The sequence below is a fragment of the Channa argus genome, chromosome 16 (assembly GCF_033026475.1).
Source record: "Channa argus isolate prfri chromosome 16, Channa argus male v1.0, whole genome shotgun sequence".
In the NCBI taxonomy this organism is placed as follows: Eukaryota; Metazoa; Chordata; class Actinopteri; order Anabantiformes; family Channidae; genus Channa; species Channa argus.
Window position 1 is genome coordinate 19,774,107 of NC_090212.1, and position 71,782 is coordinate 19,845,888.

At 43.2% G+C, this 71,782-nt stretch overlaps 3 protein-coding genes and 1 long non-coding RNA gene across 5 annotated transcripts; all 4 read right to left on the reverse strand.

Annotated features, from left to right (window-relative positions):
* Positions 1-1,103: 1,103 nt before the first annotated feature.
* On the reverse strand, positions 1,104-3,623 carry cfd (complement factor D (adipsin)). Its single transcript, XM_067479151.1, has 5 exons — positions 3,468-3,623; positions 2,968-3,124; positions 2,329-2,470; positions 1,949-2,239; positions 1,104-1,608 (listed from the first exon to the last, which is right to left on the reverse strand). The coding sequence occupies exons 1-5, from the start codon at positions 3,529-3,531 to the stop codon at positions 1,429-1,431; spliced, it is 834 nt and encodes a 277-aa protein (XP_067335252.1). The 5' UTR covers positions 3,532-3,623; the 3' UTR covers positions 1,104-1,428.
* A 15,471-nt stretch (positions 3,624-19,094) lies between these two features.
* LOC137101585 (uncharacterized) lies at positions 19,095-26,921 on the reverse strand. The gene is made up of 3 exons (XR_010911078.1): positions 26,813-26,921; positions 20,184-20,445; positions 19,095-19,407 (listed from the first exon to the last, which is right to left on the reverse strand). It is a non-coding gene; the product is annotated as an uncharacterized lncRNA (long non-coding RNA).
* A 6,261-nt stretch (positions 26,922-33,182) lies between these two features.
* foxi2 (forkhead box I2) lies at positions 33,183-35,618 on the reverse strand. Its single transcript, XM_067480902.1, has 2 exons — positions 34,766-35,618; positions 33,183-34,045 (listed from the first exon to the last, which is right to left on the reverse strand). Exons 1-2 carry the CDS (start codon positions 35,370-35,372, stop codon positions 33,456-33,458), a joined length of 1,197 nt encoding a protein of 398 aa, XP_067337003.1. The 5' UTR covers positions 35,373-35,618; the 3' UTR covers positions 33,183-33,455.
* Positions 35,619-44,723: 9,105 nt separating this feature from the next.
* Positions 44,724-47,626, reverse strand: LOC137101908 (phospholipase A and acyltransferase 4-like). Of its 2 annotated transcripts, none has more exons than XM_067480892.1 (4): positions 47,522-47,626; positions 46,951-47,059; positions 46,524-46,792; positions 44,724-44,937 (listed from the first exon to the last, which is right to left on the reverse strand). In XM_067480892.1, exons 2-4 carry the CDS (start codon positions 47,051-47,053, stop codon positions 44,830-44,832), a joined length of 480 nt encoding a protein of 159 aa, XP_067336993.1. In that variant the 5' UTR covers positions 47,054-47,059; positions 47,522-47,626; the 3' UTR covers positions 44,724-44,829. The 2 variants fall into 2 exon arrangements, with proteins under 2 accessions (XP_067336993.1, XP_067336994.1); XM_067480893.1 differs by having other exon boundaries at positions 46,951-47,055; positions 47,522-47,615.
* Between the last annotated feature and the right edge of the window lie 24,156 nt (positions 47,627-71,782).

Sequence of the window (71,782 nt, forward strand, 5' to 3'; positions counted from 1 at the left end):
AAAAAATCCACAACATGGTTTCCTACCTCCTTCTTACTCATTGGAGTCTAGAGGAAGGACACCATGCAAAACCTGCATTTTGTGAAACAATCCAATGCCCCTACACTTAATATGACCTCTCTGAGGTGTCTGATGTTGCTCTCCAACACCATGATCCAACCACTTCTTACCTGTCAATGCTTTAAATGTGACTCTCTCTTCAACTCTGTCAGCTGTCATTTCAGCGCTGTGTGACTCCACTCTCCTCCACCCCATCAACCTCCCGCTCACCAGGCTGTGTCTGCTCCACCCACCTCTCCTACATCATCAGTTGACCCTCCGCGGTGCTCATCAGGACCAGCCCTACACCAGGTCCAGGCCTTCTTTCAGGTCATCGTCCACAACATCTGTTCCCATTTTACTCACTTTTTAATTTCTCCATCGCTACCAGCAGTGTTTAAACTCTAAATATCTTACTCCTCATCTGTATTCATCTGTATTCCCTTTCACCTAGAGAGCTGAATGCACAAAGAGTCACACTATCTAAAAAATATATTTTATTACCATCTTTTTCTGTTGGACTTGTGTGTTACCTGGTTCAATTTGTGTGAACTGAATGTGGGATAATTGGGCATGTGGGCATGTTAAAATGGATTGAATTACTTTGCAGTTTTATAGCTTTTGAATAGTTGGGTTAGAAAATTCCCACCATGTTAATCAGTGGTGCTGTGGGGAATTTTCCTGACTGAACCGAAGAGCAAAACACATAGGGAATAATTTATCTGTATGTTTATCTGCATAGTGCAGAGGGAGGGAAAGAAGAAGTACAGCTGCAGATTAGATTTACTTTTAAGTTTGGAATGAGGATTTTTCTGACGGGTTCATGAGATTCGTACGTTGATATCTTGATCTGATAACTGTTACATCGTTGAACAGCATCCTTCAGATGGACACATGCCATAAAACTGATCGAGCTGCATGAAAGCACATGATTGCTCTTAGTTTCAGTTATTGTGTAACTCTTAAATTATTTGTGCTCAATCTATGGCTTTGTCTGTTACAATGCCTTTATTTGCCCTAATTTAACAATGAGTGGTCATTTATGTATTTATAATTGTCTTGAACACTTTGCACATCTCAGCCTTTAATGTTTATTGTACATGATACAGACAAGTCAAGACAGACACATGGACGTGATAAACTGTATTGTTTCCTTTATGAAGCAAATTTAATGTGAAATATATATTATTCTGGTTAATTGCTATATTAGAGATTTATCTCTATAGTCATGCAAGAGTCACAAATGATAAAGAAACACTTCAGTCCTACATATAAACACACAAGCGTCATATTCATGGAGCAGGATCACTAACAAAGCAGAAGCTGTGGTGAAAATCTGGCTGCTGCTGTAACGTGCTGCTAATAACTGTAATGTCTGCCCTCATTTATTTAACCACTGCTGTCTGATGTTGGGTCAGGCTGCAGGCCCATGATGCTGTCAATCCACTCAGTGTAGTGGGAGATGATAGTGTAAATTCCAGGCTTTTTAATTTGGCCACACTTCTTTCCCCCATTGGACGTGATGCCCACCACAGTGCCATTGTAGAGCAGAGGACCTCCGGAGTCACCCTGAGAGACAACGAAAAGACGAGCATAGTCTTAAACAGGAAACGACAACAGCTTTACACACCTACACTACATATCACATGAATTGAATTCACAGTGCTGTAAGCCAGGTCTCCCATAACAGTGAGGTTATGGTAGCATCTTATAAATGAGTGTTAGTATCCCGATGCTTAGCAGGTGTCATGTTTACATAGAGGTGCATATTTTCACACCAGGAAAAAGGGTCACTCCTGCACGTTTGTATTTACAGCTGGATAACAGACAAAACTCACGGCTCATTTTCATCTCTTCAACACTCACAAGCATTCAATCAGCAGGACAGGAAATCCTAAGACTTACTCACATCACAACTGTCTTGTGTCTTATCTGGCTGAGTGCAGGGGTCCGGGCACACTTTGTGTGCACAAATCATGTTACTGGTGAACTTCTTGCCAAAGTAGTCACTGCGTCTGCACCGAGCTGAACTGACCACCTCGATGACCACCTCTTTCAGCTTGTCTGGTCTGGTCCCCAGGTTGTCGAGGGATCCCCAGCCGGCGGTTTCGACCTCTGCGTTGGTGTCTGGGTTTGTGCCACCTGCTCGCAGGAATTCCACTGCTTTGACGGCTTCAGATGTGATAAACGGACGGTCCAACTGCAAAAGTAATGACAACACGATAATTTAACTCTGTTAGTGGTTTATATGTTTGTTTTCAGTGACATGTTGGCAAAATATATGTTTACTTTAATCAAAGCGATATCATTGTCATAATTTGACGCGCTGAACTCTGGGTGGGTGTGCAGTTCCAAGATGTCAAAGGTTTGCTTTGTTTCCTCAGGCTCGCTGAGAGAATGCACACCCAGCACAACTTTCCTTCCATTTGACCTGTAAGCGGAGCACAAAAATGTTCAACGTTGACAAAAAGAAATCCTCAAAACGTCATTACTGAACGTGATTGCGTGGTTATTTTTTCTATTAAACAAATACATCAACAAAAAATTTATTATTTTTCATTGATCAATCTCTTCCCAACACACCACCGTGAAAATTAAACCACAGTTAACCTTGGCAAAAAAGAGGAATGGATCTGAAAATAAATTGATTTCAACTTTATGGGCAACAGTGTACAATCACAAAAAGCGAACATACAATGAAGAACAATGATAGAACTGTCATGATTTGTACTGCGTGAGGCACTTAATAAATAATAATAAAAATAATTTAGTTATTTAACAAACTCGTTTATGAAAACAGGACAAAAGCTTTATCAGTTTTTGGCATTAAAAAACAAAAAAAGCTGTCCTTTCGAAGCCAATCCCCCCAGATTTGACCTAATCGTGCAATAAACTCCATCCATCATGTGTGGAAGAAGGTTCTCTCACCCGTTTGGCAGACAGTGTACTGCAGTCATCACCCACTGATCTGCAACCACAAAGCCTCCGCATTCGTGTTTCAGAGCGTCTCCCTCAGGTACCTGGATGGAGGCCATGTAGGGCCGAGAGTGCGGCGCTGCCTCATTGCCACCAACTATACCCTCACCTGAAATGATCAAAACACACGCTCACACTCACACAACCTTCAGTATAACCTGTGTGAACATTTGTGGTTGAACAGTCCCCACAGTGACGTAAACATAAAGAGGATTAGAGGATTTATCTAGCAAGACTTTTCACGTTAGGGAATTTAAACATTTCGTGTGAAGGAAATAAAATCAAACTTAGTTAAAACTATTCAATATTGAGCCAATAACAAAGTAGGAAACATGCAGTTTGCATTTGCAGCCAAAGATGATGCTAGTAATAGTGTAAAAATAATACAAGGAAAATCAAAAGCAACGGATCAATAAGTGACTGAGAAGCTAAATCTCAATGCACAAACTCACTCTGTGAAATGAGGGCAACGACGAAAACAGCAGCAGCCACGAGCACTTCTTTCTCTGACACCATGATGCTGGTTTAACTAACCAAAAAACAACAACTGGGGGGGTTTTAAGGCTTCCACTTTGAGCGGAGAACCCATAAATCAAGTCGATGGTGGTGCAAGGCACAAGTGGGAGTCTGAGAATCCTCCTGTTTCCTGTTTCCTGGAACGAACAACAGGAAAGCAATAAACATGCTCCCTGACACTCTGTAATGTGTGGATGTTTCTACCTTCAACTTTAGATCAGATAAAAAAAAACAAAGCATGTTTTTAGACTTACGCACTTGCTCAAGGGGGATTTGTTGGGTTTTCCGTCCACATCTGTGCAGTCCCGAGCTTGACATGACTTTGTTGTGAATTGGCGCTATATAAATAAAGTGGAATTAATTAAGTAAAATATCTGCTTTAATAATATTGCCGGTCGCTGAAGCCTAAACCCAACACACAGGAAGAAGACAGTATCGTCTTCTGTAAATAACACAGGGAAGCACAAATCAAAGTACACACAAAAGAAACCATCCAGTGACTGACGAGCTTGATTACTGCACTATATGTTGTGCAAATAAAATTAATTGTCAGATGCTCACTTTTAAAAAAAACACGCTGCAGAAGGAAACAATTCCTATGAGTAGTTACAAATTTGTAACATGCATGCGAAGGAAAAAGCTACGGCACAAACGAAGAGGCAACAGATGCACGATTCAACTTTAATTATAGCTCATTTATAAACATGTTTTGTTCAAAGTTGTTGTGACTTTAAAAAATATACAAATTGTGGTCTTTCAAGTTTGACTCAGGCCTTTTTAAAATTGAGGCTGGACAGAATTGTAGGCTAATGTAGGCGTCCTGGACAACGTCTTTTAATCTTAACTGTCTTAGTTTTGCTCATTGCTATAATTGTGTGCTCCCTCGTGTAAATCATTCCTGGATCTGTTCTGGCACAAAAAGAGCTGCTGGAGCGATAAGAGAGAGCGAGCGAGAGAGACGTGGGGTGCTCGGGTGATTATGACATCTGTTGTGTTGTAATTTCACTCTCTCCGTTTGTGATATTACATTCCTCACAGCATTCCTGCTTTTTTTTCTGTGCATCTGTTTGCTCTTCTTCATAAAGAGCCAGCGGAGTGATGCTGTTTCAGATACAGACGTGGGTGTTTTCACACCGATCAACCACAACATTAAAACCTTCTGCTGGTTTTCGCTTCAGTCATCCACTCGGTGATGTATATAAAGAAACTAGCTGTGGCACACCCAGTTTTCCTGAGGCCCAGGGTTCTTTCTTGCTATGCTGTTGCCGTCCAGTCAGTCTGTTTATTCATTTTAGCACATTTTCGATCACTGCAGAGGGAGCAGTACCTGAACAGAGACAGTGTACTGCAAGTTAAGCAACACTGTGTGACAAAGGACAGAAGCAGACATCACCACCACCACCGGACTTCATTAGAGAATTGACCAGAGGTCGGTAATATACGTATAAACACCATCTTCCTAAACCTACCTTCCACTGAGGACCACTGAGACTCAGACACAATACTTTTCCAGACTTGATGCTAATATGCGAATGCACACTTAGCATTTTGTATGTTATTATTGCTGTGTGTGAGAGACAATGCTGTGCACAAATCTCCCATCTCAGCTGAAGCACAAATGCAAACATGTCTCTTTCTCAATGCATTGTTCAGGTTCATGTCATTTGGCAGTGGGTTTTATGCAGAGCGTAAATGCTCTCACGGCTTAAGACTATAATTGTAGTGCGATGAACAATTGCCACTTTGTCTTGATTTAATATTTCCACCTGTCTTTACCCTCTGTCTTCTCACTTGGCATCAATCTGATGCTACTTGTCAGGACAAACTGTGCTCCTTTGCACAGATCTCAACCCATGCATTTATTTCTGCTTCCAGAGCAGCTCTGAGAAATGTTTGTTCAAAGCGAAACTCGCTGCTGGCTGGCGTTTGGACAGAATTATCCTGCTGTGAACATGTAAAGAAATATTGCCCTCGGTCTGGGAACATTTCTGTTTTGCGGATTATTATAGGGTGGAGGTACAGGGGAAGAGAGTCTGTTAGAAGCAAAATATCTGATCAAAGGAAATGTTCTAACGTTATCTCATGCACCTTGCAATCGGTTCATACTGAACGGCCTGTCAACCAGTTATTGATTTCTTTTTTCATTCCAGTGATTTTCAATAAACGTCATGAATGAGCCTCTGTGTTTCTTTGCTTTGAGAATAATACACAGCACTGGACATGTTGTAACTGCACAGCGCACATTAGCAAAGAATAACTGTAAATATATAAATATATATATATAATGCTCACACTAAACAACATGTTTGAGGGCTGATTTTCCACACTAGCTTTAACTCAACAGCTCTCCTCCACATGCCTTCGCCTCCAAGTTCATGCACTAATCATTCCTGTGTTGTCACGCGTGCAGCAGAGGCGCTTGGTGGGTTTGGACACCATCCCATAATCAAAAGGTTGCATGTCCACAAGGACAAAGTTTTCCAGCCAAAGTGCTCCTGACTGGGAGCTTTTAGCCTCTGTATCTTCAGACTATCCATAATTGGAAAACAGCCTCATGTCTCATGTCATGTTTTATCACAACCCTGCTGTAAATTTAAGAGGAAAAAAAAAAAAATGGCCCAAGATGCTGCTTCCTTATACACCGATGTTGATTATAATGATCATGTAAAAACGAAAGAAAAACACTATAATCGTGATGGAGAAGCTATGTCAGTGTAATAAAATGTGGTTCACTATGAACAATCTTTTGTCATGTCCACAAAACTAAATTTAAAACTGACTTTATACATTTGGTTCTTCTGTTGTGCATCAAAACAACATCCTGTGTCACATATTGTTATTTGCTACAAAGTCTTTTTTTTTTAAAAAACAACAACATAATTTGTCATTAATCAAAGGCAAATAGAGGAAATTTTTCGGTATTGTAGCTGCTTTAGATTTAATTCTGGGCCACGGTGTTAAGTCAATTGGTGACTCTAAATTCCCCGTAGGTGAGAATGGTTGTCTGTCTGTGTGCGTCGGGGACATACACAGACAGACATCCATGGAGCTGGGACAGGCTCCACTTGCAGTTGCGTGATTATAAAGAGTTACATAAACACAAGTATATGTGTCGGTACAGGATACATATAGAAAAATTACAAAGTTTTTAGAAAATCAGAAGAAGAACATTTTTGGAAATGTAATCAAATCTTACCTTTCCACCGTGTGTGTGTCCCCTGAAACGCAGACAAGTGGGAACCTTCCGAATTCCAGCCCTGCAGCGCCCTCTGCAGGGGACAAACGTTAGACACCTGGAAAAAGTGAACATTTCAGACAAATCAAACACGCTCATCCAAGTGAACAAATGCTCAACATTTACCAGCTGACTGGAATAGGGAGTGTTTTGCTGAAAGCTTTATGGCAGTTACAGTAAATTAAATGACGGTAAACAGTCATCAGCTGTGCATAAACAACGGTCTCATCATGTCAAATGGGTCCTGATCACACTGAACAACTACCCCCCACCCCCCACCTCTGGGGGTTTGACCTGCTGGTGACCAGGATCTTTTATAACATCTTCCTGCTCCTCGCCATGTTTAGTCATGACTCATCGACCCACAATTACAAGCTAGGAAGAACATAATAGGCAGAAATTATAGGTTAAAACTGACAAAAACATCTGTATTCCTCCCAGATGATGTGGAGTTAATTCAGCTAAAGAATCATTGTCTTTAAAGCAGAGTATGAAGCATCTGCATTCGCAAAACAACATTTAAATCCAATTCTTCAAGTGCTGGATTTAAACCTCACAGTATGTGTTTTATACATTTCCAGTTATGGCACTTGATGAACTGTGGGTATTGATTGCTAGTCCTTGTAATTACTGTTCAACTTTCAATTGTTGTTGCTATGGAGATGAATTACAACTTTTCTAACAAGCTAACAATTGCCGCCTGGAGCAACCAAGCCCACCCAGCCAGGCATACTGTGTGTGTGTGTGTGTGTGTGTGTGTGTGTGTGTGTGTGTGTGTGGAAATCCATATCTGTTCTTCCTTGTGTGTGGTCTGGCAGGGAACCAGTTATCAGAGGTGTGCTAAGAGTCATTTTCCTCTTTATCTTTTCTAAAAGTTTCATCAGTCTCTCTCACTCGCTCTCTCTTTTGCTCGACTCTGTGTCTCTCCTCCCTCGCTCACTCCTTCCACCTCTGCTTCATTCTCAGACACTGAGTCAGCAGGTCTGTCAGTCCGTCTGGCTCTGCTCATGATCGGAACGCATGCACCACCAGAACTACAACAAAAGAAAACAAAAAACCTTCCAAACTAAGTGATGGGCCTGAAGAAAACAACTAAAAGACTCACGAAAACAATTGTTCATGGTTTTTTTAGGAGCCAGGCCTGATTTTACGTCTAGATGCAAATACTGTGGTGGTTAAACAGGGTGTGAAAGTACCAGTAAATTAACAACACAGCACAGTGGGCTTTTTCTACAATTTTAATTTAGCAGATGCTGATCCACACGTATGGGGCCCACATCAGCAGCAACTTAGGTTGTCAGCGTTCTGCCCAAAGGAAACTTTGACATGGGGCCCGTGGTTCGTGGATGGCAGCTCTACCAGTGGAGCCACCGCCTCCACATGTTGTACTGCAGCTGTCCAGTTTTCTTTTTTAATCACACACGAGCAAAAACTGTTAGCCGATGTGCTGAAGGGCAGAAATCCGAAACATACAGCAAAAATCCTCACCATCACTAAGGGGGAAGGCAACAATACCTACGGTAACACCAGAGGAGTACTCAGGCTGTCTAAGGGACAGGGGCAAGGCACATTCTAGGGGCCCCGTTCAGCAGAGAACAATGGTGCATGATGCGTAAGGGCTACACCCCTTTATCACATCTGATCTACTCTGAGGGCCCCTCTGAGGACACATTGTCTCACGCTTGTTGGTAAAGATCTAGAGAGCGATCACCGTCTCATCTGTTGCTTTCCGACACCGCAGGTGGCGCTGTGGCCTAGTCTCCATCACCACATGGGAGGCGAGCGTAGAAGTAGAAAAAAGCCTCGGTATGTAAATGTCTGAACGTGTGAGTTCCGCTGCCTTTTATACACATTCCACATCCCACAGTGTCAGAGAGCGATGGTCCCTAAGGCATCAAATTGTTGGGACGCTTGTTATGTCCTTTTGCCAACCGTCCTTTTGGTGTTACAATTGGACGCTCCACGTGACGCTTTACGACTTCATATACACACAGAAATTGGGCCTGAGTTTGGGAAAACAACTTCAGGGTAATGGTACGTCAGAAGATGAATGACATTAAAACTAAATTGTATCAACAGTGACGCCGACCGTGTTCGCCACGCTGGCCTTTTCTATTGTTGGCACACACCAGGCCTGAAAGTGGATCCAGTGCTGCAGTAGCTACGATGACGTGAATCCAGTGAGCACAAGGGTTTGCACCACCACCCACAGCCGACATGAATCCTGCTTTAAGGGGACACTGTTCTACTTTGCAGAAACCTTAAAGGGCACGTCTGCTCTATTTGTTTGTCACTTTGAGGACAGCAAACTACGGGCTCTGTCATTTTGAAGCGAAGCAAAGCGATGATATGAGGATATTTCACGTTTGCTAACAACCATTACATGTCAATACATGAAATGTCCCACAAAACAAGGTAAAAACCTTCAGCGCCGGTTGAAATGAACCTTATTCACAAAAGAGACACGAGAGTTTAAATCTTAATAAACTGTCGTAAAGGTTGTAATCTTATTAGAAACACTGACTCCTCACCTCTGTCCGTCTCTCTCCACGCCTCTCTTTGTCTCCCCAGTCGAGTGGTGGTCTTCTGCTCCGCGATGGCATCGCTCCAGGAGAGCGGGATTACTGTTAAACGGGTCTAATCTCTGCTGTTTCCTCCATGAGTCCAGGCCCATCTGATGGGAGCTGGTGTTTAGAAGGGGTTCCACAGGACGAGATGCTCTTTAACTATAATCTCCCTAATCTCTCTTCTTACTGCAGCCTGGGGTCCCATAAAGCTGCCATCCTCACAAGCTGCAGCTCCTGCTCATATTTCTCACAAAGCCTTCTGCAAAAACATGACAGCCTATATTTTCAGTGGGGAAAATACAGACGCTTTCTGAAAGGGGTTTATGATTTTTGCTCTCATAAAAAGTAATTATGGTGCTTTTAATCGGCATAATAGGCACTTTAAGGGCATGATGATGATAAATCTTTAGGTAATGAGTTGATACTGCATAAAAAGGTCAATGTGGCTTTTAGAACTTTTGATGTTGCCCCCTTACAAAATCCAAATGTAGCATCTACGCCTTTTTAAGTGCTACAGGCAACAATAAGTTCCAGTACCTTTTCAAAAAAGTTCATAATTTCGCATGTTAGTTACACAATATCCGAGGCTGCGTACGTCTGTGTGCATGTGTGACTGTGTTTGTGGACATTTCCCATCAGAAGCTCAATCCTGTCATTTGATATTTCTAATCACCGTGTGTGACTGTGCATTACTGTGTATTTGCATAATCATATGCCTTCAGCATGTCACCTATTCCAGAAAGATGTTCGAGGACATGTGCGACTGTACAAGTTTGAATATGCCTGTGTGTGAAAGCCAACAGATTGTTTTCTCAAGAATGAAAGAATGTCTAAAAGCATTTAGCATCAGCCGCTCTGCTTTCCCACTAAACCTGTATAATAGGAAAGTGTGTGTTGCATGGGAGTGCGTCAAAGCGTCCGTGTTTCCCAGGAGAATCGGAATCCTGTAAATCTGACATCTCTCTTCCTGGTGGTGGTCCCAGGAGGATCGTCGGGAGATTCCACCTTTCCCACATCACTCCTTGATCCACCTGACTCCTCCTCGCCTCACTCATAAGCCTGCCTTTTGTCCCCGTCTGCGCACGGCGCTCGCTTTGTTTGTACACCCAGAGAGCGAGGCTGAGAAAGTGCGACAGTTCCACGAGCCTGAAGACTGCCTGCTCCCATTCCCACACAGAAAACGTGGCTCAGACCACATTCATGAGGAGAATACAAAAACATGGACCTGTAATTACCACGAGGGAGTAAAAATTAATCCCTAAACACACAACTGCGCTTCTTCAGTTGTGGACTCTGACTTGGGAAACAGAATAAGAAACTTAAGAAGGCATGAATACATCTGTACACGCTTCCCCCCCTTATTCAAAAATGTAAACAAGGGCGAACTAATAAATACTTGTAGAAGTAAAACAAGCATATTAACATTCATCATTTTGTGTTTTATTTGCTCCATTGAACTACACTCATTGAACTTGGAAACAGGGTGAAGACATAGGACTGAGGATGATTTTGCCAGGTTTAAATTATTGCTATTACAGCAGCTTAATTATTTATAGACCTATTTTTTTTTATGTTGCCCTTGTGTAAAGAATTTCCATTCCAACTTTGAATTACTCATCCAATGGTGTGATTTGCTATGAAACCTAAAATACAATACAATTGTGTGCAATTAAGCAGAGAAAAAATATAAATCGTTTGGTAGTAAAGTAAAGAAAAATGTGTTCTGCTCTTTCTACAAAATAACTTTATATATTGAAATATAGATTCATTACAATTAACATATTATATCATATAACTTCTGTTTAGTTCAGCTGTGGGGAGCTTTTGTGGTTGTGTGTTGTTGTGCAGCGGCTTCATTCCACTGTGCACCGTGCAGGCTTGAATAAAACAAAATAATACGTCAGCAATATTTTTAGAAGGGAATCATATCCTCAAATTTGACCCGTGCCGTGACCTGTGGGCCTGTGTTCTGCGTTTAATACCAAATTGTTAGCATCAAAACAAAGCAGGCCTTTTTGTGCTTGTGCGAAGAGGAGAATCCTAAAGAAAGAGCGTTTCAGAAGAAAGCAAACACAACAACACTAGGGAGGGGTTAAAGGAAAAAGACAGGAACAGTGCTACAGAGCAGGAGGGGAAAAGAAAAAAAAAACAGAGAGAGAGAAGATCTGCGACCGCGGGCCTCGTCTCGACATGTCGTGAAAGTGAGGTTTTCAGACGCTGTAATTTACGCAGATTCGCATTCAGATCACGTTGGCAGAATATTGGACCACCTGTGCTCCAGCTCATGTTAGCAACTTCCAAACTCCTGAGAGCAAAGGGAGAAGAGCGCGAGGGCGACAGCCGCTCGCGGTGCTCCTCTGACAGTCTGACACCGCGGCGGTGTTTGGGTGTGCATGTGTGCACCTCAGCCTGGGGGCAGTGAGGGGCTTTAAGCAGCTGTCAGTGCTAAAGAAGATGAATCTATACTGCAAGCTGTCAGTGCTGTAATTGAGGCAGCTGTACATCAAGCCACTGTTTCTTTTCTCAGACTCTCTTTCTGTCTCCTTCCTCATCATCCTCCTCAGTACCCCCCCCAAGAACTCTTTAAAAAAAAATTGGGACAGATTTGACAGGTCACAAAAGCCACAAATGCTCAGAAGAGCAAGCTGAAACATCTCAGCTAGACTGAACCCAAGTCATGTCACCTTTCTACATCATGACTGGATGACACTTTACCTACTGAACCATAAGTGTGGGCTGATTAATCCCCCAGTGAATGGGGGTTATAACAGCCAGGCAGGGCTGAAAAGTACATTTACAAATCCCTTTTACAGTTTACCGTCACTTTTTAATGTCCCATGGAACCGTTGTAGGCAATTTTCCTAGCAATGTTTCCAAGGGACACTAAAAAGTGACGGACATTTAGATTTGTAAACGTATTTAGTTGTGTATATTTTTTTTTATTTGAATCCGATAAATTTAACAATTTGTAATTCAAGTAGAGAGGTTTGCACAGACGCAAAGGGACGAGAGCTCAGCAAGTTTGGATTTGAATGCGTTGATAACAACGGCCGTAAGCTGCAGGTCATTTGTCCGGCAAATGATAATAAGCCGTTGTCTAGTTTCCTAGTTTCCTAAAGTAATGAGTCACGTTAATAAATTGATGGGGCCTCCAGGTAACACCCGGTGACAGTTGTTGGTTCAATTGTCAGGCTTACTGGGAAAATGTCAATGTGCCACATTGCTGAGGACGCACCTCATCCGTTCGGGACAACACGTATGTAACTATACATCTATCTATAGGGGTGTTTATGTACGAGTTCCTTTCCTTCTGTGCACAGCATGACTGCCATGGATGTTGACAGCGTCCCTTTGATGTGCAGGGTGTGACGGCTGCGTCCTTTGAAGCTGCTGTGACTAAGTGTTGGATGCGGACACGGGACAATCAGAGGAGCGAGACACAGGTACGACGGGTCGCTCACAGTCACTGACCCTTCCAAACACTTTTCACACAAGATAGAAAGTCCCTCAACAGGGAAAGCCTGGATGTCAATAGACATCTTTGATCCTGGCTTCGACACAAACACACACACACAAACACACAATGTGAAAAATGTCAGATCAGAATTTGAAAAACTGCTAAACTGACACCACTGCTGAGATTTATTCTGCATTGAATCTGGAACATGATACAGGTTAAAACAAATGCCAAGAATCGTAAATACAGTTTCACCCTCTGGCGGTCACACACACTCATGCACAAACACACACACACACACACACACACACACAGACCCAGAGTGGCATCTCATCCACTGTGGCCATTCACAACTGCTGCAATAAAAACAAAACACCAAATTTGAAGGATCCTAACTGTCAGTCAGACGAAAGCCAATCTCTTTCATTTGAAGGAGTGTAAACACCCGGGGATCCTGGGACTAATTTGTTGAACATAGTTACAGTTGTCAAGGTAAAAAATCAGCCCCATTTAAAGCCGCTTTGCCTGCATGTTTACATTGGAAATGGATGATTCCTCTGCCTCCGGCGTATTATGGCTAGACGGGGCCAATTGTCAATAACTGTCACATGCAGAGAGGAGGAAGAAACAAGGCCCATCTGCCTTTGCCTGCCGTGTAATTAGCACTAAAACAAAATGCTTTGTGTTGAATGCGGAGACTGGCACCCCTGCCAAGTGCACATAGCGTTGTGTGCCCAAAGAAAACACTGATGGGTGGCATGATGGAACATAATCACCCTTTTCCGACTCCCGAGCTATGCAAATGACGCAGGCCGGGGGACGCGAAGCCACTGCCGCGAGTTAATTAGAACAGTTGAACTATGCCACCCGTTCAGCAATTTTGTCTCTCTGTACATGTGGGTTTGTGGAGAACGCACCTATAATCCACCTGTTCCCCCCAGGGCTCGGCACTAAACAAGCCCTCCTGGAAAGGAGGAAAAGGCTGCAATCCAAGCTGGTAACAGATATATGGGAATATTAAAAGCACTTAAAATGATCCTCCCCTGCCGCAGACAAACAATTGCGCCATTGTGCCTGTGTTTTTCTCCGTGGTTTGTGCTAATAAGAGCGATAACTACGGCTCTGTAAGTGGCTTCCATCTGGATTTTTCTCAAACATAACATCTTCATATCCCGATCATCCACACAGATGGATTAAATTTAACTGTGTACACACAACCAGAGAAAGCCACTGCCAACACTAACAATATTTTATACACGCAGTGTGGAACGAGTTACTGTCGGCCATGTTTTTGCTGCTGATGGTGTTAAATAAACCTTTGAGAAACTAACATGAGCACGTAACTCTTTCTCCGAACGTCACCACGCTGTCGCAGCCTAAACTGCACCTCAGCCACAGAGCGAGCAGATCAGCGAATGCTCGTATGAAACATTTTTACAGCCCAAAACAAACAACTTGCTCAAGGTTTAGAGGCTTTGTTAAGCAAACAAAAAGAGGAAGATTCCTGGTAGATGTGGTTCTTGCAAACCATTTAACATCCAACTAAATGATCACATGAGCTCATTAATATGAAGCACAGACACAATCGCCTCCTTTAGTTTGCAAGATCCCAATTAGAAACACAAAAAGTCATGACCTGGGAAGCAACAGTGGAAGGATTTGTTGTCTCACCCCTTTATAAACACAAATCCCTAAAATCCCAACCGTGTGAATTAAACATGAGAATAGCTTTGAAATATATTGCAATATTACGACTGAAATCCACTGAGGAGTAGTTTGCAGCAGCAGCCAATGGAAAAGAACAGGGTGGTGCTCGGCAGAATAGTTTCTTTTTTTTTTTTATTTGCCTTTTTGTGATGGTCTTTTGCTCTATTGGTTGATCACGTTAGACCAGGCTGATCTCAATAATTGTTTAAACATTTGGATCTTTGCTTCAGCACCATCATTAGGTCCAAGTTTCAATTTGTCTATGATACTGTTTTTTGTTTTTTTTTTAATGCCCATAATTATTTTCATAAAATAATTGTCATTAGCATCAGCTGAGTTTGGTGAATGGTGAATATAAAAACATGACAAAATGCTTTATGAACATCAGCCTTTTGCTGTTGTCATTGTGGCCAGATAATCACAGCCTCTGCCACTGATAATACAAGCTCCATGATTGACTCCAAGCTGAAGGGGATTTTTCACATACACGCCTTCCGTCCCACTCCCACACTGCCAAAATAAACCCCACCCACACAGAACCCGGGAGAGGATGAACAAATGTATGGAGGTACATTGATGCCAGAAGGCTTGAGCATGCACACAACTGTGTTTGAAGAGCTTCTAGCTTTGTAAGCCATTTGAGCACGAGCGGACTCAGATTGAAGCGTGAACCCAGACTGAATTGTGCGCGACATAAACACATGGGGAAAACAGACAGAGCAGACACAAACAAATCTGACCTGCAAAATGAGGAGCTCTAGAAATTGGGTTTGTGCACTCAGGAAAGTTTTGACATAGAAAAAGCAACAAGGAAAATGCTACGCATGCATCTTTAAAGGTCCTCGGCCAAACTGGGGGCTGCAAACCTATTTATGCCTCACACCCTGAAATGGCAGTTTGCTCATTCGAGCCTGTCAACAAGCACAGGAAACACCTCCCTCCCTCTCTTTAGCCTACTTTTTCGCTTCTGTACCCCCCCAACCCCCCCCACCCCCACCCCCACCCCCCCAACCCCGCCTGCCGCTGTTGCCACCCAAACACCGATTTGATTTATGGGCCTGTCGAGCTACCTGGTCCAGGACGACAGGTTATTTCCATTACAGCTAGGATTCTCTGTAATAAAGGGATCTGATGTAATGGCATAGCACGGAGGCCAGCTGTCTTGTCCCAGCTGAGCAATAACAACAACCCTCCAGAGAGCACAAATATTCATATACTTTTGTTGTAACACTTGATGTTCTCGGGTTTACCTGTAGAAACACGTGTTTTCAGGTACGTTTTGCCCAGCGAACCTGTGCGACCTGAGGCATGTGATGTTTTTCTAATCTCTATCTATAATTTGTGCTCGAGTCCTAAAATGGAAATCCAACACACACAGACGCTTACGTCGGCAACCAGCTGAAAGCTTGTTCCCATTGGCCTGAAACGTGCACACAAATACATCAACAAAAGGGCCACTTTGCAACGTGCGTGTGAGTGATGGCCGGGTAAGTGACACAACCACTTATTCCCACCGCTCCTCCGCTGAAGCACCCTGTCTGTCAGCGAGGCAGGGAGGCCTGCTTGAGCAAACACCCCGACCTCTTTGATTTTCAGCTCGCGTTGTTTTCGGCCTCCGCATTGCATCACATCCCCTCGGAGGCAGACTCAGACAAAGAGTGTCACTCGCCTGTCATTATGTGTGTGCCTCTGACAAAGGTGACCTAAATTTGTGCAAATGAAGAGATTAAGATTTTTTTTTTTTTTTTAGAATTGTTAGGAAAGCTTGTGATAGCTGATTTTTTTTTTTTTTTTTTAGCCTATAGTAATTAAAGTGCGAGTGAAGCCAATTAGTATAAACCTAAGCAACCAGCTCAATTTCTGAGCTGACAAATGTCTGTAGAGGTTCTCAGTCACCCAGGAAGTGGATGTCACTCAGTGTCGACTGCATTTTACTTACGTTCTTGAAGGTTTTCTAAATGCCTCAAGAAGCCTGGACACACCATAGAACACAGTCCTATTAGAACTTTATTATCTCCCAAACAACGGAGAAAAAAAAAAAGTATTTTGTATTTATCAACAAAAACTATCAACTAGATTTTTCATCATGGGCCTTGTGCATCTAAGGTTGTTGCCATGCACTTACCTGGAAGCAGTATAGCTCTATATCATCAGTTTAAGTCTTAATAGTTTTTTTAGACTTAAAGATTTGATGGGAGTCTCCAGCCTTCATAGAAACACTTATTGTAAACTTTTCACGGCATTTCTGCCTCGTTAAGTTGGCGTGAAAGTTCTCACGTGAACTCAGTCTTTTCCAGGGGTTAAATCCGTCAAAGAATAAACACAACGTCCGCCAGGTATAGCAACGAAACGGTGAATTGGATTCATATGGTAATGAAGCAACAAGGCGAAGCCTCACAGGTTCATTAGGAAGTGTGAGATGAATTGACAAATGTTTGGACTAGGCTGCTGAAAACCTTGCCACACACCAACTTCTCAGCACAACTCATGCATACAACACTCAGCTGGGCTGCGCTGCAGACCGCAGCCCACAATGAATCACAGCAGTTATTAATATCGGGAAGTTGTTTATGTGCCTGAAAAGGTAGAAGACTTATTATTGCAATCAGGCTGTTGACAGACGTGCTGTCTGCTCTGTCGGCCTCGCCCTCTCTCTCCATATTTTACACTCCGCATTAGGGTGTACTGGAAGCAGTCGGTTTAACAACTGGAACATCTGTAAACACCTGATGAGTTTAGACTACCTGACTTTCATCACAGGTAACACCAGCCGATAGCTTTTGCATTTCCACCGTGGCTGAAGTGGTTTCATGCCGAATAAAATAATCTTTAATACCTACAAGTTGTAGCTGCTGTGAAACTGACTTTGTTGCTGTAGCTTCTGACCTGCTCAGAGTGACGTCCACTGCCGTCCAGTAAACAGACAAAATAAAATGCCTTTAAATCAACGCGCACGTCTGTGCACGGTTTCCAAGGTGCTTGTGCCATTCCCCGTCTTTCGGGCAATGGCAAAGTTCCTCCGTGGATTTAGGTTGTCTCAGTGTCTTCTGTCTCCTCACATTGATCCCAGGCTGATGTTGAGGGTGGAGGGTTCAGGTGGGGACGTACAATATGCTGCAGATTCTTTAAGGACATCAGCTGCTGGTTTGGAATTGTTGTCATGCTGCAATAATCACATTCTGCCTTGATTTTATTGAGTGATCAATTTTATTTATTTTTTGTCCTTTTAGTTTATCCCGTGAGTTCAGGGTCGTCACAGCGGATCATTGTCTGCATGTTGATTTGGCACAGTTTTTACGCCGGATGCCCTTCCTGACGCAACCCTCCCCAATTTCTACCGCGCTTGAGATCGGCACTGCACAGCTGGGGAGGTGAATGGGCTGTTAGGGGTTCAGTGTCTTGCCCAGAGACACTTCGACATATAGCCGGCACCGGGAATCAAACCATTGACCCTGTGACCCTGCCTTACCCACTGATCTACAGCCGCCCCCTATTGAGTGATCAATAAGTGAGTTCAAAAATACATGGTTTGACATCCAAGAGCTGTTTCCTTCTAGTTAATTTACACAACAATGGTCCAACCAGGTTTAGTAAAGTTTAAAAACAGGGTGAAATAAAAAAAACAAAACAAAACAGGTGAAACCCAATATCCTCTGACTCTCTCGTGAAGCGTGGCAAGCAAAGACATATTCTGCTCACTCGGATTATTAGTCGAGTGTGTCATCATAAATCTATCAGTCTAGCGGTTTCATGGCAACTGTCAGAATGTCTCTACGTTTACGACGACAGGAAGAAATTGAAATTCTGAATCAGGCCAACGTGTTTTGTGTTGCTCTGTGTGTGGATCACAACCAGGTGCCAAGTGCAAGCAGTACACCAGGAATTTCACTTCATTAATTGGTGCTGGCACGTTACGAACAATGCAGGCGGAAAAAAAAAAAAAATGGAAATAAAAAAAAGAGAGTGGACCTCACGAGGAGTGTAGATGGTGTGTTCTGTTTGACAGTAGACTAAACAAAAACACAAGCTTGTTAAAATGTGGAAGTTGTGTCATTGCATGAGCAGCTTTGTGTAAAGTGTTTGGAAGATGAAGGTGTGTTCGTAGTAGACAATACACAATAAATGAATACACGTATCTGCATTCGATTCTAAGGAGCTGGTTAGACAAACAATTGTGTGTGTTGCTTTACGATAATACAATGATGATAATGAAATAAATATGAATGAAACAAACAAGTGAAATGGGATTTTCATTCTTGGAAACTTACGTAATTTTCATTCGGAGGCTCCCCTTCAGCAGAGCGGGTTGTCCACTAACTCCCCCCTCTCGTAATTATTTCAACACCAAACCTGTTCAACCAGGGTTTGATGTTGAAATTACTTCATTAACTGCTGTTTTCCAAGGACGTGAATAAACTTGAAAACCTTGGCTTTTGGGGCAACATGGAAGACGTCACTGAAGTACAAACCCCGTCTGTTAATAGAGATCATGATGTATCAAGGCGGCGTGTTCAACTATGAGCGTTGTTTCATGTAGTTTGGATATTTTAAAGACAAATTATTAATCCATAATGGCACAAAATCCCATTAATCAGCAAATAATGTTTTTATAGGAGATAATTGATGGGATCATTGTGATACAAGTATAAAAACTATGGTATTTTAAAGTCAGTGCAGGAACTGAACTTCTTCTTCTTCTTCTTCTTTACCTTTCTCCAGCTGCTCCAGAACCCGACTTGGGCCACCTGGCACAGGAAGGCAGGCCGCGGGGCGGGGAGGCACTGTGGGTGTTCTGCAGCGTCTGGGCTGGACCAGGCTAGCAATGTCTGAGGCTCAGCGGGTGGGTGTGTGTGTTGTGTAACCCGAAGCTGTGGTTGGATGTTTTTTTTCCCACATGAGCTGTCAACTGGCTTCATTGGCAACACGGTGAGAAGGAAAGAAAAAGGGCAAGAGAGAGAACAATAATGAATTCAATTAATTCCCACAGTGAAAGTTTTCTTTATGAGAACATAATCACTTCGGAAATAATCTTGTGGCTACAGAAACAAATAGGGGAGAAATGTAATCTGTTAGTTTCACACCTTCTCCTGGAAAAGACGGCAAACTTTAATGACTGACGATAGGTATTAAAGCTGCTTACATGTGTCCTGTAAATTAGAAGGTGTTAAACTGAGTTTGTCCACTACACGCTGAAAAGTTCCTCGGATGTTGAAAAAGGGGATGTGAGCGAGCGGGATCAGAGAAGTAATTCGGTGGAAAAGTAGCAACGACGACGACGACAACAACAACAGGCTGCGCAGGAGAAAGTCAAGTGGGAGGAAAAACGAGTGTCAGGCAGCAGATTTGACCTGCAGCCCGTCCTCCCTCCTCCTCACACACCACACAGAGGACAGTCTCACACACCCAAAAAAAAAAGGCTGAGGTTGTTCACTTTGTGAGAGTAGAGGAGGACGGTCGGGGGGGGGGGAAGAGAAGGGGGAAGGAGGTAATTTAAAGCTGAATTAGGACCTTTTATACTGATGCCATATTGTCAACAAGGCCCATAAAACCTCCTCCTCTACCATCCCCCTCCATCCTCCACCATTCTCCCCCTCAGTTCCTCTTTATTTGTTCTAATTCCAGGGACCGGCTGGGTCTTGCCTGGATTTGGAGAGTGCTTGGTTTCAAAGGGTAATTGACACCTTACCTGTAATTTCATGGTTTCACTCCACCTGCCTTTGATGTCTGGGTTTTGGTTGGGGCTGGGATGTGGATGGGAAGAGACGGTGTTGGTCTGCTGCTGCATGCTCTGCCGCGAGTCTCTTCCAGCCCGCTTTTTTTTTTTTTTTCTGAACATGAATGACGTCTCATGCAAACCCAGGTTATTAAAGAAGAAGAGGGGGGTTCCGTGGGCTGCCGAGAAGCTTTTCTTGTGGTGGCAAATAGTCGGTCTTGACAACTCTGTAGGCCTAAGAGACACAAGGATCAGAGATGAGTCAGGGACTGAGATGATGACCTCTTTTCTGCAACTTAAAAGGAAAAAATTACACTCTAAAAACCAATGTTTTGGCTCCATAAAGCTTTTTGAGTTCAAGTGGAAGCAACACACTACTTTGCGCAGAGGTAATTCACATTTCTGCTAGAAATAAGTGCATTTTTATTTACCATCCACTTCATTACTGCTATTAAAAACAAATATTTTACTCATAAATATTAATGTGATGCAAAAAGTTTTTGCAATTAGTATACGAAAACACTTTAAGACACTTTCTCTCTCCCTGGCACAATTAAAAATCCCTCTTTGGCAACCAACTAAATCTAAATACAACCAGCACGATGTGTAGTAGGACAACATATTTTATCAACTAAAGTTAATTATTGTCATCTTGAAAATGCATTTTATGTCTTTGTGACATGTCCTCTAACACACAGTCTATAACAGATGAGGGGACCTCAAATCCTGCTCCAGGTAGAGCCAAATTCTTTTACCAAGTCTATTTTATGGAATGAATGCAACTTACATTTTATTTTCCATCGATGAATGCAGACATTTGAGTGTACATAACTCAAAAACCAAGCAGCTGTAAACACCAACATTATTATTAAAACACAAACACTGAAGTGTTGAAATTAGTAAATTAGAATTTTTATCTTGGAAACACGCATTTCATTAAGTGGTTGAAACAAGTATAGATGCTTAAATTAGTGTAGGTCACATTAGAAGAGAAGGAGAAATTCTGGTGTGAGTTAGATGAAGTGATGCAGAGCTTCCCCAGAGGTGAGAGAGTGGTGATTGGGGCAGATTTCAATGGACATGTAGGTGAAGGGAACAGAGGTGATGAGGATGTGATGGACAGGTTTGGTCTTCAGGACAGGAACACAGAAGGACAGATGGTGGTAGACTTTGCAAAGAGGATGGAAATGGCTGTAGTGAACACTTTCTTCCAGAAGAGGCAGGAACATAGGGCGACGTATAAGAAGCACTCAGGTGGACGACATCCTGTATAGACGTAATCTGAAAGAGATCAGTGACTGTAAAGTGTGTGTAGGGGAGAGTGTAGCCAGACAACACAGGATGGTGGTGTGTAAAATGATGCTGGTGGTGAGGAAGATGAAGAGGAGGAAGGCAGAGCAGAGGACGAAGTGGTGGAAGTTGAAAAAGGAAGAATGTTGTGTAGTTTTCAGGGAGGAGCTGAGACAGACTCTGGGTGGTTTGGAGGTGCTTCCAGATGACTGGACCACTACAGCTAATGTAATCAGGGAGACAGGTAGGAGGGGACTCGGTGTGTCATCTGGAAAGAGGAAAGTGGACAAGGAGACTCGGTGGTGGAACGAGGAAGTTCAGGAGTAGATACAGAGAAAGAGGTTAGCTAAGAAGAAGAGGATGAAGAGTGGAAAGGCAGTTGGTCCTGATGACAAACCTGTGGAGGTATGGAAGTGTCTAGGAGAGGTGGCAGTAGAGTTTCTGACTAGTTTAACAAGATCTTGGAGAGTGAGATGATGCTGAGGACTGGAGAAGTGTACTGGTACCAATTTTTAAGAACAAGGGAGATGTGCAGAGCTGTGGCAACTACAGAGGAATAAAGCTGATGAGCCACACAATGAAGTTGTGGGAAAGAGTAGTGGAAGCTCGGCTAAGGGCAGAGGTGAACATTTGTGAGCAGCAATATGGTTTCATGCCTAGAAAGAGAACAACAGATGCAGTATTTGCTTTGAGGACGCTGATGGAGAAGTACAGAGAAGGTTAGAGGGAATTGCATTGTGTCTTCATAGATTTACAGAAAGCGGGAGTGAAGAGGATGGACAGGATCAGGAATGAGGACATCAGAGGGACAGCTCATGTTAGATGTTTTGGAGATAAAGTCACAGAGGCCAGATTGAGGCGGTTTGGACATGTTCAGAGGAGAAACTGTGAATATATCAGTAGAAGGATGCTGAGGTTGGAGCTGCCAGGCAGGAGGTGTAGAGGAAGAGCAAAGAGGAGATTTATGGATGTAGCGAGGCAGGACATGAAGTTAGTTGGTGTGAGTGAAGAGGATGCAGAGGACAGAGTTAGATGGAGGCACATGATTCGCTGTGGTGACACCTGGAAGGAAACAGCTGAAAGGAAAAGAAGAAGATGAAGAAGAGATGCACTACAGGGTCATTACATTAATTCATCTTGTCGATGCTGTATAAACTATTTCAACCTTCAAGCTTCACCTACTGGCAATTTTCTAGCGTTTTCGACTGTGTCCTGTGGCCTCAGATTCAGTTTCAGTGCAGCATTTTAGCAGATTGATTAAGAAGTAGCAAAGTAATCCTCCTCCCCACAACAGACTTTCAGCAGTAAAACTCTCTAATCAGGACTGTAGTTGCAGGTGGTGACAACTTTTGTGTCTTTTCTTATTCAAATCAGGATTTGTAAAGCACACGTTCAGAACCCTTAAAAGAAAAGAACCTTTTTCTTTGTACATTCAAATGATCCTGCTCTTTTTTTATTTAGTTTTTAATCATAATATCCATGGAGGGAGTTGTTCTGGTGCGTCTGGTGAAAGCAGCAGCTTGTGCTGGAAGCTACACTCCAACTAGAAATTGCACAGATGGACATCAGGTGGTTGTTTTCATGCTTTAAATGTTCACTGCGTCCGGTAAAGCACAGTAGAGGTGCTGCTTGCAAGGGGTTTGCAGGCTACCTGCGGATCCAGGCGAGCAGCAATGAATGATGAAAGGGGAGTGACAGGAAAATTGCATTTGTGCAACCATGAATCATTACAAACAACCCTTTAAAAGACACCCCTCACTGTAATTACCTGCTCGGCGATGCTCTATTACGGGGTACTTTATCACCTCCTATTACTTCGCCGTGCCTGCCTTGGCACATGCACTGTGGACCTCACACTCACTAACAAAGCTTGGCAGGTGAATCAACAAGTCTGCTTTTCTGTTCGAGCCACGAAAAAGAGCAGCGTTCAAGAGGAGCGTTACGTAATCTGTGACTGGATCTAGAAACACAGACAGACCACAGCGCTCGGGATCTTGAAGCTAATAAAAGCCCATTTTAAGAATAGTCGTGTGAGTGGAGGTAACATGCGTCCACTCATCAATAATACTGAATATATAAATTTTTTTTATCATGTGACGGAAAATAAAAACTTTTTAACTTGTTACTTGTTAAACTCAGACATGATGCTAATGTTCTTGCTGGAGTCTCAGTTGAGCAGCAGCCGCCTCTTCACCTTTATGTTTTTTAGTACGTAAAGTTTACAGATCATTTTCTGACTGCTGTGCTCGTCCATTCACGTCACCAGCGGCTGTCGTTACACACATGGGGGCCACATCTTCAGCCAATCAGGGCCTTATGAATAAAACAAATGTTAAAAAACTACAAGTTGGGCTGTTTGCCAAAATGTATATAAAGGAATCTTAACAGCAACGGGTGCATTAACTGGTTTAAAACACACTTCTAAATAAAAAACAGTCACAACGGGCTCTAATCATATAATAATTCATAAAGCAGAGGGGAAAGAGAACGTCGGTGAAGATCCTCGCTCGTCCAGGTTTTGTCATCCAAAGACTGAATCATTCAGTCTTCAGACTCCAACAAATAGCTACTGTAGATGCCTCATGTGTGCTTGAGGTGAATATTATGAAATATAAAATCTGTAAATCAATGACCCGTGACAAACCACCTGCAGGGTATTTTTCACTGGGGGACATTTATAGCAGCTGTAAAACCTTTGGTGCACAATTCAGAGGCAAACCGTTTCTCCTGGTATGCTTTCTCAACAAAGGAGTCGATGAACCGTCTGGAGGAGCTGAGGCAGACTAAGCTGATCACAGAGATGTGGATCAGTACAGTAGGAGAACAGAAGCAGGACAAAGGGGGAGTGGGGGGGGCGATCTGAGGAAAAGCAGAATGAAACAACGAGTGAAAACATATTGGTCATCCCGAGTTCAGCCCCTCTCCCCTGTTGTGAGCCCCGACTGTGGCCTGCTTCACCGCCTCGCTGCTTAGGCTCCACTGGGCCGCTGGGCACACATCCAGTTTTCTGTCCAAATTACCAGCTCCGCTTCGCAGAAGAAGGCCAGCGGGGTGAGAAGATCTCACCCTTTAGCCCCCGCCCCCGTCTGAACCTCTAGCTGGGCTGGCGCGAAGCTGACGGAGCGTCGCGGATGGCCCTGGATTGCACCTGCACTGGGTTTTCCAACCCCCCCTTTAGTTCTCACACACACACACACACCATGCAGTCCTCTATTCTTCTGTGAGTTTCATTCAGGTGGCTCCTACAAATTCACCTAAGGAAGAACATGAGCCACGTCTCACACACACATGATAAAATGTGAACCATCCCACGAGAAGCTCTGGTCTGACTAAAAGAGTGGAATCAACCATTAAGGCCTTGTAATGCGAATGAAGGCTTTTGTCTGCTTCAGAGTTTTGGGGTGCGATTTAAAACACGGATCCGTTTGCTTAAGCACCTTCGTTGGCCTTAACGTCGGCCGACATCATCACACATGTTCGTTTGGCCCAACGCTGCTAAATTAGATTTAATAAGCAACATGGACAGAAACATTGTGAGGTTTTGTAAAATGCTGTCTTGCATTTCCTTCTGCAGCAAATGGGGAATTACAGGAGACTCCCACTGGTTTTTTTTGGTGACCTTTTGTTCCATACTTAAACCAGAAAATGTGCAGCACTTTGTTGAAGGTAACTCCTCTGTCTTTTGAAAAGCTGAAAGTTTTCTGCGTTTACACTGTGTGGGAAATCAGAAATTGCAACGTTGGTCGTCGAAATAAAGGTCTGTGCATCTTGACAGTTTACCACAAATACACTGACAATTACACTGCTCTCTCGAGCCTCTAATCGGAAAAACATTCTTCAGAGCTGACGTATTCCGTCACAGAGAAGCAGCAGTGGACCGTTGCAGAGCACAAAAGCACGGGGTGAAGAAGAAGCCACACGCAAAGAGAAGCAAGGTGTAAAAGTGAGATTTAAATAGAGCCATCAGGCTCCGCTGTCCACAGCCAGCGAGTGAAAAGCCTGGCCTGGCGTCTCCGCGGATACGAATCCGAACTGAGTCGTCTGTTTTAAAGTTGCTCATCATGATTTCCGAATCCCAGCATGTCATCGTCTGTTGTGATGTATGTAAATGAGGCTGTCGGGTATCATGATGACGGGCGACGTCCCGGGGGTTTGCTGTTTGTCCTGGGCCGGCTTCAGGGTTAAGGGCTTTGTTTACCTCATAACAAAAAGCAACATGGTTTTGATGCTCTGCCAGTGTGTAAACTGTAAACACCACACACACGCACACACACACACACACACACACACAGTACAGCTACAGTGGACACTGCTGCTCTCTCAATACCAACTTACTGTACATACACTAACTGCACCACGCGGTTTCCAGATGTGAGTGACCAACAGCTGCAGGTGACTTCATGGTCAACTCAACTGATGCCGCTCGATGATGCCGGTGTCGGTGGTTTTCACTGCAGCCCAAGACAAGCAAAGCATCTTTATTCCTAGTCAGAAGTTCAATTATCACTTTCTGTTCAAGGCCTAATCACGTTTGAAGAAATCAAGCACTTATTTCGAAAGGGTCACAACCCTCGAAACTGCGTAAACTGTAGTTCAACTTCCTGTAAACTAGTGCGGTAAGTCAGTAATCCAGCTCGGCTGTGACCCTAGACCAGAACCTCGGAGCAGGGGAACCTCAGCACCAACACACACACACACACACACACACACACTAACCACCATCGTTCTTAATTGAAACCATCAGGATTCATGCTTTCCCTCGCTCTCAGCAGCCCCCCAATTTCTAACCCTTCCCCTCAAACACACACACACACACACACACACACACACACACACACACACACACACACACACACACTCGCAGCCTCATGCACACCCCATCCCCATATCCCCGTGGCCCAACCCCACCTCAGTGAAAACCCCCCTCCCAGCTCTTACTTTGCCATGGAGGGTTGATTCCACCCTCTGGATGAACCTTTCCCCAGGACCCTGAGCTCACAGGGGGCTGGATTAGAGGGTGGCAGCACTGTGTGTTTGTGTGTGTGTAAGAGGGGGGTCCACGGGATCTGAGGGAGAGAGACAGCAGCTAACCACACACTCTGCCAACTGTTCACAGTGAACCACAGGGGCTCCTCCATTGACCCCCGCACCCCAACCCCCCCCATACACCTGTTCACAACCCAGTCCCTCCCTCTTCTGCAGCATTCCTCTAAACACACACACACACACACCAGTGTAATTAAACCCGGTTCCAATCAACACACATCGTCACGTTGGATTTACGAGCCTCTGTAATAACCCTGCACACTCACCGTCTTCCCCAGGTGACAAATAAGGCACTGACACTCCACCACGGGGGGCGAGATCTGTACATCCCCAACATAAAATACAGCTCGTCTATTCCTGCCTGCCAAGGCTATGTGCACGTATTAGTGCCTCAGACAGGTTGCAGTGCCAAAGCCTTGATTTTCTGCCCGGAGGTGTTGGGACTTGTTTGCGAGCTATAACATGGTTTGGGAAGGTTCCCTCCTCCGTCTCATCATGCAGCATAATGGCCCACAATGACATGTGTAGTTTGACTTAAAGATTCCTTTGAAGGCAGGTTCTTAAATGCTCCAAAAAGGTTTTAAGAATACATGCAAATTTTAATAATGGTGTTATTAATTGCTGGTGTCGTTTCAGGCGATGTGTGTGTGTGTGGGGGGGGGGAGGGGAGGGGGATCTTTTGGGCCGAGGCAGGAAGTCATATTTTTGCCAAAGCAAGACGGCTGAACCGAAGGTGTTACGGCATGTTTTGTTGTTTCCTAGGGGCCAGTGAGTGTGGGTTCACCTCTCTCTGATCTCCCCTTCTGTTTACCTCTCCTTGGATGAGGGGGGAAGAAAAGGGCAACAACAATAGCCGGACTGTGCCGCTGCGAGTCCCGGTCCCACACAATGACCACGTCCATGTGAATTAGCGCAGGGTGGCAGTGGAGCCCGGTCCGCTCGGGGCTAATAGCTTATTACGCAGTGTAAAGTGACAGTGTGATCTGGAGAAGTGCCAGAAGAATGGGCCCAATTAAAGGGAAAGAAAAAGAGGAGGAGGGAGCGTATGAGTGTGGGGAGGGGGAGGGGAGGGGAGGGGGGGGGGTGAGGACGAGGGCACCAATGTCCATTCAACCGCTCCATCGCTGAAAACATTTGAGCATCTTCCTGAGCTGTTGTGCCCAAACACACTCACAGGCCGTGTTACCGCTGCAGGGTTCTGTTTACCTGTGGATGCAGTTTGAGACATGAGACATGAGGAGCAGTGATGTTCTCTGCACCGATACGTTAAGCGCACGTACAGCAGGCACAAAGCAAATGTTTAGAGCAGTAACTATCATCCTATGATGAGCCAGAACCAAAAACCAGAAGCAGGAGTAAACGATTAGTCAAAGTGTGAAATCGGGGGAACACACCAAACCTCCGGGACTGGCCACTTGGCAGGGGGGCACCACGAGAACCTGGCAGGGGGACTGTGGGGAGAGCTGGGCATTAATAGGCAGATGAACAGGTGAAAACAGCCTGTTGATAACGACCGGTGATGCTGGCGGAATTAACTCTGGAACAGGAAGCAGGGGAAAGGGTCCACAAAATAAAAGTCCAAAAGAGGAAGTGAGGCCGATGAAGACACAATGGAATCCAAGGCCAGATCCAGTGCTGCTGTCACCAGCGGGTCTTTAGGACTAAGTGTTTACAATAGGCCCAGAGAAACAATGATATCTGCACCAGAGGCACAAGAATAACCATTGTGTTTCCAGCTACAGCAGAGAGGCACATACCAGAGGGTCAGCGGTTTGATTCCGGTTCCTCCTCGCCACATGCCGAAGTTGCCTCGGGCAAGACACTAAGACACTGTACTTGAAATTTAGTTTGAGTCATTTTTCTAACCAGCATCACTCTGAGATCCTTATGTCTACAAACAGTATGAAGATGTTCAAGTTAGTTATTTTATACCCAGTGCAACAAATGTAACCTAAAAAAAACATGACACATTCTGTTTGGAGCTTTATCTTCAATCCGATCAGACCTTTTCTGAACATGTTGTTGGCTGAGTTTTATGTTGTCTTTGCTTTCTGCCGCTCGCACGTGCAAACCAGCCGCCGAAACACTCGAAACGCTCCAAAACTCGCTTTAGCAACAACAAGAAGAAACTGTTCGTTAATAACACATAGCACTTCATCAAGTCATCACACACTTTTACAGTGAAGACACAATGTTTCCCCGCTGGAGGATCAGCCAGAATAAAGCTATTGTAACAAAGTGTTACCAGGATTTTTCTCAATGGGATGTGGAGTCTGTCAGTTCGATGTTTAAGCCCCGGGAGGAAGAACAACAGAAGGGGTTAATGTAATCCATTTCATTGGTGGGGGCCTCTAATAACCGGTCTCTCCCTGCATCTCCATTGGCCCGGGGAGTTTCCATTGTGCTGGCCGGTGCAGGTGTGGGACATGCTTTGTTGATCATAATCCCCCAGGGAAGGGGAGAGGCTTTGAGTGTGTTTGACGTACCCCACCGGCAGGCCCTTTGCTCCTCGGCCGCCGAGCAGTCACCGTCTCCAGCGGCCGCTCATGGGATCCGACAGGCGGAAAAATAATGAACAACACCTCAACCCGGAGCTGACCTGGCTCCAATTCACCGGCTCCACACGAGGGGTAAACGAACCACTTAATTGAGCCTTCCAGGATCAAATCATACTCAAAACTCCCCACCACCATCAAACCATCCCACGTTCAGCCCTCCTCAAGCCCCCCACCCCCCCCACCCCGGCCCCCAATCTCTGCCTCCTTCTTGGCCACAACCCATCGAGATTTTGTTGCTTCACTTGAACTTTTTCCTCTTTGCTGTTTCCTTCTGTTTTAGCCGCTGATTTACAGCAATAAACCGGGGCAGCTCACACTAACACCACATGAAATATGGAACTAAAGGTTCATGTTTACTTAAAAATGGCTGAGGTACTTTCATTTAGAATTTACATTTTTGCTACTTTATACTTTCCATTACACTCCTACAAATGACACTTGGAAATCTACTTTTATTCTCCTGCAATTACACAACAGCTCTACTCAAACACACAGACTCATTTGTAAAATGTGATCAGATTTTTTTCGCTTTAAAGTCTAATGATAACACAATAAAATAATATGTACAATGTTCGTACATTCAGGCCTTTAACTATATGCTAAATATCTGAATACAACCACCACCAGTGTTAAAAACCTAATACTTTAGTGATTTGTACATATTTAACTATTGGACAAATCTGCGTAAAAATGTGAAAATGTTAGCGATTTCATGTTGTCACACCAGCTGCCACAGTAATACGTCTTTGCTGCTCGTTTTATTTTTCCTGCTTGAATAAACAACCTGCAGATTCATATCTTACAGGAGGAAGCTGTGAAAACTTCATAGAATTATCATGAAGTTGAGCAGCATAGTGAAGCAGTGTAGTAATGCTGCCGCCTCACAGCTAGAAGGACTTCAGTCAAATCTCTGGCTGGACACTGCTGTGCATGTTTTTGTGATAGACTCCTGACCTGTCCATGGTTTAGACCACCTTTCACCCAAGAACTGCCTGAATTGGTCCCAGCAGCCCCTAACAGGATACAAAAAACATATCTCAGCTCAGTGGAAGAATCTTTAATGGTATTAACTAAGGACGGGCTTTCGTCCAGAGAAGGTTGGACCATCATCGTAGAAACGTTTGTGTATTTTCCTCCTTCTGTTTTTTTTTTCTTCTTATTTTGGTCATTTTTGCCCCTTTTGTAATTTTAACCTCATTCTGGTCATTTTTTTGTCTCTTTGGTATCATTGGGCACCAACACTTAGACTCTATTGCCTGTTATGGCAGTAATCCATCCATGATCACTTACTTCTGAAGCCAACAAGCAACTGCGATGTGAAGTTGAACCAACTCTCTTTTGCACCACGTGGAACCACTTTAAACAGTTGTCCTGTCGAGATTAGGTTGAATAAACTTTCAGTCACCTCGAATGAGAATAGAATTTACATATCTATTATAAAAGGATTTTGTCAGTATCTTCCATGTAAAACTCTGTGCGAGTTTTTGCATTTGAAGAAAAAGCTGGTTTGTTGTTGTGGATCATTTCAGGACACTGACATCCCATAGCCTGAAACGTGGCACCCACCTGGCACAACATCGCTGTGCAGGCCTTAGAAATACTTACTCTTCACGTGAATCGTGTCCATTAGACCCAACAGGTTGTTCAGAGGAACAATTTGGGTTGGAGGTCACTTGGGGTCATTTTAGGACATGAACCTACATTTCAGTCAGCCCTCGAAATAGCACCACGCTACCGTGTTCAGCCTGCTTCCCAGCCAGACCAACAATGCTGCTTTTCAAATGTTATCCAATAGAGCCGTGCGGGTGCCAAATTAGGACAAGGGGGGCCCGATGTTCCAGCCGCAAACGAAGGTGATCAAACAGAGCACGGGTCAGTGCGTCCTCTCTAATTGACAAGTTCACACTTGGCAGAAGAGGTCCTCATTCAGCGTACAATGCTGGTGCAGTGGAAAAGTTCTGGAATCGCCTTCTCCAACCAAGCTTGACCTCTACAGTCAGATCTGGGTCATCAGACCCTTGTTCAGGAGTCACTGTGGCATTAGGGAGCAGATATCCGACAGGTTGGAAGTGATTTACAGCATTTTATTGGCGCTAGATTCTGATTATTCTGCACATAATGTCATAGCACTACCACCTGTTGGCTATGAAGTGTTGTTCCGAAGAGATAAATTCATAGGACTTTATTAGTAGGTCAAAGTATTATTAATTATTCAAAGGGCCACACAAGTGCACGGTCAAGAGTGAGAGGCTCTCAGCGTTTTTTTTAATTTTAATCTTCAAACTATGACTAAGATTTTTGGCCAATGACTTTTTTTTTTTCCGGGTAAATACAAATGTGCTTTGGACGTATTTAGCAGCTATTTTGTTGTCGATTGTTGCCATAAATAACAAACCCAAACCTGAGGTGACAAGAAAGTGGCATCAGTTTAAAGGCCTAGCATTTCACAGCATTACCTTAAACCCACGCAGGGTAGAAATACATCGTTTCTCCAGGACAAAGCAAGATGGCCTCTTTTTTTATTAAACTTGGGGCAAAGGGAGACAAAAGACACGTTTAAACTCAATTGGTCTGAAGCGGGAAAACCTTCAGAGTCCCTAATTGATACATGGGGACTGGCGTGAAGGACGGAGGACAATAGCTTTATTGTTTCACTGTTTTCTGAATGAAGACGTCTGTCAACTGCAGTGTCTTCGCAGGGAGACGGGCTCGCCTGCAAACTTGAACTTTCTCTTTGCAGATATTCTCCCTGTGGCCCTGGAAGCCACATTGTTGAGGTGTCACGTAAGAGCAGGCATTTGTCTTTCAGAAGCGATAAACTCCCTTTGTAGTGCTGCACAGATATTCGAGGGAGTAAACGGAACGTTCATAATAAATAAATAAATAATAAAAATTACAGCAGCTGACGACCTGCACACCAACTACGAGACTCCGATTTTGCAAGTCATTCAATTGAATTCATTAATTGGCAGTGCACCAACACCGTCTCCATTTTCCGGATGAAGTACAGCAAGTTACACAGCTCCCTCTGGGAAATTCCCCAGGAAATTATAAGGAGAACTTTAAAAATGAAGCTGTACACTGAATACTCCTTATGTATTTAAACCATTGAAGGAAGGGAATAATTTGTGACAGATGAGGCAGCGTTTACATACATATACAAATGAGTATTATTAAGATGCAATTGGACAACTGACAAATTAAATCTGCAGGCTGAGTGTTTTTGTGGTTTTCTAACCGGTTAAAAAGGCACTGAGCTCAAATACAAGATTGAAGTCGGTGCACGTGCAACGAGGAACCGAACACACTGATGCCCTGTTCAGAAATGATGCGTGACAATACAATAGAGGACACAGGAAATTTATTAATAATCACAGTTGAAACTTGTAAGCTGAACGCACTGTATAAACAAAAAGACAACAGATGCAAAAACCATTCAATGATTGTCATATTGAATCCTGAGAGAAACCATGATGTAGCATATTGTTTAATATACATTTGTAATATCTGGGTTTTACCGTACTGTTTTTGGTGCATTTTGTAGGTTATTCTTTTTTTTTAAATCAAACCATGTTGAGACAACGGTAGAAAAATGCCTATTAGCATAAATAGCATAAATAGTCAAACTAACTTTATAATTTACAAAAATACACATTTATGAAGTATTTACATGAGCCTCAGTGCTGGGGTTTCAGTCGGCATGGAGCATATAAAAATAAGGCCTGTTTGGGATTATTTTTATATTGAATCAATTACTGCATATGGAAAGGGTGTAAATACACAGGTAAACCCTTTGTATCAGAGCACTTTCATCTCATGTGAGTGTTGTTTTGAGGTAATGGTGGTCTCACAAAGGCAACTTTGGCAGGTTTCTTTTTTCTTGGTGGATTGCGAATTAACAGTTTCAACACGTGTGATCGACTGTAAAGGATTTGGCCACTGCAAAAAAAACAAAAACAACAATTGCTAAACGCACACATGATGTGGGAAGGTTTCCGTTGAAACTGCTAAAAAATAAAAATGAAATATAAATTTAGAAGTTTAAAGTATTTTATAAAACATAGGAGTTCAGTGGGTGTTTTATTTTGAAAGTGTACTGTTAAAACTGATAACGACTCAGGTGTTAAAAACAAGTTAAAAAGCTAAGTGGTCAACTTTTCTTTTGTGACGTTCTGGACGAAGTTTCCACAGTTTGAGTGCTTGTCAAGTTAAATCGAGCGGGGTGCTGCGTTCAGGGCGCAGAGATGCTGCCGCCCAGCCTGCACTCTGGCCTGTCTGCTGAAATGCACACGTGTGCAGCGCCGTGCACGGTTTTCTCTTTTTTCAGTCCCTAAAACAGGCGAAGCACCTCCTATAGCTCGGTTCCATCCCTGGGATAAATCAAGCTGTTGACGCTGAAGCTGTTGTAGAAGTGGCTGTTGAACTGTCCGCTCTGCCCACTGCCAAACGAGTTGTAGTACACTCCACGGTTAAAATGCAAGCCCTCGCCGTGCTCCGCGAGGCCTGTGTCCGGCCCACCGTGGTTGGGGTGGTACGGGCTCAGGGCCGTAATGTTCCTGTTTGACAGCTCGTTGACCAGTCCGAGGGACCCCTGCCGGCCGGGGTTCCCGGAGCCGAGCGCCGACATGCTGCTGTAAAAGTTATTGAAACAAGGAGTGGCGGAGGCCAGCCCGGGCGGCGATGATGAAGACGAGCTCTTGTGAGTTTCGTTCATCGCCTCCATCTCGGGGGAGGAGGGCCCCGGGAGCTGAGGGCTGTCCGACGGCTTGAGGGAGGCCGCCACCTCTGGCCTGCCGTCGTCGACTTTTGTGGCCCCGGCTGCTGCCACCGCTGCTCCTGCTGTGCTGCTGGAATCGGACCGTCGTTTCCTTTTCCTGCGGAAATTTCCGTTGTCAAACATCTTTTCACAGTTTGGGTCTAATGTCCAGTAGTTTCCTTTTCCTGCAAATTAAGATAACACACACACACCGTATTAGAACTGGATTGTTTGAGTTTTGGCTCATTAAAGCAGTGCTTGATGAAAGATGACTGGAGTTCAAATAAAATATGTTTTTCCAGCCTTTTCCACTTTCCTAACATTAGGAAGAAAAGTGGAGAAATATGTCAAAGCAAACTTCTGTCCCTGTCAACATGAGCATAAATTCAAAAATGTTTCCTGGAAGCTCATTTTTATATAAATAAATAAACAAACTAAGTCTTTCCTAATCTGTCCTTCAAGTCTAGACTGTAGCAGTAATAAGATTCCACTCACAATCCTGTATAATACACAAAATGTTGTAAAATTATTATATACAGACTTTTAAAAAACAAACAAACAAACATTTAAATAAACCTTTACGGTTTTTATGTTAAACATTTGCTTAAAATTACTCCATAAATCAGGAAATTCTCCAGTAAAGGTTTTTCAAATTTAAAACAAAACATGTAAACAATTAAAACAACTACGTTAAATTAATCAACAGCTTGTCTCATTGAAACTTTGGTTTCTAAAATTAAAATTGATTCGGCTCCATTTGTGTATTTATAGTAATCTGCCATTTGTCTCACATTTAACTCATTTCAACTTTGATGCCACTAAGATGTGAATAAACTAAAAGCCGCGTTTTATCTGGTTGTTTTGTGTTTTGTTTTTAAATGATTCCTCTGGTGCGTTCACGGTACCTGGATCGTCCTCGTCCCTCGGCACTTTTTTGAAGCAGTCATTCAGAGACAGGTTGTGCCGAATCGAGTTCTGCCAGCCGGCTTTACTCTTCTTGTAAAAGGGGAAATTGTCGGCGACGTACTGGTAAATCTGGCTCAGGGTCAGCTTCTTCTCGTGCGCGCTCTGGATGGCCATGGCTATGAGCGCAGAGTAGGAGTAGGGCGGCCGCACCAACTTCAGCAGCTCCTCCTGGCTGGCGATGGACAGCCAGCCCAGGTCGGGCCCGCCGAATCCAGGTGAGTTTGTTAAGAACTGCCGCTGCGAGCCGTACGAGGGCGGGATGAACGACGCCGGGTTGTTGCCGTGCAGGTAAGACGAGGAGGAGTTCACGCCCGGCCCGTTGAGCCACAGGTACGGGTTTGGAGACGATGCGTAATCCCCGAGGCCGTAGCCAGCGGGTCTCTGCGCGCCCTGCAGGCTCTGCTGGTGGTACATGCTGTTGAAGTTGTCGCAGTAGACTGCGGCCATGTCCGGGGCCTCCTGGGCGCCTTTGGGTGGGAGAGAGCCGACGGTCGGGGAGGTGTGGTGCTGGTTCTGGTGGTGGGACTGAGGGTCGAGGGAGTTCATCACTCCCCGCGGGAAATCCCAGAGGAAACGTCGGAGCGGTTCAGGTGGCTTCTGTCAGCGGTGCGCAGGTAGCAGCCACAAGTGTCAGGAAGGATGGAGGAGTCGGGGGAGTTTTAATAGTAAAAAACCTTGAGAGCGGCCACATTTGGGCTCCAGACAATCACCGACAGCCAATGGACACAGGCTGGGTAACAGGGGGTGTGGTCATGCGCCGCCTCGCTGTGCACGGAGCGGGTCTGCGGCTCCCAGAGGTTCCTCCTGTCAAAAGCTCCAGGAGAGACGCGTCACAGACCTGCTGGGTCCAGGTTTTTTTTTTTTTTTTTTTTTTGTTCTCACAGGGACTGAGGCTGTGATCGTTTAACCCCAGTCAACAAACAGTGAACCTGTAGTTATCTCGGCTTTTTCACGCTGCTTGCGTCTTGATTCGGATTATTCCATTCAACATGTAGACTTCGCTAAAAATCTCTGCAAATTCTGGAAGCTCTCAATCCTTTTTTTTTCAGTGTTCACCCTCTAATCTTATTTGTATTCAATGCGACTTTTTCCAATGTCTAAATAATAGAAAAAACCAAAAGCATTTAGATTTGAGACCATTCATTGATTGACACGACTTAATATAATATTTGTTGGAGTGTTATTTGAAGCTGATTTAAAACCCATTTCACATCTTACCTTCCAATGCAATGCATGTGGTTTGAAGACCCCCCCCCACTCACCATTCAGGATTCTTCTCACGGATAAAGGTGGGATGGTGAGCGATTGCATTAATAACTCACTAGACCTACGCGCCAAAGAAAACATCATAATCAGTCTATGGCACATTTTAATTTTTACAGCTGCAAAGTGACACCGGACGCAGACAAATATGACCATACGGGGACACAACATCACCACAGAGTCTGTGTGTTTGTGTCTTTTAACATCATAATCTGTCCGCATGGGACATTCTTTCATAATCCATAATCCATTTGTATCTGTTGTAAATGAAAACACAATACTGCGATTAATTAATTCAATGTTCCAGTTACTATGGTGCATTTAGTTTTCTAACTGCAGTCTGATTAGATATTTGAACCATAAAAACTGAGACACAATTTCCAAACGTCCCCCCCCCCCCAAAAAAAAACCCAACAACCCGAAAACGTCCTCGCTCACTAAACCCCACTGACATGGAAGCACAATATGTGTAACTGTACGTTTGAGAACAGCAGATTCACACAAAGCTTCTGTACAGAGCTTCCATTTATGAGCATTTGTAAAAGTCCGTGTTTGACTGATTTAAACAAACACAGATTTACTTGGTTTAGTGCTTTTGGGTTTTATCCGACTTTAATTGTAGTGAGCCGTTTCAATGCTGCAACATCTGCATCTCATGTGATTTGTCATTCTTTAGATGCTGCTGCCTCATATTGTTGCCTATACCCCTAAGTTAGAAATAGCAAATCCGATGCTGAATGATTGATCTCTTGATCTTTGTGGCTTTTTTGCTGCAGAGTCACCTTTAAACAACCTCCCCACAGCCCTACGGACGTCGGTCTGTCACAGGAAGACGCTAACTTGGTTTTACTAAATCAGAATGCATGTTTCACCCACAGTAACACAAGCTTGGTAAGTTACGTCTGACCCAGGCAACAGTTGCTCGGCCATTTTCATTTTAATTCAGACTCCACCTTGGAGCATTTTCAAGGTTATTAAATCCTGTGTTGTGGTTGTCGGCAGCAAATAGCGTTTGCTCAGTTGTAACTGAAGCACATTTCTTATTAGAACAGGAACCTTTTACTTTTTACTGTTTGATTTAGCTTAGAGATCCGTGTCAGGTTTCGCACAGTTTAGTTCAAATGATCTTCATATAAAACGTCTGTGTGTGAAAGCATCTCTTTGGTTTTTACAGTTTTTCTTCTTTGAAACTACATGGAAACGTATTTGTGAGCATCTTTTCATGCACCATTTACACAAAATTCATAAATGCTTACCGGTTGTGACCCAGATGGGCCGATGGGGTTTTAGTGGACTTTTTGAGGACCTCAGACGAAGAGATCATTTCTAAAGAGGTTGCACTCCACCACTTGACTTCACGGGGAACCCCAGGGTAAGGCCTAAGGTGGTGGTGAGTCCACCATCAGGAGAACCTTGGACAACAGTAGCGAGAATGGCAGAGCTGCAAGCAGGAAGCCACCAGGTGGATAAGCCCCCCCCCCAAAAATAAAGCTGTTGGAAGAATGTTCAAATGGAACTTTCTGGGTTGAATGGGCAGCGTTATGCTTGGTGACAAGCAGCATAAGAACCTTATGTCATCTGTGGTGGTGTTTCACAGAGGAGCGGGGTCTACGACAGAAAGTGGGTCATGCGGCAAGACAAAGACCCTAAACACACAAGTCATTCTACCAAAGAATGGTTAAAGCTGAAGAAATGTAACGTGTTGGACTGGCTGGTCCTACAGGAAAACACACAAATGTCTAAGATTGGATCATTTTCCACAATAAATATCTAAATGTGCTTAATATCTTTTGTCTCGGCTCTTTTCTCGGGCTAGATCATGTTTATCCAGCTGATGAAGGGTCCCCAAACTTTCAACCACCACTAGATATTTTTGAAGTTATAAAGTTTATCCTCAAGTCCCGATTTAATCTGATTTGCTGTATTAAATAACTAATGATGGTTACTAAGTGTTACCCAGGGACTTAAATCTACAAACACTTCCCCGTTAAAAACCACCAATCCAACCTTCCTGCAGCCTCGTTCATCCTTCCCCACATATTTTATGCACCAATCACTCATGAAACCACACTGCCACCTTGAGATGCTTCATTCCGTGGCACCTCATGCCCCCGGGCTCAAGATATGTAGTAAGAATGTTTCACCACAAGATGGAGGCAGCCCACCGCTCACGGCCGGCTCCGGCTCGACAGCGCAGGATGTGAAGCGTCCTCGGGAGGGAGCCTGGCTCCAGCGTCTTCATTGGAAGGTGCCAGAGAGCCATCAGACCCCTGTAAGTCTTGGCCTGAGAAATCTATTGTGAAAATGTGGTTTTACTGTGAGGGCTCCTGCCGCTCGAGAAAGTCTTTGAAGGAGCTGAGGCATGTTGTCCGATAACATCAAAGCTCTCCGACTGAAGGAGTGCACAGTAAGACTAGTGATGTCTCTGATGGTCTCAAAGACAGGCTAAAAGTTCATATAAATGTTACTTTGACCGGAGCCTGTCTGCGATTTCCAAGAAGCCACCGGTGTTACATTTCATCCTGAGAGGAACTTTCTAATAAAGACCCCTTCTGAGCCTCGCTTGGACTAGTTTGGTTGGTATTGACACGTTATCTGCCAACACTTCCCCTGTTTCTCAGCATCCGGTAGACTGAGGTTTCGCTCTAATGTAGCCTTTCCACCAAGATCCAGGCCGCAGAGTAATTGTCCGCGCAGCACCAGGAGTCGCTCTGTCTGACTGTAATTCTATAATATTGGGGTTGGCTATGACAATAATCCCCGGGCTCATCATGCGTCAGAAACTCAAATGTATGTATGAGAATGTGAGATTGCAGAAAAGGGAAGACTCTCTGGCTCTGAAAGAAGAAAAAGGCTCTGTGAACCAGTCAGCAGCTCCGGCTAACGAGTTGTGACTTGACGTTTACTGTCCGAGCTAAAGTCTCCAAAGGGTGAAGAGCAGACCTCAGTAGCCACATGAATCCTTTCTGTTTTTCTGTAAAAGATACAAACCAAAGCGGACACACAACTTTGCTTTGTGTAGATTTTGCATGTGTGACATGAAGCTTGGGGATGTGAGTGTAACAGGAGGGAGGATGTTAAAAAATAAACTCGGCCCAGCTGCTGTGTCTTCACTACAGTGAGAACCAGGCCTCCTCAAAGCATTTCACTGGTAAAAAGTTAAAGAGATGCTTGAAGATGCAGATCATAAATAGTTTAGCGTAGGCGCGGTGATAACATGTGCAGGTGATGGACGCATGGATGGATGTGCAGGGTTTTGGCCGAAGGTGGAGTGGAGGTTTCCTGTTCCCTGAAATAAGCCGTGAAAGGTTCAATTTCCCATTGTTCATCCTTGTCTCTTTAAAATCCGGATGAAGATTGATTAGTGAAACTTTGGCTTTAATTGTCTTGGCTTGATCGAATTACAGCTTCTTCTTCTGCGGTAAAGGACTTGTCATTGATGGATGGACAAACAAACACCATCAAGGACAGATGGATGGAATCCAAGCCCATCGTGTAGTTAGACTACAGTAATCAGTGTGGGCCAAATTCCATAAATCTTTTGGTTTTTAATACTTCTTGGTTTTAGTCTGTGTTTTTGTTTCTAAAATTAACAGTGTTACCAGCAGACAGTTGCCCCAAACATTTCTCTGGCTATTTCGTGATGTGTCAGGCTTTACAGGATCACGTACTGTAACAGAAGCACCTCTCATTGTAATGATGCAATACGATTTAACCTGCCCATCCTCTAAAATGATCACACTCCTCCAGTCTGAGGAGGAGGATTTAACGGCAACTTGCCTCCTATGGCTGTAGTTTAGCGAACAGATAAAATACCAAAATATCAAAATACCTCTATGCTAGCTGGAATATGCCTCCGGATGACATCATCCAGAGGAGGGTTTCAGTTCACAGGTTGTCTAATCTCATTGCGTATAACATGGAGACTGCAGTGTTGGTCCAACTGTGGCTCAGAAATCCTCCGGACGACATCATCTCCTCCCCTGATAATGAAGCACGAACGTTTTTTAAAATTTAAAGCCAGACAGAAGAAGGGGACCATTAAAATACACGTACTCCTCAAACAAAAGAGCCATAGGACACAGTGTGAAAATTGGTGAAGTCACCTTTGCAGAATTGTTGGACTCACTTGGTTTTAGCTATGAGTAATGACTAAGAACGACAAAATGAGATATAACAAATGCAAAAGGCCACTTAAACCAACCACATTAAGGTTAAGAATGCACTCAAAAGGCATTTTGTAATTTTAGGAACATTTCCTTTATGCCACAGTCGGGTGAAAACAATAAACCGTTTATTAATTCCATTAATTTAGGTTAAATCTAAGTCCATCACAATTCTAATGGACACTAAGCACAGACACGTCTGAAAGCAAAGACCTCTTTCCGAGACAGTTGGGCCCATTCAGTCAACACACACAGCCTCCATCATTCACCTCCGGTCTCTTTCTGTGACGCACACGTGTCAGGCCCCGTGAATCTACCTGCGTTGGGCTGAGCAGCATCGCTTGCACCGGAATCCTTTAGAAAGAAACCTTTGCACATGTCATATGGTTCTAAGGAGCACAGAATCCAGATCTACATGCGCGCACACACACACACACACACACACACACACAGCATTCATAGCAGGCGGTAATAACATAGTGCTTCTTTTAAGACGCCGGCTACAGTTCTGCGGGCAGAGACGATACATACAGGAGATGTTATTGCTCTATATGTTTATAACACTGCCATGGAAAAATAAGAGGCTTGGCCACAGGCATTTCCTCTGTTCCTCTCTGCCCAGCCACCTCTCCAAGCCTGTGTGGGAGGAAGCCAGAGAGCGTTTAGATGAGGGCTGAGCCCATGTCACAATTCATCATTTTCAGAAATGGGCGTCCTAATTTCTCTTTCTCTTTGTGCATATATTATATCACGAACCCCTTTCAGCAGCCGGCTCTTGTTTCTCTGGCCACCACCAAATATTTGTTACTTCCATTGTCTGGCTTCAGGCAGCAATTGTCTTATTTATTTTAAATGATGATTTAATGTAACACTGGAGACATGGGAATTCAAACACACAATATTTGAAGGAGACTATTTAGTGCATCTATTGGTTGGCTCATATTCCTGGTGTATTTCACTGCTGTACTCTTATAGAGTTCGGTTTGACCTTTGAGAAGAAATACTTTTCAGAAAACTGATTCATCACACTTCCTATGGACACATTTTACAATGTACCAATGCGCGATGGATTGTGGAGAAGAATATGTGACCCTGAAGTACTAAGAAACTATTTTTGGAACATAGCGGGAACTTACACTGTTGGCATTTTAAAACTGGGCTGTAGCTTTTCTGTGACTACACGGTTTCTGCCGTGGCTTTAAATAAGTAAACTTATTTTTCATGTTCCCTCTTATTTCCCAAACTCTTCATTTTGTTACTAAATGGTAAAATGGTCTGCACTTATATAGCGCTTTTCTACCTATTGGCACTCAAAGCGCTTTACACTGCTTCTTATTTACCCATTCACACTCACAATCACACACATTCATACACCGATGGGGGAGCTGCTATGCAGCTGGCCAACACTCACCGGGAGCAACTAAGTTGGGGTTCAGTGTATTGCTCAAGGACACTTCGACATGTGACTGGAGGAGCCGGGGATTGAACCAACAACTGTGAGATTGGTGGACAACCGCTCTACCTTCCTGCGCCACAGTCGCACAGGATACCTTCACCTATATACATGTATTTGTAAGTACAGTAAAGCTACTTGTCAGCTACTGTAACTATGATCTTGGATGCACACACACACACACACAAAGCGTAGCTTTAGAAAGATGACGAGACTTTGCAGTGGTACCTGTGTGATGACATATGTTCTTTTCTTAATAACATTTATTTCTGGCAGCTGTTGGAATCTGTACTGGAGGCTGCCAGTTGATTTGGAGCTGCTGTAATCAGTTTAAGTTTCAAACCATGAATACGTTTATGATTCTAAGGATACTGCATTGCCCGTCTGGACTATTCCAGCTTTTGTTTCTTTTTCCATCTAATCTTTATTAAACACGAGCGTCAAGGACACAGGAAGCGAAGGAAATGAAGACTTCCTCTACAGTTGCACCGGGTTGCTGAAAATGATAGTGTCAGCTTCTAATGTGAATGTAAATAACAGCTGAAATCATGTCACATTTAATAATTTTCAGATGCAGATGTGCTCTGCTCCTCTGAAACCAGCGTTCTGTGTGTTAACCAGAGGATAATTAGACCTCACAGTATGGCGGCGAATGTTTGCTCGGCTCCTTTTGGATGCTGCAGTATGAGCGTATATATTCCTCTAAAAGGCACAACTGTAGCTGCTCACGCCTCTGATGTGCCATCCAACTTTAAAATACAGCTTTGCAAGCTCAGTCTTCTTCAAAGCCTTCTTTTCCTCCTTTTTTCTTCCTTGGCTTTTTTATTTTTTTAGTTTTTTTTGGGGGGCCCCACTGCCAGCTCCAACTCAGCTCTGCCTGCTGCTGTGACATGATGAGTGGAACCGAGTGAAGAAGTCGGGCGAAAGAAAAAAAAAAATACCCTGAAAGGAACTGCAGCTAATTCACGACACAAGCCACTATCTCATAAGTTAAAAGTGAAGTTAAAAAGTAGTTACAGCAGCAAGAAAAATACAGAGAATCTGCCATGAAATAGGACACTGAGCCCCTGGTGTGTTGTGTGTTGATCACTGCTCTGTTTAGAATTCGCTTCAGGTAATCAGCGTAAAAAAAAACCCTCTTTTCATTCCCTTTGACTTGGAGGCCTAATGGCTTTTTTAGTAACGACTTTGTGTCTTTTAACAGCACAAACATCATTAACCCAGGACATTGTTATTCTAATCTCTCTCTGTCAGTGGCCTTGGAGGCAGGGCCCTCATCTGGTTGAAACAGTTTCCTCATTGTGACTGTGGACGGGTGGGGGGGGTGGATAGATGGAAGGGTCTCAACCGCTGCCACCTGAGCGGCCATCAACGTCTAGATCTAAACCTTATATTTAGGGTGGTCCAATCTGCCATCTCCAAACCGCGTCCTCCTGGCTCTGCTGTCTATGTGGTCGCCTCCCACCAACCCTTTCTACACAGCTCCTCTCAAAAAAAGCCTCTCACATGACGAACAAAGTTTCACTGGCCCTTATTTGTTGACTTGTCTGGCATGGCAGCAGTTCTCCTTTTAAACCCTTTAACACTTTGTTGAGCTTGTTTTGGAGCAGGGAGGTTGTGGACCGTTGTCTGTCCCCCACCAGACACACAGGAAGAGCCTCTGCCATCTCCTCCACGACTTGAGCAGGTGCAAAGACAAGGCTCAATGACATCTTTGTACCAAAAGTTTGGGGGGTTTAGCAGCATCTCCCCTCTGAGTCTGGGGGGAACGTGAGAACGTTAGTGGTGACGGGCCACTGAGGGGGGAAATCATGTTTCATGAAATGACACGGGCACCAAAGGTAGTAGTTGTTTGGCTTCCACTGCTGCCTGTCACGTTGCTTTCATCACGGCTGCACTGGTTTTTACTGGCTGTAGTATTTCACGTTGGCACAGTCTCCATCTGAGCACAGCTCACAATAGAACCTCACAATAAAAGCCCTGTTTCATGGCTGTGAAGTTACAGCAAAATGTATTAAAGGGCGACTTCACCAATTCTCAACTCGCTTTCTACTGCTTTAGAAGGTGTAAATGCACACGATGCTTTTAAAACTTTCCCCTGACTTACTTATATTAAAATATTTCTCTGCTTCTGGCTGAAAAACTCCCCCAGATGACATCACGTGAAGGAGTTTTTTTTTATCATTAGAAGTTCAGAAGATGTCATCTGGAGGAGCTGTGGAAAAGGAGTTGACCATGGTCACAAGAATTAAAGGTTCCTCCAAGTGATTTCATCTGGAGGCTTTTTTTTAAAGCTATAAGTAGAGAATTGTTTTCATATATGCAATGCAAAGGGAAGTTTATTGGCATTTATTTACATGTTCTACCCAAACTAGAATGAAAAGAAGCAACTTAAAAATCAGTAAAGGTGTCTTAACTGTGCCATAGTCCAGGAAGCCTGATGGTAAAGTATCTCAAACCTAATTTAACATACTGGTAATTAGAGCAGTTGTGTCAACTCTGAAGGTAATAAGCTGCATCGTTTCCCATAAAATATTGTTAAGTGAGAGAGAATCTTCTCCATAATAATAGAGATAACAGATGCAGAGAACCATCTATTATATATGCTGAAAAGGGCAAGGAAGCAATTTATAGGACACTTTTTCTACATTAATGTCCACTGGGACACTTCCCACATTCCTCTGTCTCACTTTGCCTGCTGAGGGTTTAAAAAAAAAAGGCATAACACCGGTTTATTGATACAGATAAAGCCTAATTAGAATTGACATAGTTACACACCGAATGCACCGACAAACCGAGCAGTAACCAGGGCTGACAAAGAACTAGCAGCGACAAGCACCAACTCCTGTGTCGGCTCCTGTCTGGGCCAACAAGTGGCACTCGAACACGCTGCAAAGACAACAGCCCACGAGCACGTAGAGCTGCACCTTCTGCACCTTCATGAAAGTAAGAGGCAGATTTGAAGAAGGCTGTACATGACAGATAACGGAAATAACACCTGAGAGCATACAAAGGTTTTCACTGAAATGCATTTTATTATACAGAGGGGAAAAAGGCAAACAATATTGTCACCTTCTGCTTTACAAATATACTTTTTAAAACACACATTAAAAAGAGTTGCTCACGATTCTTCATCATCTTTGAGCAAACCGGCAATCAACCCGGCGCCCAAAGCTGCTATGGCAAAACCCGCTGTAGCTGCGGCACCAATCTCAACTGCTTCTTTAACCTGCGAAATAAGAACAAGTGACAGGCTGAAAGTGAAGGCTGCACTGCTGAAAAACATCAACCATTCAAATTTGGACTTTATTCACATTTAATCTGCAAGAGTTGGAAAAGAGCAAAATGATCCAACCTCAAATTTGACAACACAGAATATTATGCAAGCTTCCCCCCTTCTTCCAGTCTTTATACTAAGCTAATGTGCTGCTCCATATGTACTACACAGAACGTATGTCACAGAGATGGTGGAGTGAAAGCTCTCACCTCACTTTTGGAAAAAAAAGCTAAGATTTCTCTGCCTCTCACCCAGACACATATACCTGTACGCACTGTATAGTAGCAAAACAAATGTGTCTGTCGTGATCCCACGATTTAGCCTTGATTAAAAACTAAAACAATCCAGCTGTGGGATTCCGTGATTTAGTGGCACAGCTGTAAGTGGCTGCTTTCGCATCCTCGATAACGATGTTTAGCTGCGACGCAGAGAAGCTAACAGATGCACTAAGTTGGTTGATTAAATAAGCTTTTCTGAAACTTGCAAATCAGCTTGTTCATCATCCTCTGATGCTTGAAACACAGGCAATCACAATTTATTCAGCTTCACATCTGCTTCTTATCAGTCATAATAGACTGTGTTAAATCTGTGTGTTGTTACGATGAACGAGACGCCTGTATGATGAACTCTTCCAGTATCCAGGTGCAGACACACGGCAAACGACTTTATCACTTTGATAAAGGGATTGCCCGCTCAAACAGCACTCACACGTTACGACTGCATCTGTTCTGGTAGGATTCGTGCAGTTTTGTTTTTTTAATAGCTGGATGATTTTTTTTTTTCCCCCCCCGGTTTCTTCACCATAAAAAATTATGAGGGATTTGAGAAGAGTATCTACAGCACTGTATTTTATTTAATCTACTGATTTATTCATTCACACAGCCTCCTATTTAATTATGTATATTTTTATGAGATATACATGATTGTATAGCCAGTAGGCTGTGAAAACTAAACTTGTGCACCATAATTTCAAAATGCAGAGTATCATGATTACACCTCAAATCATACAGTAATCCTGATTTTAATGCTATATACGAATGCTGAACGGGAAGGAGATGGATCTGCTGTTGCACAAGTTGGATGGAACAGTTTGCATTCTCTTATTTTAAAGTCATGTAATCATCTCTCCCTCATTCAGCACATTCACTTGTGCTCTAGTTGAAGGCTGATCTGAAGATATCTACACGTATTCATGGAGAAATGTACCTGGGACTATCAGGCTAATCTCCAACCCTGATAATGTAAAGCAGGTTTCCTGTTTACCTAACATTTATGAAGCCAACTGTAACCTGGTTACTTGAGGGCGTGTAAATACTTTCTGTGAGTCACGAATGTAATATGGGAAGAGATTAGTGAGACTGTGTGCACTGTGGGCCTGGTGACTAAAGAGGGGGGGTCTGTTTGTGGACTAACCGGAAAATCTTGCATTGTTAAATTAAAGAAACCATCATCACAACAGTAAAGTTAACAACAAAGAAATACAAAAATGAACAATATAGCTCTGCCAATAGTGCTGATAAAAGAAACACGATACCCACCTGCCGGGACTCCGACTTGCCGTATCGTAGCTGTGTAACAAAGTGCTCACAGTTGTAAGTGGCAACAGAATACGGCAGCACGTGCCCCACCATCCTACAGGCGTCCCTCACAATAATCTGACGCTCATGAGGCTGGTACTTATCGTCCAGAAGGTTGTTAATGCGAAACTCGTCGTTGCCAACCACTTCCCAGATCTTCTGGCGTCTCACCTGTGCTATGTTGCTATCCACGGACAAGATTGAGTTCTGAGGCCCTGAACCATAATCATCTGCGTGTGGTTGTGTGTGTGAAAAGACAGCAAAGAAATAGATAAAACCTTAAGTTGCGTCCACGTAGGAATAAAATCAAGCCTGCACTTTAATAACGAAGAAACCAAACTAAAATACTAAAAACTCTGATGTGCATGAAAACCAACACTTTACCCACCGGTTGTAACCAAATGAACAACTTCATCTCCATCGATATAGACAGCCCAGTGCTGGTACATCCCACGGAAGATCTCGATCAGGTCTCCTGGCTTTGCATTCATTTCTAACTGAAACGATGAGGAGAAATAACACGTTTTCATGCCGTCTGTGCACAATAAGTGTGGATTCCCTCAAACTAAAACCATGTGAACAAGCAGAGACACTTGGCATGTTGTGGAAAAAAATACATGTGTAGAAATACAATCCCAACAAATCAACACTGGATAACTTTACTTTTTGCAACTTGGAGTTTAGTATTATACAAAGACATCTTAATGTAAACATGTTGCACTTCTTCATCCCGTTTGTCTTTGCTGTCTATGTAGTCAAGAAAGTGAGTCAGTGTCTTATTTCACTTTGACTAAAGTGGTAACACACACTGTAAACTTGGTTACACACTGTAATCACATCTGTACTTCACTTAGTAACACAGCTAACAAGTATCTGTAATGTTCAAACTGAAAGCAACACCACCAAACCCTCACTAATCTAAACTATTCAGTGACCGAACCGAGCAGCAGGAGACTCACCCCTGTTTTTGCAGTGTCTTCACTTCTTCGCCGATGGGATAGCAACAGGGCTCAGACCAGTTTATTTATAGCTGCTGAAGTGACTTCTACAGAAGTGAAAGTTATTACATAGATGATAAGTGGCTATTGCAACAGTAAACTCATGCTGAATCAGCATTATTAGCCAGTCATTGACCAGTTAAGATGACTCAAAGCAATTGTTGGAGTGACAGGCGGAGCCGCAGAAGTTAGGTTTCATTTCTGATGAACTCCTGCTAGAACCCGTGCGTGATTTAAAGCCATGAGCTAACGTTTAATGAGGTTGAATTGGAAAACAAATTCATGTCCTATGTTAAGGTTTTTAGGTTCTTGTTCTAAGGTTAGAATGTCTACAAAAAAAAAGGAAAAAAGTTTAATGTGAAAAAAACGTGTGCGCTAGAAATCCAATGAGGTTATTGAGTTTTTTTCTTTCTTATATTTACCACCTTTTTTTGTGTGTGTTATTTGTACAGTGCATATGAGTCTACTTTAAATCCTTATCAGCATCACTGCACACAGGTCACATGACATTTGCCTTTATTGATTTTTATTCCAATAAATTAACATTTTTCTTTCACGGTGCATTATAAAGAAAGTATTTCACTTACCAGCAGGCGTAATTCAATAGAGGACATAATGAGGAGCCCGAACACATAATGAAAATCCCCGTCTTTAAGCTTATTATGGAGATAGAGACCTTCAGCTCGTTGGCCTTTCACTCACATGGAGTGAAAATCAAAGACTGGTTACTTAATGAAATGTCCTTCAGCAATAAATTATTTTGTCAAGGAGACAGCTCCTCATAAAACAAACATGTCTGGCTTTGTAAATTAATAAATGCGGTTAGTGTAGTGGATGAGAAAAGTCTTTATTCAACGGAACATTATTTGGCTTTAGATTTTAGAGATGGTAACAAATATTCTATCAGTGAAGACTATTTTGGCTTCAATACAGTCAGTCAGATGAATTCTCGATACCACCAGTGGCCACCATCTCTTCTTATGTTGTACATCCATTGGTGTAAGTGTGAGTGGTTGTGTCCCTGTGATAGACTATGACAGCTGGGATGGGCTCCAACCCCCCCTACAATTTATATTGTGCATTATTTGTTCATGTTGTATTTTTTGTGTGTTTTCTAAATTAGTTTGTGTTAATGTTTCATCTGTTTGTGCTTCTTTTTGGCCATTTTGTGGATTTATTATTTGTCTGGTTTTTCAGACGTTTTTTGTTTGTTTTTGGGTCAACGGATCATTTTCTGTGTTGGGTCACACTACACCTCTTGGTGCTACTGATCATACATTTTTGAGACATTTTACATCGATTTTTGGCTGTAATGTGTCTCTTTGGGGCAATGATGTGTCTTTTAAACAAGAAAATTTGTGAAGTGAGTCCAGAGGCTCGGGTCCAGGACCCCTGATTTACTGGGCCTCAGAACCTGTGCCCAGGAGGCAAACATTTAGAATTTCATCCGTGACTGGATGGCAAACATTTGCTCACACATGAGTTACTGTAACTTTATAAGGTGATAAAATGGCAGGGCTGCTTTAGAGTGGATCTGCCCACTAGTGGCACAGATATGTAAAAACAGGTGTAAATCAGTCATGTCGAACTGGGGAAAAAAAAAAAAGACCGTTTCGGGAAAGCGTCCAAGCGGGGAGACCTGGACGTTAAATTTCTCCCCAGTTCCTCATCAAGTGCTTAGAACAGGAAGCCTTAATCAGACCGGCGCAGGGATCCCAGTGGCCTTTCAGCTCTGCAGGATGTTTGGAGAAATTCCCTCCACTCAGATCGATGCTGCAGTGCTTTTTATTAAATACAGATGTAGTACTGTACGATCTGCACCACAGCCAAGAATTTTTTTTCTCCCTCTCTGTATTTTCTCTTCGCTGTTCTGCTGTCTTCTGGTTGTCTTCACCTCATTGACAGCGAACACAAGCCAGAGGAGAGATTTGACACCAAACACTCATCTCTCTTCCTGTCTGTCAGCGCTGCCTTTTACAACAGCACCTGCTGGACTGTCCGCTGTGCTGTACATGCCATCGGCTGCCCGCTGCTACACTAAGCCTAACATAATTCAGTCATTTCCTCCTTCCGCTTCTGAAAATAGCACCAGAATATCCCACTTAAGTCTGAAAAAAAGTTCTAGTGACACCTAATGCGTTTCCTCATTTTATCTTCAGCTGGGCAGTCGGTTCTGATGTTTGAACTCAAGATGCTCTTTCCTTTAGAAATGATCTTTCACATTTCCAAAAGTATATTTAAACAAAAGTAAGTGTGCTCCAGTACTACTGATTAAACACGTAGAGTAATAAATATAAAATAAAGGTCAAAGATCACTGTTGGTAGAGGTGAAGCTGAGTTTAATCACTTTATTTGCTGACAGGTAATTAAACCATATAAATCAGCATTTTTTAATTTTTTATTTAAAAAAAAAAATCATACTATTGTGTCAGACTGACGTATGTAGTGATTTGTTTGATCAGCTTTTATAATGGCAGAATTCAGAAACTGTCAAATCACTTTTTTGTTTCTCTGCATTGGCACAGAATTGAGACGATTTTAAACCTGATCACCCAATTTGCCTGCTTCCCTTATTCTCCCACCCTTTCCTGACCATCCTCGTACACCTACTGTTGAACTTTGACCTCTGAAGAGTGCAGCGCGTACGTGAGAGCGCTGCGGCGTCTGATCGGAACTCGAGGCAGAAAGCGGAGCTCTTTGTAAACTACCTCTCCCCTTGTGTGACTGACGAGCAGCGGAAAAACCCCTGTGAGCTTCGACAGGTGGACTTGTCCACCTCCTCCTCCTCCTGCAGTTGAAACTCCTCCTCCCACTGCATCCCACTTACCGTAGGTTCTGCCAAGCAGACGGGCCTGTGTCAGACGTCGGCCTTTGATATGCTAATGCCTTCCACTATTTCATGTCTTTTTATAGTATTGACCGGTGTGATCCTCAGCCTGTTACAGAGGAGGGAGCATCCTGCTTAGTCAGTGATTTGTGCTCTTTCCCCTCACTGAGTCTTAAAAGAAGAGGCCACTTCAATCGGCTGAGAACAATGCGCGCTCAGGAATCTGTGGAGGTGACAGGGGTGTGGAGACCAGCTGAAAGACGGACGGTAACAGTTGATTCAGGAAAGACCTGTCCCCCTTTGTACAGGCTCAAGCTAAAGGTCACAAAAACACACAAAAATGTGCAGGACATTATTCATCCGACTGCTCCGAAAGACACTGAGACATCTGCATACAGGCACATGATTCATGCTCGTAGGAACTGGAGGACTTAATTTTGTTTTCTACTTGTTTGTAATGGTCTGTACATCTGTACAAAAGACACTGATTATGTCTGGGTTCCAAGGCTGTAAAACAACTCCTTGGCTTATGCTGAAAGACTAAAAACAAGCCGAAAGAGCCAGTCAACCGAGTCTGAGTTAGTCCAATGGCAGCAGAAGAGAAAATACTGTAGAGTAAAAATACGTTTTGTATGTAGTACCACGCAAAAGCTTTGACTCAACATGACAAATGTATTATTATTATTATTATGACGTGAGTAAAATGATTTCTTCCTTTTAAAATGTGATTTGGATATTTGGTCATTAACAGGAAGTTTAAAAAGTCATGATAGTTTCTATGAACACTATTATACTAGATTTTCTGTTACGTTTGGTTACTTTTCAGCCATGACAACAAGAAGTTTGTCCAATATCTCCTTTGATATCGATATATTGATGATCTGTAGGACATTTTTTACATGTGTAGGTGAAATTTTATATACAGGAACAGTTTAATCTAAACTTACATAAAATAATGTATCAATATTATTGTCTTTAACAATGTGTCACACTGTGAAACAAACATTTTTGGAGGCTATGAAGCAAAAATAATTGGTTGTTTGATTATTTATGGGATCTAAACAACAATTTTTACAGAATCACTTTATCCTGCATACGTTTTTCGAAGGATTTCATTTAAAATTTCCGAATGTGTACAATCTGTATTTTAGAAGTCAGATTGAAACTCTGTCGCGTTGACCGTAAATCATGCCACCTGTTTGGCAGAAGTTGTAAATCATCACACAATGGTTAATTAAAGCCAGATCAATCTCAGTGCCACTGGCTCTTTTATTTACACCAGAGTCTCCAGAAAGCAGTCCCACAGTAGCTTCATCCCAGAGAGAGGGAGGAGGAGGAGGAGGAGGAGGATGACGAGGCCTGTGATGTTTGCCCAGGGCTAGAAAAGAGGCTGCCACTCATATTTGTACAGAGGACAAAGCTTCACAGTCTCTCTGGCACCGTATGAAAGATGTGTTTTCAGAGTGCGTACAGCAAATACAACTGGTAAATTTTTTTTTTGCTTTTTCTAACAACCGTGGCCAAATTTCGGGAAAATGAGTTTTGTGCCAGTTGCCATGGTGACTGGTCAGCGCAGTAGGCAGAGGACAGTCGGGGGTGGCTGAGGGGCAGAGTTCACATCTGAGCTCCTTATTACTGTAGCCGTGGCGCACTGCGCTCGATTGTACTGAAAGCCAGTTTAGAGACCAAAAGGCGAGCGATAGATACAAGTGGAGGAGATTGGAAGTTTGTGAAAATAAACAAGCCAGAGTTTGGCCACTTAAGGTCAATTAGAATGGTGGTCCTGAGAGCATAAGGCCCTGCAACGTGAGAAAACACATGCATCATTTAAAAACAGAAAACACGAGGACACTAAGCAGCTGGGATAGTTTCAAATGTTCACCCCCTGCAGCATTTCAGTTGTTGCTGAGTTCAGAGTTGACAACCCAAAGTGAGGCAGTTCTAGTGCTTGTAGCTTATGATGACTAAATATGAGGCAACGCAGACGAGACAAACAGCATCAATTGTGACCACACATTGTGCAAAGTGGGACCTCAACAAGCGTAAAAACAATCACATCTTATCTGTGTGGGCTGCTTCGATTCTTCCACTCTCTACCCTGCCAGGATTTCTTTCTGAAGAAGAGGCCTAAAGAAAAAAGATGGCAGCTACTGTAGAGTTGTCCTCTCTGAAATTCGGAGGACATGCCAATGATTTCCCTGCAGCTAGCAGCATGGGATGATGGTTGATATGAAAAGGGTTCTGGGTCCCTTGTCCAGACTTCCTGATCTGGGCCAATCATCCAAACAAAATCTAAACAGTGTCCCCAACAACCCCAGGAACCGAGCTGACCCTGAATGCAACTCTGGCGTATGCCTGCAGACTGTGGCCTCATTTATGAATATGAACTGGAGATTGATATGATTGTGTGTGTTTATTACACGTGCAACTTGCATCTGCACTTTTTTGCATGCAAAACAGTGTTTGTAACCGTGTGTCACTACACGAGTTCTCATGTCGCCTGTAGATGGGGGTGTGTGTTCTTCTATCCATGTTTCTATGCACGTTTATTCCAGAAAATGTGATCTAAAGCTGCCAAGTTGCATAAATTGCATTGTTATCCTTTTTATGGCTGTTTTATGGCTTTTTTTTTTTTTTTTTTACTGTGAATGGGGATTTAAAGATATTTTCTTAAAAGCCCGTGAATGAAAAAGTTTTCCTGCTTGGTAAAAGTGGATGGAAAAAGAATGCTGCGATAGTTTCTCATCCAAGCATGAAATTAATCATGGTTGAATTTTCCAGCTGATGTTGGCTACATTGTCTTCGCTTTAGGCCTGAAGTTTTAAATATTAATTTGCATGTAAAATATAAATTGATGTTTCAACTTAAAAATCAAAGTCAAATATTTGTCTAACAGAGAAATGTTGCCTCGATTAAATGTTGTACGTTGTGTTAACTATTGTCATGTGCTTCATCAGAGTAGTCTGCTGTGTAAACCTCAGCCTTGTCTCACTTGTTTCATTTATTTTGTATTTTTATTGATAATTCTGTTAACTTAAGTACCCATAGAAGTGTCTCAGTTCATTTAAAGAGTTAGCGCCTCGGCCTGAGAATACGAATCAAGTGTTGCAGTGAACCTGTTCCTGTTGGAGCCACATTGTACTAGAGTGAGAGGGATGTGAACGCCAGCATTCATCATCTTCTAAAGACATCATTTTCACTAAAAATAAAGACCCATGACCCCATTTAAAATGTACAACCCAAATTCCAAAAAAGTTGGGACGATGGGTAAAAAGCATAAATAAAAACACAATGCAATGATTTACAAATCTCACCAACCCATATTTTATTCACAAGAACAAGGGACAAGGCCGAAGGTCAAAACTGGATGCATATGAGTTAAAAACAGGCCTGATTCTCTACTGGACATCACTACATGGGCTCAGGAACACTTTCAAAAATCAAAACACAGTTCGCTGTACAATCCACAAATGTAAGTTAAAGCTGTATCATGCAAAGAAGAAGCCAGATGTGAACACGATCCAGAAATGCCGCCGTGTTCTCTGGGCCAAGACTCATTTAAAATGGTCTGAGGCTAAATGGAAAACTGTTCTGTGGTCAGATGAATCAAAATTTGAAATTCTGTTTGGAATGAAAAATCCATCAACAAAGGCCCGGGACTGTGTGGCAGCGGGAATGGGACAACATTCCACTCCCAAATCTCCAGCAACTGGTCTCCTCACTTCTTAGATGTTTGCAAACAGTAATCTGCATGATCAAATCCCAGCCTACTCACCAGGTGTGTCCCCGAGCAAGACATTCAGCGCTAGCTCCCCAGGCGCCCCCCCCCCTGTAGCTGCCACCAAATTTCATTAACCATGAAAAAAAAAAAACAATAAGACGTAAGGGGTTAGAAAACAGTCACAGTCCACCTTAAAAATCATTTCTACCTTAATGTCACGTGACATTACACTAGGAAGTACCAAAAGTTGCAGCAACAACAAGAATTGTCTCACACTGGAATAACCCCCCCTCCTGACACACTGAAGGCTCGTAATAGTGTGTCACGTTGGGACATATCTCGGTTTTCGGTAACAACACACTCTCTCATATTTCACAGGAGGTGAGTCTCTCACTTGACATATTGCTATTCAACATGGTCACAGACGATGACACGGAACTGGATTGATATTTCAGAGGGGGGGGGGGGGGGGGGGGGGGAGTATTCCGAATCTCACACACTTCACCTTTAAGTATTTAGACATTAAACTTGCAGTAATCTGCCTCCTATGACTAAATGCGACACGTCATGAAGATACAACCTTTAAAATATTGTGACTGTCCTGTTTTTGACTCTTCCAACAAACTTGATAACACAAAAGGTTTTTAATTTACTGCTGATGAGGAGGCGTTGCAAATAGCCTCACACTTCACAGGGAAACACTGGGGGAAGAATTAGGTTCTAGTGCGTTCAGGTTTTCTCATCTTCAGAATTTCTGTGAATTTCATTATTCCTTGGCCTTGGTGACTGTATATGCGCATCAGTGCTGGTAAGCAGAAATGGAGGAAACTCACTGAAGTGTCAAGATCAACAGGCAGGAGGTGGATGATGAGTCACAGACAGAATAAGCTGCATTCTGCTCGTCCTCTGTGGTCTCCTCCGAGAGCTCATCCATGTGGCAGAAAGAAATGGTGGATATTTTAACCAACAGGCTACAGTTGAAAGGTGCCCAACTGCTGGTGACTCATTCAAAACATACTGCTCTTACGCATCTGCTGGGATGGAAATTATGCCCATGTGACTAGAAGAAGCAGCCGTGAAAATCGACATATTTTTTTAATGTTTAAATAGAAAATAATAATAATCCATGACAGTTACAGCAAATATAAAAAAAAAAGGATTTTGCTACCCGTGATTCAACCTGCAGTGATTCCATGAAATCCTAACATGTGCTGTCTGGTATTCCCTGGAAAAACCCATCTGCTACTCAGAAATGAGGTACTAAACGTCTGTGGTTTGCTTGAGCTAAAGAGAAGAACCTACAGTAGCAGGAGAGGTGATGGCGACCAAGAATAACAGGAAAAGCGAGTCACCCAAACTAAAGAGAGACAGCACAACAGAACCTCATTACAGCAAATAGATTTCATCAGCCTAAATAAAAAAATGGAAAATGATGAGCAACCACTGTGCGCACACGTACTCCTTGCATGACATAGTTCAGACACTTCACATTCAAGGTAGGAAAGTTATAAAATTCAAAGAGAATTTTGTAGAGTGATGAAAATAAATTTGTTTTGGTTCTGTCCTCTTTTTCATTTTTTTTTTTTTAAATTGTGGAATAAATATCAACAATGATATTATCACATTCTTAAGCCTCCATTCTTAAAATAAGATCAAGGATGTTGGAAAGCAAGCGCCTGATGTTCCAGGAAACTTCCCCTGCCTTCCAAACAGCTCACACACACATTTTATTTTGTGTTTTGCTGTGAATAGTTTCACTTCTGCACAATGTGGGTTTGCACAAGATTCTAGAGATGTGTGCAGCTGGGGCTCAGTGCATAGATCCACTAATGATGGGGTTGGTGTTTGGATAGTGTCCTTTAGGACATAAACCCCAAGCTGCTCCTGGTGGGTACGGCCAGTGCCTTGCATGGCCTACCTATAAATAAGTAGACACAAACAGGTAAAAACAGACATAAACATATTAAGGTGGGACACTGTGTAATGGTTGTTGCAAATGTTACACTGTCAACTAGTAAATGTTTTGCAGGAGGTGGTTGGAAGCGTTGGCTGGGTCAACAACGCAGGGAACTTTTCCACGGGAGACCGGAGATCGAGTCCAGTGTGAAGCAACAGTTTGTTGCTTTGTCGTAACAAGTCCTGGGTCATGTGATATACGTTACATAAGGAATCCGTAAAGTGATGCACACGCCTGACATTGTAGTTGTTTAGTACTGTACCTGACCTTAACCTATCTCTGATGTCTTTGTGCTTGACCGCAACCCAAGGACTATGGTTTTAATCCAGGGTGTTTGTTTGGAAAAATTGTGTAAAACCAAAAGATGTGCAATTTCAAACAGCTCTGTGGGTGGTAAGGACAGCAGAGGGGACACCTGCCTTTATGGGTGTTGAGGATGGAGACCTTATTTTAGAAAGTGCTGTGTAAGCACAGTCGGTTTATCATGTGTACTAATATTTTTTCATTTGAATATTTTGACTTACTGTTACTGTTTCTATCAGCTTGAACTAATCTGGCCATTCTCCTCTGACCTCAGTCATCAACAAGGCATCACTGCCCAGTGAACAGCCACCCAGTGGATATTTTCTCTGTGAACCCTACGTATGTTTGTGTGTGAAAATTCCAGTGGACCAGCAGTTCCTGAAAGAATCAGGAACCAACAACCCTGCCACTTTCAAAGTCACTTAAATCCCATTTCTTCCCCATTCTGATGCTTAGTTTGAACTTCAGCAGATCGTCTTGATCATGTCTACATGTGATGGGCTTAACAGGCATAAGCAATAATGAGGAGTTAAACAGGAGAAGCTAATGAAGTGGCTGTTTGTTGAACCTTTCACTCCCTCACATGGAGATCAGCAGTAATACTGATGAGCTTGTGCTTGGTTGGATAACAGGATGTGAATATGGTTATGGTTAAATGTATAGGCTGCTATAGACAGAACATAATTTCAGAGGTTTAGAATTTGTTTGTAATCTCTCTCCAAATATGCTAATATGTTCTAACTGAGCTGCTTTTATTGCTACGGAAACACAATTACATAATCAGCTCCCAATAATAAAGTTATCCAGGGGTGGAGCTGTTGAATAAACTAGTTAGGCTCCAGAGAGAGACTTTTCCCATGTTTGCCGCAGCCTCGGCACAGATGAGGTAAGAGCGCTGGATAATTTTATCTGGATAACAGTTCATATGTGGCTGTGTATCGTGTGTTCAATAGCACTTGTACCAAGGACTTGATGATAAGCCGGTGTCCACCCACGGGGGACAGAACAGGACCTCATTGTTCAGCGGACCTGCTTTCTGACACGGCAGCTCTGCGTGGAAGCGTTTGACAGGACAAGCACCTTTGTCTGAGAGTCATCAGCTGACTTTGGCCAACCGCTGCCAGACTGACACATCCTGACGTTGTTTGTACAAGGCCAGGCCACGGATGATTGATTACTCCTTATCTGCCCTGGCGAATCAGAGCCCTAATTGAGAATGGTTTAGTTACAAAGCCCTCTCTCTGTCCATGAAAGGCTTGGCCGGTACCCTGGCTTCTCCCTCGCGATGAATGGCTGCATTCTGAGCCAGACCATGCTATGGGCGGGTCTTTGTCTCCCTGACGGATGGCTTTGGCTTGTTGAACAGCTTCCAGGAGGTCATTACAGACAGCCTCCAAAACTGTCTTCAACGGGGGTTTAAAAGGGGACGTCTTCAGTGGACAAACAGCCAAATTGATTCGCAGCCCATTGGACACACCTCCCCCATAATATTATCCTGGTTAATTTCTGCACCTGATTGTGTGGGAAAAGTTAAACCCCTCTCTATAAGAAAAAGGCTGTTTGTTGGCTGTATGTTTGGAAGGAAATATTCATAATAATACTATTTTCCCTTGTATAGGGAGGTGATTGAGATACATAATGGGTAAACAACACACAGGTCCCATTTCACGTAACCTTCTTGTCTGCAAGCCATCTCTGATATGTTGTCTCTTTACGTATCTAATAAAAAAAGATTGGAAAAAACCTAATTGTACCTTTTAAAGTGCTGTCAGTGTGTAAACATGTTAATCGTGGTGTAGTTCTTATGGAAGGATATTATAGTGGATAGATCCAATGGCATACAGCTCAAATGTAGTCACTGCAAATCCACAGTATATAAACATCTAAATTTAAAAGCAAAGGACATAGAGCACCACATGCTGGTGCTGCTCTATGTGGTTTGCTGGTGAGAGGAGATGGGACCAAACCGGCTGCCGCCGCTGCACTTTGTCATTGGCTTTTGGTCGAAAGCCTGAGATTTGTTATTTCCTCCTGCTCAGTAAGGCTCTGTGCAGAGTCTTATCTACACAAAACAAGAGCCTGCCCTTTTAAAGCAAGGTCAACAAGAAGTGTGTATCCTCTTTCCTTAACTCTCTGATGAAAGTCACCAACAGGGCTCAGAGATGACTGGAAACCTAGCTCCTCATTTGAGCTTATCTAGTGCAGCCTCCCACAGAGAGAAACCATTTGTGCACAGCACAGTGCTGCTACTTTGTTTCTGCTCACACTGTGGCTAATGTTTCACCCGTCTCATTTGGGTAAACAAATCGCAATATGCACCCTATAAAAGAAGAAATGCTAAATGAATGGTGCCTTTATTTATGGCAATTCTCAAAACAGCCATTCAAATTCACAACAATTCAGTGAGACTCCTGGATGCAGAAGTGATGAGGATCTCCGCGTCGCAATCCCCACCCCTGTCTTGCACTTGCTAACCCACGGAAGTGAGGAGAGATCAAAGCCTGATTGGTCACGCAGCACTGACCTCGTCTCATCAGGAACCGATTCCTGTTAATGGCTCTTTGCCTAGCAGGAGCTTTCCTGAGAGAAAATCCCTGAACGACAAACCTTCTCAGCGCATTTTCCCATTTGCACATCTGGATGTTTAATGAGGCAGTTCAGGTTAAGATTCAGGTTAAGTGCTGAATGTATTACAGCAGCGGGGGCTCTCTGGAGACCCGAACCAAAGACCTGCTGTTCATTAGGCTCCTTCCTCCTGCTGCTAATGGACACAGTAGATGGTTCGGAGATGCTGCTGCGGCGCGATTTGTTCTGCTCTTCTCTCAGCAGCTGACCACACTTTGTTGCATTCTGTATATTGCAGAATAAATCTGAGTGGACTTTTGATCAAACACCTGCTGCAGTAAAAGGAAAATTAAACCCAGCTGAAAACAGATGAGATGCTGGAAGGACGTGGCAGAGTGGCAGAGCTGTGTGTTTCGGTGTCCTTTTCTCTTTCATAAGCTTTTAGGTGACAGTGACAGAAAACAGACACATCCCAGGAGCCAGCATCGCTGCTGCGGCATACGCTGATGTTTGCACTGTTTCTCACCTGAAAATTAATCTTTACACACATCTATAAACAGATGTCTCACCAAGTTTTGTGGAATAACTTCTTTTGGACAATAGAAATAACTTAAATGTGAGACAGGAGCACGGCAGGAAAAAAGTATTGAATTGCTGCTGAAAAGAAGAAGACGATGCTGTAACGTCTTAACTAGTTATAAGAAGGACTCCAGTGCATGACTTGATGGAAATTTGCCACTTCACATTATATTGGCAGAAGCTTTCAGGAGGAATTTTCAACTTCCGCCAAGTGAGAAACGCTCCACTTGAGACACAGTTTATTGCTGCCGACAGGCGAGACAGACTACCGTAAAACAAATTCACTGGAGCCTGATAACAAACGAGGTGTCTGTCTATGTGTCTTCATTTCAGACATGGCAACCAGCGTAGACCCTGGGGACAAGTAAAAAAGCTCCAGTTTGCCCGCCCATCCCCCAAGTGCCCGTTCCCCACCTGTCCTGCCAAAAAATCAAAACAGCGTGCAAGAGCCTCGTCCCGGGATGGTTAATTCGCCACGACTACGCACAGAGCAGTTGTGTGTGTTCGTGTAAACATTACATTTGGCTGGCAGCCTTATACCATCCTGCTATCAAGCAGCTGAGGCTGAACAGAGACAGAGCCGAGGCCAATCCCAGAGGGGAGACCTCCTCAGAAAGGGGCCTTCTATCTGAGCCTGATGGACAATCTGTGGTGGACAACTGGAGGAGATGTGGAGCTAAATGTTAATGTGATAGATGTTGCAAATGGGAAGGAAGAGAAGTAGATTATCAGGATTTATTTGCCTGAATCAAATGATAGAGCCAAGTTTTGTTAAAGGCAACGGATGTTCACCCGAGGGCAAGAAAAAAAGACTAGACTATCTCAGAATCCTTATTTACAGAAACCAAGTTGGTTATACACCAACTGAGAAAGTTTGACTCTACCCACGAGGTCCTAGATGTAAACAGGCCATCCAGCTTATTTACAGTTGCTATCTAAGCTACAGCAAGAGAACATACTGTTCGTCTGTGTCCCCGTTAAAGAAATAAAAAGTTGAAGGGTGTCCTCGTCCAACCCCCTCCCCTGGACTGTGTAGATAATAAAGATTTAATAGGTGAAGTGGGACACGGGGGGTTGGGGTGTTCTGTGTGGCAGTGACAGCCATACATCTCCTGCTCTGCCTCTGTCCAAACAAAGCTCTCTGGGTCCGTACCGCAGAGGACCGTCTCCAGGAATAGCCCGATTCTGGCATCGCTCAAAGCCTTATAAAGCCAGGTACAGAGTCCGGATGCCAGGGATCGAGCTGTCTCTGGGCTCGGACGCCAGAGGGAAGCTGAGATAGTGCAGGGTTTCGTCAGTCGTTACAGCCATAGCCACGTTTCTCTCCCTCTTACCCTCAAACGCTCTGACAGGAAGCTCTGTGATAGATCAGGACTCATCCGTGACTTTTCGCACAGAAGACAATGAGCTGGATGTCCTTTGTTGTACTGCAGAGCTTTGAGGGGGGATTCTGAAACTTATAAATACATCCAACTCAATTTTGCTATTTCTGCAAACTCTTTGACCTATTCAACGACAGATTGTGTCCTCCGTCCGTGAACAAACACAGTCCATCCCCGATAAAGCCTACTGAACGGCTTTATCACCTGCACACCGCAGAGAACGAGCTTTTTCCAAGACCAATGTGTTTCATTCAATTGTAGAAAAGGTCAAATCTCCTCGAGTCTCATTCCCTCCTTTGATGTCCTGATAACATTTGCATTTGATCTGCTCATCAGATATTTATGCAAAACATCTTGCAGCTGCACCTGTTATAAATATTGTCGTGCCTCAAGTTTCCCAATTAAGCATCTTTTTAATCACTGTGTTGCCCGTTAAACGTGTTTCCTCCCAGAGGAAACTTATCATTGTGAGAACGTCCTCCCTCGTTTCCTGACTTCAGAGCACAACACTCCCTCCTTACCTGGAGCCAGAACAGGAGGCCGCCTTCCAGACACAAGGTCAGAGCGACTTCAGGGGTGTGACAGTGAGAAAAACAGCCTGACAGTGTGTACGAGGAGATCGCTAATAATGTAGGAGCAGGGCGTTTAGGACTGCTGGGTTTCCGGCTCGACAGATAACTCTATCTCCGTTTCTCCCATTCATAGGCTGAGCCAACTCCTGAAGGTCCTCAAAGGTCAGAAAATCAACTTATCATAGCATTAAGCAACATAAAACATTACACCCACTGCAGCTCAAGAAAAGTACAGTTTTATACTTGTGCGGTTTGTTGGTCTTGTCTCAGCATCTGCCTCATTAGGAAACAAACCAGACACTAACCTCTCATTCATGTCCTGCACCACCGTAAGTCTACACTATAAACTGGTGCCTCTGTTCCTTGCTATCTACAAATGCCGATTATGTCCCCGATCAGAGAGCCGCTGACACTGAAGGCAAAGAATTTCTCACCACGTTAATATTCTCACACATTTAAGGCCAAACATAAGCTCACACTTCACACCTTACTGTGTTGAAATGAACAGGTCTGCAGCACACTGCTGCAGATAAACAGCAGGTTGGCTGGACTCCTAAGGATTTCTGATTATAGGCTCATAAATCTTTGAGAGGGAAGCCTGAATAACTCACTTGGGCTTATTCATTCAGTTTTGTGGATATGATTTGATTTTTTTGCATTTATTCCTGAGCCAGGAGGACGATAAAGTATGCTGAATTTACAAGTCCCAGAAGGTGCGTCAGGCTCAAAGGAGCCCGGGGGGAAATTCTGTGACACTGTTCCAGGTTAGTGACTAGATCAGTTTAAACTAGTTCATATTTCCTTCTTAGTGAAAAACCATCCATCCATTCTATGGAAGGCTCCACCTTAGAAAGTCTGTCTCAGGGCCAACACAGAGAGACACACACAGACAGACAACTTTTCACACTCACACCTACACGCTGTTGTGTTTTTGGACTGTGGGAGGACACCGGAGAACCTGGAGGAGACCCACACAAGCACGGGGAGAACATGCAAACTCCATACAGAAATCCAAAGATTGAATCATGTCAACTGGATAAACAGCTTTTTTTTTTCTTAGTTAGAAACATTTTGCTACTTATCCAAGCAGCTTCATCAGTCTGTCAGTCTTGGCCTGAATAGGCTCGTTAAGGTGGGAGGTGAGAACACAGTGGTGGCATCAAGATGTAACGATTACAACCCTAAAATCCTAAGACTGAGCTCGTCAGAAAGGCCACGGTGTGTCGGGAACGCGAACCTGCAACCTTCTACCGGTGAGGCAGCAGCGCTAACCCCTCCACCGCTGTGCTGCCCGCTAAGGGAAAACACATATTTTCATTTTAGCCCATTTTGCTTAACCCTAGCTAAGCAGCAGAAACAGAGATCTGCAGTTGCCTTTTGTATCAGGTTGAAAAACGTCATTGTAACACCCACAGATGTCAGGCATCCACTTCATGTTGAACAGATCACTGAGAGTTCCAGTGTTTTTCCAGGATAATTGGTTTTGCCTCCAACATCATAAGTTCTATGTTCGTAACATGTATTTTAATATTCTGTGATGGGCTTAACTAAGATAACTACTGTGTACATTTAGCGTCTGTGCTATTTACATCTGGCTCTGCTACTGTAAACCATGCACAAAGCCATCTGTAACACACTGCAGGTTTCCGACGCTAACAGAAACATAATTGCACGGCTTGTGAACAACAGCTGCTGCTGCTGCTGCTGCTTCTGGACATGTAAAACGTGTTAAAAGCAATCGGTTCATCATCCCTGACAAGTGACTAGGCAAATGTCAAAGGCAAACACTTCAAAGGCGGTGATGTGACGTCATTGATGATGTCATTGTATACTTATACATTCGCTTCTCAATTCACCCAACCCTTCAAGACACGGTGACTACAGAAAAAGCAAAACAGAACAAACACAGAGACGTGAGATCAGGAAAGGAAGAATGCGAGAGGAGAAAGCTGGAGGCAGCTATTCATCTGTGTCTGACAAGGTGTAATTACTGCATTGTCGCAGACAGAAATAGGCTATATGGGTGCTGCTTAAATGGCCTTTTAATAGCACAGAAGGGTACTTAGTGATTCCTAATCATTTGTGGCAGCAGCGAGTGTAATTCCATTCCTTAATCTGATCTCATTAGTGGGTCCTAGTCTGGAGCAGTGATTTATAGCGATTGAGGAGACTCGCGGCTCAAATGCTGCAAGTTAATTAAGCGATAAATGAGGAAACAAATTAGCAGTTTTGCATGTGGGTTTTGGTGGAGAGAAAACACCTGCCGGCATGTGAGGGCCCAAACACAAAGTCGGAGAGTCCCGCTGCAACCTGTGGGAGGATTGCGTGGCATGCTGCTGGACATTCGGGCGCCCTAAGCTGGAAACTATGCACTTTCAATTTAGAGTAATGCAAGCAATATCAGGCAGGGGGTCGAGCACGGGGGCAGCATCAGGCAGGTAAACAGAGAGGAGCACAAAGCAGGAATGCTACAGCTGGCGTGGCACAACACGTGCTGACAGGGCAAATACAAGTGGATCAGTGGATCTATACTAGCTCATGGACGAAAGGCAATATGGAACTGGTGTGAAATGACAATGTCGGGGAATCGTGGCAAAGCAAACAGAGAATAATGAATAACTGAAAGAATGTGAACGAGATGGAGACGTTAAATATCAGTGGCACTGGAATTCAAGTCTGACACAGTAAAGCTTCTACTTGTTCGTGTTTTTATCGCGTTGGTTTTATTTTTATTTAATTGAAAGATGCTAAACAGAAATATTTATAGATTCCCCTGCACATATTTGTCAGACTTGTCAATTTCTCCTTTCTTAAAACAGGTCGATGACTGAAAATGCTTTTACTGTAACGAAAGCTGATGTACCTCGAGTGACAGGTGCGTGTCATTTAAAAGACATTCGAACAGCCATGTGTTGCTAGTTTGAATTCCATAGTTCTCTAAAAACATTTTGTGGGTGAATAACTTCTGATACATCATAACAAATAAGTAATATCAAAGAACTCCCAAAAGTGATGGGTACTATCTGATATTTTAAGTTAAGGGAGCCAGAGCAATACAATATTTAGCAAAGCATTGAATATTAATGCACTGCAGATGTGGAGTCGTGAGATACGTCTCGCCCGATCTGACATTTTGCGACACAAGTTAATGACACAAAGGGGGGGAAACGGGAAGGGAATGCTGTCCCGAGTTAAAAATGTATATTAGAATTATGGAGAGGAAGACAAGGCCAGTGCCACTGCTGAAATTTCACTTTGGTGGAATCTGGTTTACAGGAACAGATCAAAAAGGTGTCAAATCTCTGGAGCCACATGTTGTACTAGTGTTATAAGCATTAATTAATAACAGGCCACAAATAATCATTTAAACGAGAGGTGGACATGGCATATATTCTGCAGTAACGTCTGCAATAACTGTCAATCACTATTACAGTTCCATCCTGGATAAATTGTCAGTGTTGCCAACTCCTCAGTAAAGAAAGTAGCTATTGGCTATCGCTAAATGATGTCATCATGTAATTTGCGGAATCAGCCATGTGCATGTAATTGTAATGGACACTGTAGGACACAGGAATAACGTGTGAGAGACAGAAAGTAAGCAACACCCTAAATATGTTTAGTACTTCCAATGAAGTGTAAACATATTTTACATTTACATCCATTTGGCACACGCTGTATTTCGTATGTGGCCCAGTCACTGTTGTGGCTTAAATCATTCTGAAATAAAGAAGTAGTACAAAAATACTTAACAACTGCTAAACTTTAAAGTTTAATTAGCAGTTTGAGTTCTTAAAATTTAGAAACCACAGAATATATTGCACTCTCAGAGTCACTTCTATATTAAGAATTTCTATTGGAAATTATTGTAAATATTGTCTTGCAGGTCATTTTAAACAGTCAGCACCATTAGGTGATGACATATTTTGTAACTTTAATAACTTTTTCTAAAAAAATAAATAAAAGGGATGTAAGTTGTTGGGAGAACTGTAAAAACAGGAACTAGAAAAGTACTTGGCATTAATTGTAAATTAAATATTACCTTGGTTGCCAAGCACCTTTTTTTAACTAGTATAAGTACTTTCTGCATATCTGCAGCCCCAGTTTTATAGTAGAACACTATGATAGAGAACAGACAGGCAGATATTAGTATAAACATAGTTTTTTGCTTGTAATTATTATCTCCTCAACCAGAGCCAGAGCGTTCATTATGATGTTATGACTTTGCGAACTGAACACTGCAAAGTGCAAACGACTTTTAAGGAGATCAGTGGAACTTTTCCCTCTTTTCGAATATGTTGGACAGAAATGAACTGAGGAGTGATCCCCCCCCCCCCCCCACACACACCCCATCAATTACTTTCTATCTATTTAACAAAAAGCACTGCATTAGCCATCAGGTGGGGATGTGGTGTTGATACCACGGCCAATGAGAACGGCTTAAGGAGGAGGACAATCCGGACTAATGCATGTACCCAAGAGAAAATAATTGAATTTTTATCTATTTTACACTATAATGAATCCTTAGACATTAGCACTGGCTGAGCTCTGAGGACTTTGCAGAGCATGGATAATTACTTCCTGGAGCTGAATCTATGGGCCAGTCAGAGAGAATGAGAGAAAGCTTCATTATACTGGAGGCAAACGAGGGGACAGTGATGGTGGCATCTGTTACTACAGCCGCCCACATTTATCTGGTGTATGGTTTCATTTGCAGAGCACAGGACCCAATAATCTCTTCATTATCAGATAAAAGAATTCATACAAACTCCAATCAGTTTTGTGAGGTTGTTTATGTTTCACTGCTTGGCTGATTTTGTCCAGATGTGAACTGGAATAAAGACTAAAGCTCTGACTTGACGCTGCAAAGCATTTGAAGAATAAATGTAGTAAATAAAAAAGAAATGTATTTATTTATTTATTATACGAGTGTCACTTGAATGACAACTTTACATCAACTGCTAAATAAAGTGAATTCAATGTTTTGTGTTGATTTCAGCTCATGAGGGGTCCTGAATAGGAAGGGCCCCTCCGGGGGTACTCCAAATGATGCGATCATGCTTTTCAACAAGTGGGCGGCCATTTTCTTATGGCTGCACTTGCAAAACACTCTGGGGCTCATTTAGACAAATTGCACAGTATGAACCACGGAGGCAGTGCAAAATCTAAAATGTATCTGCGTGTAAAGAGACGTTGAAATGTACTTTTGTGTAGCGCAGTGGTGCCCAAAGTACAGGTTAGAACCACACATTAGGTTGCAAAATAAAACCAAGGGGGTCACAAGATGATCAACAGAACAAGAAGCCAAAAAGAAAGTACAGTGGCAACAACCAACTGCAGTTGAACATTGACCCTTTTCTGCCCTTCGACTTGGAGGGAGGATGAAATTTAAAAAATATATTTCAAGTTCATGCAGTACAGTATGAAGTACATTTTACACTATGGTGGGACTGATCTGAGTATGACTATAAGACGGCACAAGTTCAAAGTTGCAGGAAATGTCACAATAGTTGCCGGATTTTAGAAAGCGATCAATCTGAATTAAACACGATTTTGCATATTTCAACGATGCAGCGCATACTCCGGACTTTACCAGGAGACCAAATAAACTACTACAAACTGTCGTTGACACGAATAGCTCATGTTCAGTTTAAAAAATATTCACCTCAGCTACGAGAAAATCGTAGGTGAAAATGTATTTCCAGTGTGTGCAAAGGTTAAAAACTGTCCTCCCGCATAATATAAGAATACACAAAAAAATTCCATCTTATCGCTCGGCAACGTCTAACAGCTGTAGAAGTTAGAGTTTGTAAGGGGGCAGGTTGAAGTGGCAGATGGTTTACAAAACACAGGATTTTCCACACAGAAGACCGCAGTTCGATTCCACTGTGAGACAGCTGCTGTTCTTTCAACAGTCACGTTAAATCCGAACTACATCACGTGTCACATGATTTACCATTAAGGAAATACAGATTGGTTGGGCAGACCATGACTAACCCAACCATCTTTTTTTTGGTGCCTAACCCTAACCTAACCTACTCCAAACCAAACCACTGTTTCTGCACTTTATATCAAACCTTTGATTGTTTAAAGCAAAAGACAAAAGTGCACATTTTTTTCAACATTTGGTTGTGTGTCGTCAACAGGGATTCACTTTCAACAGACTGATGCCTCCCTATGTAGTGGTGCTGTTTCAGTGGTCGACTCTAATGGGGAGGGGGTACAAACGACTTCTGTGGGAGTTAAAGTTAGAAGACTTGTGGATACAGTAGGTGTTAAAATTTGCCTTGGATGGCTGAACAATGTAGCTCTGAAGGGCTTAAAAAAACATTGTTTGCACTGAAGGAAACTTTCAGAAACACAACAGCAGAGTTACAAAAAAAAAAATAAAGACTATGGAGCTGAGGCAGTCATTGCTGCTCAGTGGACCATTTCTTATGAAATCATCACCTAAATCTCCACAGATACGCCACTGTTGTCAATGGACTCGTCGGCCTCTCCCCTCGCCCCGCCCATCCCCCTCTGTTCCTAAAGAAAAGGCCTCGTCCTCGCTTTCCCTCCTCCGAGTATCCAGAGGGGGATTAAGACGGAGGTCCCAAAACGAGACGGCCAAAGACCGGTGTCCTCATGAAGAGTCTATTTCACACATGAGTGTGCCTCCATCTCATGCTGTTGGCCACTCTTTGAATAGGCAGACGAAGAAAATGGAGGAGGAGGGGGTTCCAATTGATCTCTTTAAGCCACTGGGGCTTACTTAACTCATCCAGGAGCCGGTGCTCTGCTGAAGGTATCGCTAAAGGCCCCACTTTGCATAAGAAAACCGGGATTAATCCAAATATTTCTCCGCACTGACAGAGATGTTTTCCCAGTCTTTACATCCCAGAAAGAATTCTGCACATTTCAAACTTTAAGATTAATACACCCTCTCCTCCTTGAAGTCTAGTTTGCATTGTAGCTACTGTCAAACATATATACAGTATAAAATAAAATCCAGTGCAGTGAGGGAAATGGAAATTACCAGAAGCATGGCATAGATATTTCACCCAGAGAAAACTCATAATCTGCTGCTCCTGGAATGAGCTTCTGGCAGCGTGGAGGTTAATTGGAAAGTGAGAATTTCTTGCATGGGTGTTACTGAAATGAGTGCGTGTGTGTTTGTGCGCAGCGGTCGATGTGAGTGCCCAGCTACCTGCAGACAACAAGAGCTCCACTTGTAAGAAGCGTCTGATGTCAGAGCTGTCACCACGGTTACAGACGGTAGCAACGTCATTTGACAATTCTCTCAGGAGATGTCGAGAAACTCCCCAGGATGCCTGTCTCTCCGCTGCGAGGTGTCCATAGCAACCACATGCAAGCCGAGCGTACCGTCATTCAATTGATATCTCACACTCGTGCATCCAGCCTCCTCATTCAACCCGACTCATCTCTCTCTCTCTGTTTCCACCTGTTCTCCTTTCTGTCCCAGTCGGCCACTCTCAATCATTCTCTCATTATCTGTTGTCCTCTCTTCTTTATGCATTAATTTGATCTTTTATTAAATCTCCTTTTATATTGGTCCCCTCCAGGGAACAAACAAAAAAAAAAAATCCATTCTCACTTAACAGTTTGGTCACTAATAAGTTGTTACAACAGTATTTAAATGATGTTATGATTGTTATGTTACTGGAGCATATTAATTGTAATTTCTTTGTGCCGGGCTCCACGAGGTGACATGCTCTTGTATTGACAACATTAACGCACGTGCACATTGATTTTAATACAGTCCCCCCTGTTGTATGAGGTCAGTACAGTCTGATAAAACCCACAGGGCCGAATTGTTGAGCCTACAGTTGCAACTGTGAGTGTGCAACATTTTTCAGATCGTGCGTTTTTGGTTTGGTTTTATCCTTTTTATCAGCCTTTTAAAATGCATGTGACACAAGTGAGCCCACTGAGCCCTGTATGATAAATCGACATACAAAAATTCACTTTTTCTTTATTTCAGTGCCCATTTTCTTTTTTTCTAGAAACCTCTCAACACATCATCAGTTTCATTATCTTTTTAAATTTGTTTTCAAACTCGCTTGCATGAGACAATTACAGCTGAAATCGAGACAACAATCACTTGATTCGATTGAAATGTCTCGGTGTCAGTGCAGTGGAATTCGTGGATTTACTTCTCTCTTATTTCCTGCCTCGCTCTTCAGTCTTCTACTCACTCTGTTGCTCCCCCCTTATTTTCCCCAATACTGTTTATAATCACTCTGCTGCATGTATTGTATATACCCCTCATCCTCTCTCATGCTTTCTCTTCCCCTTCCTTCTATCTTAATAGGTTATCCCCAGCACTTTCTCTGCCTCCCTGTCCTTGGGAACCATTCTGCTCATGCATGTGTGCTGTGCCACAGCTGGGAGACAAACAGACTAGCATTGGGTCAGTCGAGTAGCATAGTTTTCTTTCTTTTTTGCTTTTGTCTTGCAGCTCTTTAGCAAAGGGTGTGGACTCCTCTGACGCTCAGCCTGTGGTGCTGGAGTTTTTCGCTGGCCTGAACTGTGGGGGTGTGATGGGTAGGACTGAGGGCTGTAGTGAAAGAGGGACTCTACTGTGGGTCCTCATACGGCTCTGTATTCTGGTGGTGGTGGTGGGGGGGGGAAGTCAAACAGAGCTATTGAGAAGGGAGAATGGCCAAGCTCAGCCAGGAGGAGGGCCGAGTCCAGCCCACGCAGCATGACATGCCGTATCATGGGAAAGATGAGCAAAGGGGAGCCGTGAGCTGATCCGCTTCTGTCACACTGCACAAAGCTGTTACTTTCACCCCACTCTGTGTCCTGCAAACATTCAGCAGCTCACCGCGCCAAATACTGTACGACTATCAGAGAAAACTTTGACATCATCAACAATGACCCAGGTTCCTGTTTGGAGCTTTGTAACTCTAGTTTCGTCCCACAGGTGTGAGTGACTGTTCCCTTGGTTTTTTTCCTTTTATGGACTGTAACCTGTGGCCTAAGCATGTGTATTTTTTAAGCTACTTAAAGAGAAGTTATCTTTGTTTTATTGAGAGTTTAGAACTGTGATTTCTAGTGCACAAACCGTTTAGGGCATCATGTAGTGCTTTGAATCATCAAATTTACAAAAAATATGTTTTAGCTACAACATGAAAGATTTTAGAGCTGCTAAGTGGGATGCTGACTCATCTCAGGACCTCTCCTGCCCCTGTAGTCATGACTGTGGGTTTGCAGGGATGCAATACAGTTTTGGAGCCAGCAATAAATAAAGCAAACTGTTGTTTGTATATGAAATAACATGTAGGTTCATCATTAGACTTGAGATTAGTGGTTCCAACCCAACGTTGCACAGATCATAACACCATTCCCTCACAAACGATAAACTGGTAGTAACTGAACCCCTGAATGTGTGGAAACAAGAGAAACAAGAGCCGACAATCAAATTAAAAACTGTTTGCCCTGTTGTTACCTTTCTTTCCCTGCACGACTGCACGCAAACCCCTCACATTTCTGACACCTCAGGGCACAGCCTCAACCTAAGGGTCCACCTCCACCACCAGTAGAGGGCACTTGAGTCACACCTTCTATGGTTAACATATGCTAACGTACACACAGAACAGCACCCTGCCACAAACACTCAGAGCCACCACACCCAAGCCATGGGCACACTAAGGAAGCCAGGCTGCAAGAAGTCTTACAGTTATGGGAGACGGATGAAACAGCCTGGCCGTGAAGAACCTAGGTTCTGTTTTTAGGAATATAAATAACACTAGAAAAGAATAATTTACTACATAATCTCAAACTCTTTGATCCTAAACTCATGCACAGCAAACGTGTGCACCGTGGCTGAAGTTAAACACATTAAGCACCAATTAATTGTTTTTCTATTTCACACACAGACACACACACACACACACACTACTAATGCGTTAATGTGATTCTGCTTTTCTTTGCTGGCAGAAACAAGATTCATATGAGAAGATAATAATTATGTAGTAGCAGCAGCATGAAAATGGGATGGAAAAATGGCCATTAAGTAAAGTAAATATTGTGTTTAAGTTAGCATGAAGTAACAGGCAGCCAGGGAGTATGAGCTGCATGGTTGGCAGATTCTTTGTGGTACATTTAGTCAGTTTTTTTTTTCTTTCCTTGTCTTTTTTTTTTTTTTTTTTTTTTTTTTTTTTTTTTTTGAAAGGGAACATCTTAATTTAGAAAATCCAACGTCACACAGCTGGACAGCTTAACGGGTAAAAGAGACATTTATAGTTAAAAAAAAATATATATGAGAAAGAAAAACATTAATACAGCAAATACAGCTGCAGAACTGCAGGATA

Bases quoted from the DNA above. Each gene is read 5' to 3' on its own strand.
- cfd (XM_067479151.1), bottom strand. From the start codon at position 3,531: ATGGTGTCAGAGAAAGAAGTGCTCGTGGCTGCTGCTGTTTTCGTCGTT. The intron at 2,471-2,967 runs GTGAGAGAACCT...CTCCGCTTACAG, and splicing joins GTACACTGTCTGCCAAACGG to GTCAAATGGAAGGAAAGTTG. The intron at 1,609-1,948 runs GTGAGTAAGTCT...GTTGTCTCTCAG, and splicing joins AGACACAAGACAGTTGTGAT to GGTGACTCCGGAGGTCCTCT.
- foxi2 (XM_067480902.1), bottom strand. From the start codon at position 35,372: ATGAACTCCCTCGACCCTCAGTCCCACCACCAGAACCAGCACCACACC. The intron at 34,046-34,765 runs GTACCGTGAACG...CTTAATTTGCAG, and splicing joins GAGGGACGAGGACGATCCAG to GAAAAGGAAACTACTGGACA.
- LOC137101908 (XM_067480892.1), bottom strand. From the start codon at position 47,053: ATGAATGCAAAGCCAGGAGACCTGATCGAGATCTTCCGTGGGATGTAC. The intron at 46,793-46,950 runs GTGGGTAAAGTG...AACCACACGCAG, and splicing joins TGTTCATTTGGTTACAACCG to ATGATTATGGTTCAGGGCCT. The intron at 44,938-46,523 runs GTGGGTATCGTG...CTTATTTCGCAG, and splicing joins GCAAGTCGGAGTCCCGGCAG to GTTAAAGAAGCAGTTGAGAT.